Source organism: Oratosquilla oratoria, chromosome 5 (assembly GCF_046742065.1).
Source record: "Oratosquilla oratoria isolate Oo_2021 chromosome 5, ASM4674206v1, whole genome shotgun sequence".
Lineage (NCBI taxonomy): Eukaryota > Metazoa > Arthropoda > Malacostraca > Stomatopoda > Squillidae > Oratosquilla > Oratosquilla oratoria.
The window spans coordinates 11,564,101-11,636,189 of NC_134781.1; the positions used below are offsets into that span (position 1 = coordinate 11,564,101).

Here is a 72,089-nt window from a genome sequence, read left to right on the forward strand (position 1 = left end):
ACTTTCACCGAATGGACGGCGAGAACTGGTGTTCCAAAGAAAAAGGAAAAACTACGTGGATCTCAACATCCAGAGAAGTGCCTTTTGTATTTATAGGGAAGGGGAGTGCTCGTGGAATAGTGGGGAAGTGATAGGGAAGGAGAAGGGAAGGGATATTGAGGGAAATGGAAGGAAATGAGGAAGGGGAGGACTTGGTCCAAGAGTCAAGGCGGATTGTAAACAAACGCCGAACGGATGACTTGGATCTCGATGATGGGACTAACAAGATTGTAAAGATCAGAAACATAGATAAAAGCAGTTCAATGGAAGGTGAGGATAATAATTTTCAAGGATTTAATGAGGGGGCGGCGGATACCAACCTCCCCCGACTGGCAAAACTGGAGGAAAAACTTGAACAAATGACTGAGCATTGGGAGATTAGGTTTGGCAAGATGTCAAAAATTGCCGAGAAGTTTGAAAAATTGAAAGAACTAGAGAAGGCGAACAAAAACTTAACTGATGAAATAGAAGACCTAAAAAGACAGTTAAGAGAAGTAAAAGTGGAGAATGAAGAATTAAAAAAGAACAATAGAGACAATAAAGAAACAATAGCAAAAGAGGCAGAGGGGTGGAGGAAGATACAAGAAAATAGTAAAGTTGCATTTTCTGATATAATTAAACAGCAAATGAAAGAACAAACTGAAGACTCAGTTATCAAAGTGATGAGACAGAAGGAGAATATTGTAAGAGACTTAGCAGACAAAAAGAAATGTATAATTATATTAGGAATGGAAGAGAAACATAACCTAGATAGAACCACAAGAATCAAAGAGGAAAATGAAAATGTAAGAAACTTACTAGAATTAGTTCAGGAAGATGAGCCAGAAATAATGAAACAAATCGAAGAGAAATTCAGACTCGGGAAATATAGTACAGACAAGACCAGACCAATTAAGATTAAATTCAGGTCACAAACGACGGCAGAGAATATCTTGTCCAAAACAGGGAAACTAACAACAAGTGAACAATATAAAAAGGTATGAATAAAGAGGAGAGGAGGAAATAAGGAAAAGACATGAAGCTAAGAAAAAAAAACGAGACCAGAACGGAGACAGAAAAACAAGAATTCTACTGGAGAGTAGTGAATATGAAATTGAAGCAATGGAAAATAACAGAGAGAAACACAAAAGAAACAGAGAATACAATGGAAATAACAGAAAGTTAAAAGTATCCTACACAAATATAGATGGATTAATAACAGGACTGAATGAACTGAACAAATATCTGAAAGAAAAAGATCCGGACATAATGGGAATTGTTGAGACAAAATTAAAAGGTCCACTACCACCCAACAGCATAGGACACAATGCATATAATCATTGGATTAGAAACAGAGAGAAAAAACAAGAGGGTGGAGTTCTGTTCCTGACTAAGAAGGATATAAGCGTGAAGAGTGCCACATATGGGAACAATAGAGTAGAGATGATCATGATAGAAGTAGAAGATAGAGATAAGAAGAGCAGAAAGTTTGTAATAAACTACGTGCCCCCAAAAACAGCCTCATGGGAAGAAAATGAACATAAAAGCATGTTAGAAGACACAAGAATAACACTAAACAAGATAATGGAAGATGGAGGAAGAATAGTTATCATGGGCGACTATAATTGCAAAGAAATATGCTGGGAAGAGATGACCGTAAAGGGTGGAGAAGACTCATGGGGAAGTGTTCTACTTGAGATGATTACTGACCACACAATGACAAAATGGATCCAAGAGAACACTAGGTATAGAAATGAAGAAGAACCATCGAGACTAGACCAAATAATCACATCAGAACCTGAAATAGTGGAAAAGATAGAATACCAGGCACCTATAAGCAAAAGTGACCACATATTGATAGAACTAGAACTAAATGAGAAAAAATACATGAAAAGAAATGAACAATATAGAAAAGGAAGATTGATGTATGAAAAAGCAAATTTTGATAAAATAAGAGAACTCTTCCAAAATGAAAACTGGGAAAGAATACACAAAGAAGATACAACAGTAGAAGAGAAATTGAATATTTTGACAAAAATCTATAAAAAAGGAGTAGAAAAGTATGTCCCAAGACAAAAACAAGAAAAAGAATATGTAAAGTGCTGGTACAATAAAAGTTGTAGGGAGATAAAAGACAAAAGAGACAAAGCCTGGGCCAAATGGAAGAAAAACAGAAGACCAGAAAAATGTAAAATATATACTTGTTATAGAAATGAATATGTACAAGCGTGGAGAGAGGAAAAGAGAAAATATGAAAAAGATGTCATAGAAAAATGTAAAGATCAACCAAAACTATTCTACAGATTTGTAAATAACAAACTGAAAAACAAACAAGATTTGGAGAAATTAAGACAAGGAGGAGCTGAATACACAGAGGAAATTGAAATGGCTGAAATTATGAACAAACATTTTAAATCTGTGTTTACAAGGGAGAACATACAACCTGAAGAGATTGAATGGAAAGAGAAAGTCCCCCTATGAAAGAAATAGAAGTAACAAAGAATGAAATATTGACACACTTGAGTAATCTTGATGTCAGAAAATCGCATGGACCAGATGAAATAGCAAACTGGATTCTGAAAGAATGCAGGAATGAACTGGCAAACAAAATACATAGCATAATAAACAGTTCCTTGAAAGAAGGAAAAGTTCCAGAAGATTGGAAAAAAGCAAATATAGTACCTATATATAAAGGGGGAAATAAAGAAGACTCTAACAACTATAGACCAGTCTCTCTAACAAGTACAATAGCAAAAATTTGTGAAAGAATTGTCAAAAATAGATGGGTAAAATATTTAGAAAAAAAAAAACGTGCTAAATCCAAGACAATTTGGATTCAGACAAGGACGATCATGCGTCACCAATTTAATATGTTTCTATTCAAGGCTAATAGATATAATACAAGAAAGAGATGGATGGGCTGATTGTGCATTTCTAGACCTAAAAAAAGCTTTTGACAAAGTACCACATAAGAAGTTGCTTAAGAAATTAGAAATTGAAGGAGGAATACAGGGCAAACTGCTAAATTGGATGGAAGACTTTTTGCAAGAAAGAAAAATGAGAGTAGTGATAAGAGACCAACACTCAAAATGGGATGAAGTAATAAGCGGTGTTCCACAAGGAACAGTTCTGGCCCCAATAATGTTTGCTATATATATTAATGATATGGATGAAGGAATTGAAAGCTATATGAGCTTCTTTGCAGATGATGCAAAACTATTGAAAAAAGTGAACACGGAAGAAGATTGTGAATCACTACAGAGAGATCTAAATAAAGTATGGGAATGGAGTAGGAAGTGGGAGATGGAGTTCAATACAAAGAAGTGTAGTATAATGGAATTTGGAAAAAGTAAAAACAGAATAACAGGATCATATAAATTGGGAGAAGAAGGAATAAAAAAAAAATAGAAAATGAAAAAGACCTGGGAGTCATTGTTATGAATGATATGTCACCTGAGAAACATATAAATAATATTTTTGGAGAAACCTATAATTCAATAAGAACAATCAAAGTTGCATTTACATACCTGGATGAAGAAATGGTGAAGAAAATTCTAATCACTCTGATAAGACCAAGATTGGAATATGCAGCAACGATGTGGTCACCAAGTACAAAAAAAATTATAAAAAAAAAACTTGAAAGAATACAAAGAGCAATTACAAAATTGGCACCTACAGTACACTCTCAAAACTATCATATGAAGAGAGACTAGCAAAACTTGAACTACCGACACTAGAGCAAAGAAGAAAGAGAGGAGATTTGATAGCTATTTACAGAATCATGAAAGGCATAGAAATTACTGATAGAGAGAATCTGATAAAATGGGATGAGAGAAATACAAGACGACATGGAAAGAAAATAAAAAAGACAGCTATAGAAGAGACCTGAAAAAGAACAGCTTTCCTCACAGAGTAATAGACAGTTGGAACAAGTTAGATGAGAAAGTGGTGTGTGCAAAAACAATACATGAATTTAAAAATAGTTTAGATAAAACGAGATATGAAAACGGGACACCACGAGCATAGCTCCCCTTCCCGTAAAATACAACTAGGTAAATACAACTAGGTAAATACACATACACAATTGGAACCAAGGAAGTAAAGAAAGTAGGATCCGAAAAAGATTTGGGAGTAATTATCACGAACGACTTGTCCTATGATAAACAGATTAACAAAATTGTCGGGGAGACTTACAAATTGCTAAGATCAATAAAAGTGGCATTTGCATACTTGGACGAAGACATGATAAAAAAAAATATTGGTTACATTGATAAGGCCTAGACTAGAATATGTGGTGACATTGTGGTCCCCCAGTACCAAAAAGAATATAAAGAAAATAGAAAGAATCCAAAGAGCAGCTACAAAAATGGCATCTGCACTTGCAAACCTATCATACGAGGAGAGATTGGCTAAACTGGAGTTACCGACACTGGAGCAAAGAAGAGAGAGAGGTGACCTATTGACCATCTACAGAATCATGAAAGGCACAGAGATACTTGATAGAGAGGACTTACTTAACTGGGACAAGAGAAACACAAGAGGACATGGAAAGAAAATAAAAAAACATAGCTATAGAAGAGAACTGAAGAAAAACAGTTTTCCACATAGTTTTGGACACTTGGAACAAACTGGATAATGAAATAGTATGCGCCAAAAAATCCATGGGTTTAAAAGCAAACTAGACACTGCGAGATACAATGGCGGGACACCACGAGCATAGCTCCCCTTCCCGCAAAATACAACTAGGTAAATACACACACACACGTCGGTCAAAGTGGCAGCGAAGTTCGGACTCCGGAGTTATCTAAGAATTTCGAGGATCACAGCGACAAGGAAGTACCTGTGTTGTATTTATAGGGAAGGAGAAAGCTCGTGGTGTAGTGGGAAGGTGATGAAAAAGGAGAAGGGGAGGGATTACTGAGGGAAATGGAAGGGAATGAGGAGGGGGACTTGGTCCAGGCAGGCAGACGCCATGTAAACAAACGCGGGCCTGATGAATTTAGTGACGAAGAAGGGATTAACAAAACTGTAAAGATTAGGAATATAGATAAGAGCAGCACAATGGAAGGTGAAAATAATAAATTCCATGGATTTAATGAGGGGGGGGGAAGCCAATCCTCCCCGATTAGCAAGCCTAGAAGAAAAACTTGAGAAAATTGTCAAACATTGGGAGGATAGGTTCGGTGAACTCACGAAGATCACGCAGAGAGTTGAAAAATTGGAAGAATTAGAGAAGGTGAACCAAAAACTAACTAAAGAAATAGAAGTATTAAAAAGACAGTTAAAAGAAGTAAAAGAGGAGAATGAGGAATTAAAGAATAATAATAAAGAGAATAAAGAGTCCATAGCAAAAGAAGCACAGGATTGGAAAAAATCTAAGACAACAGCAAAATTGCATTTAATGATACAGTAAAACAGCAGATGAAAGAACAAACTGAAGACACAGTTATTAAAGTGATGAGATAGAAGGAGAATATAGTAAGAGACTTAGCAGATAAAAAGAAATGTACAATTACATTAGGAATGGAAGAGAAGTATAATCTAAATAGAACCACAAGAATCAAAGAGGAAAAAGAAAAAGTAAACAGTTTATTAGAATTAGTTCAGGAAGATGAACCTGAAATCGGGAAACAAATTGAAGAAATCTATAGGCTCGGGAAATATAGTACAGATAAGACCAGACCAATTAAGGTTAAATTCAGGTCACAAACGACAGCAGAGAATATCTTAGCAAAAACAGGGAAACTAGCAAACAGTGAACAATATAAAAAGGTATGGATAAAAAGAGAAATGAATAAAGAGGAAAGAGAGGATGAGAAGACAAAAAGACAAGAAGCTAAAGAAAAAACGAGATGAGATCAGAGTCAGAAAAAGAGGAATTCTATTGGAGAGTAGTGAATATGAAAGTGAGGAAATGGGTCATAACAGAGAAAAACAAAAGGGAAACAGAAAATACAATGGAAGTAGCAGAAAATTAAGAGTGTCTTACACAAATATAGATGGATTAATAACAGGATTGAACGAACTGAATGATTATCTGAAGGAAAAAGAACCGGACATAATGGGAATTGTAGAGACAAAATTAAAAGGTCCACTACCACCCAACAGTGTAGGACATGATGCATATAATTATTGGATTAGAAACAGAGAGATAAAACAAGGGAGGGAGTTATGTTTCTGACTAAGAAGGATATAAACGTGAGGTGTGTCACACATGGAAAGAATACAGTAGAGATGATTATGATCGAAGTGGAAGACAGAGATAAGAAGAGCAGAACGTTTGTTATAAATTATGTGCCTCCAAAAACAGCCTCGTGGGAAGAGAGGGAACATAAAAGTATGTTAGAAGACACAAGAATAACATTAAATAAGATAATGGAAGATGCAGGAAGAATAGTTATGATGGGCGACTTTAATTGCAAAGAAGTCTGCTGGGAAGAGATGACAGTAAAGGGTGGAGACGACGCATGGGGAAATGTTCTACTTGAGATGATTATTGACCATACAATAACACAATGGGTTCTAGAGAACACTAGGTATGGAAATGAAAAAGAACCATCGAGACTAGATCTAATAATCACATCAGAACCTGAAATAGTGGAAAAGATTGAATATAAGACACCAATAAGTAAAAGTGACCACATATTGATTGAACTGGAACTAAATGAGAAAAAATACATGAAAAGAAATGAACAATATAGAAAAGGAAGAATGATGTATGAAAAAAAACAAATTTTGATAAAATAAGAGAACTCTTTCAAAAAGAAAACTGGGAAAGAATATACAAAGAGAAAACAACAGTGGAAGAGAAATGGAATATTTTGACAAAAAAAATATAAAAAAAGGAGTGGAAAAGTATGTTCCAAGACAAAAGCAAGAAAAAGAATATGTAAAGTGCTGGTACAACAAAAGTTGTAGAGAGTTAAAAGACAAAAGAGACAAAGCTTGGACCAAATGGAAAAAACAAAAGGCCTGAAAAATTGAAAATATATACTTGTTATAGAAATGAATATGTACAAGTGTGGGAGGCTGGAAAAAATTAAAGTTTTGCAATGAGAGAATAAATTGAAGATCCAATAAACAGACAATTCAAATGTAGCCCCGCTAGAAACAGTAAACTGTGAATCAAGAAATGTAAACAAAAACACTGCAGCGGCGCTAAACACTTGCAGATATAGAAAACTGCTAATTGTAACTTAAGGTTGTCATTACTTTTCTCTTATCATCTTATGTGTTAGTTATCCAGAACTATCTAGAACATGGTAATGTTTACTCAAACCATACTCTTCAAGAAATCAGGGTTTTAGTATATATTGAAGTTCTATGAACATCGAAGTCCTCACTCTACCGGTACATTTCGTATAGTATAGTTTCAGATTAGTGCTTAATAATCTGCGTTATGTAAATATAATAGAACAGAAAGTAAACTAGTACTTATAGATGTATTTTATTGAGATGCTTTGCTTATCAAATTTAGCCTTTTCTACGGTGAGTTATCATGTGATTCCTTGGATAACCGCAACAGTAGAGTAGTGTTAACTCGGCCCATCGTCAACTAGGGCCTAGGCCCATATACTTGACCAAGTCGCCCAACCATGGTTAGGTTAGGATAGAGAAGACAAATTTATCATACTTTAATTTCTTTGACTTACGCATCTATCAAAATAAAGTGGTGTCTCAAGCAGCTGATGGGCCAACCTAAACTTAATCAAACCTAACCTAACCTGGTAGTTATAAAGATGTTTCCCAGGAGAAAAAAAGATCACCCAACCCATCACTTTCAATACATTGCCAGCTTCTTCGTTACTCAAAACGTTGAGAGGAGGTACTGCATGTGGCTGATGACACTGGTCACTCTGGGGGAATAGAGCCTTGATGGCTGGGACCTGGGTGAAGAAAGCATGGATGAGTGTTTCTTCTTTGTGGGTGTTTATGAATAAATATCTGGCTAAATACTGAAAGAGGAATTTGCCTTATATCCCATGTAGTTTTACCCACTCCTTAACCTCTTCACTCCGTGGCACATCGCATGTCTGGCAGCATTAGCTGCCCGACGTGCGATGTTGCGTCATAATAATTGCATTATAAAAAATAAAGTCAGTGCTCAATCATTCGTTCTCTTTCACCCGTGAATTTTGATAACCATAGAAAATATGATGAAGCCAGTTTAGAGAGAATGGATGTTATGTAGATACGACTACAATAAATATAATCAAGACGCTGACATTGGCATCATCGCGTACCCACTTGCTCCTCATGACGCCTACGTAGGCGTCACCGCATGGAAGTGGTTAACATCGCTTTGACATGTGGTTGTGTTGATCTGCACCATAGCCCCCCTCTAAAAAAACGTAAAATTTTGAAAATTGCTACTGGCATTACTATTAATTTGGGGTACTTATGGGTTTCAAAATACTCGGAATGATAAGAGCCATCTGATGATATAAGTAAGAATTGCATCTGTGAGATTGGCAGACATTTGTATGAATACCCAGAAGAGTAGGAATAGGTAGATCAAGAGAAGAAATGCAGAAGGATAATATAAACTAGACAGGCTGAGGCAGAATGAGTGTATGCTAGGCAACTTAGCCACTGTTTAACCCAGCTGCTGCCCTGCAGTAATTTAATTTGAAATCAAATTGATTCATCTTCATAATGACTAGGTGCTAGCATTGAAATGGGATAGTGGTCTACTACTATTATTGTTATTACTGATATTTTTCTTTTTGTATTACTCTCATTGTTAAGTAGTAAAACAGAATTTAGGGCACAGAATGTAAAATTAATAATGAAATAATGGGTAAATCTAAAGAAGTACATACCTAAATGATATAGCAATAGAAAATTAGATATTAATTTTATAAGTTATAATACATCGATGTAATATATGTTTTTCTTGGAAATCAATAACAAAAGACTTACTAAAAGCAATACTCTACCAAATGGAGCTGTGGTGAGATCCTCAATATGCCATGTTTGTTTTGATAGATGCGGAAGTCAAAGAAATTGAAATATAATAAATTGTTCTAATCTAACCTAGTCTAACCTACCTAACCTAACCTCCTATGGAGTATGCATGACTAGAGGTCATCAGGGTCGTTGTTGTAAGGGATGTTGATGGATTTTTTTTTTCTATTGATTTATGCCAAGATTGATGCATTTTGATTTACAAAATGAATATTTTATATATTATATTGATATATCACCTAGGTGTGTACAAAGTAGCCATCACCATCATCAAACTGATATTGATGGGACTGGGCAGATGACACAAACATTGTGTCTTGAAGCTTTAGTCACAGCTGCATTCAATAGTATATCACTTTTAGTAAGGTTTTTGTTATTGATGTACTTTGATTTAACAGATTAATACATAACTTTCTATTGCTATATCACATGTGCACTTACTTAGTAATACCAAATGATAAGATGCATGATAAGAAATTATGAAAACTAAGAAGTTTTCCCATGTGACATTTATGTTATTGATTATGTATGGATCATATTGTGTTATTGTTTTTGTTGTTTGTATATTCAAGTGTGTGATGCAAATTGTATCATAGTGAAAGAATGGACTAAAACTAGCTTATTCTCACTATTTGGTTATTTATAAAGAGACTACAGTTCTTTTATTTCATGTGGTTTAGAGTTTGATCATTTTGTATGATAAGAGCATAATTTGATGTAAATATTTTCATTGTGCTCAGTCATATTATTTTAAACACAATTTTAAGTATCCTAACTTATAATGTTACATCTGTCAATGATTACGATGATAGCCATGTATGTATTTAAAAAGATCGAAATACCTTTCAAAGAAAATTGTAGTTATATGTATGTGTTCCAGAAGATCAGTACTGTATAATATCATTTTTATCCACAGATGTTTCGTGTAGCCAGACAAGCATCATTGCCATTCTTAACTGTATCTAGGAAATGGGCATGTACAATATGTGGAGCAAGTTTGCCAAATATTTATCGCACTTATACATCACGCAACATTTTACAGCTGGATGAAAGGGGTCTCTTTGCCGATCTTTTTCCTGATGACAGGTATAGTATGTCATGTGTTTGCTTAAAATTAATAGGTATTTTGTTGTAGAGTTGTTGCTATATTGAATGACAGTAATGTACATGTTTTATAACTGATTTTTTTGTGCTTTATATTGCTACTAGTAGAAAGTAGCAACATAAAGCACAAAAAAATCAGTGGGAGAGGGTGGAGGGGAGTGGAATATATAGGAAATGGAATGGGTGGGAGTAGTTTCTATGCCTTTTTCTTTTTGGTTACCCCCCCGTGTAGGGGAAAAAAGCCTTTGGTATATGTATGTATGTTGCTACTGTACAGGTATGGTATTGATCAATCATTTTTACTATTTTTACAAGATTTGTACTAGCTTTTCTAAAACCAGTTATCAGTGCAATGGACTGAACTCAAATCCTTGATTTTGGCCATAGCATGAAAGAAAAACACAAGCATATGAGCATCTGTGATGTGATGACAAGGGAGTGTGAGAACAAGTCATCCCTCATTATTACTATGTGGACACTGGATAACTCACACTGCCGTTTGTGTATTTACCTAATTGTAGTATACAGGAAAGGAGCGATGCTCGTTGGGTCCCATCTCCTATTCTCAAATTTTCTAACATACCTAGACTCAAATTTATGTATGTTTCCAACTTAATCTATATCTTTGATTTCCAATTATCATATTTAGACTTGAACTCATGTATTGTTTGAGCTTGGGCTGAATCACCTTTTAAGCTATTCCACATGTTTATATATCTATGTGGAAAACTATATTTCTTCACATCCTTTCGATATGTGGTCTTTCTTAATTTGCTTCCATGACCTCTTAAAGACCTCCCATCTTTTATCAGGTGATCTCTTCTTCAGTTCAATCTACCCCCTTTAGTTACCTGAACACTAATCCTGTCACCTCTTTCTTTTTGAGCTCTCAAGGTTGGTAGACCCAGTACCTTATGTCTTTTCTCGTATGGTTTATCTGTAAGGCTAGGGATCAATTTGGTTACTGCCCTTTGTATTCTCTCAATCTTGCTCCTTCACTCTGTGTGGGGACCATATTACTGACACATATTCCAGTCTTGGACATATCAGGGTTTCAGTGAGTTTTTTCATCATCTCTTCATCCATGCCACTTCTTCTGCAGTACATATGTCTCTCCCACAATCCTGCTGATATGTCTGTCTTTTATCAATACACCCAAGTCTTTCTCCTCTATTGCTTTTGTAACGTGTTCACTTCCCAGGGATAGTTTAGGGATAGCCTTTTGCCGCTATTGCCCATTTCCAGTACTTTGCATTTTTTGGTATTGAACTTCGTTTCCCATTCTTGGCTCCATGTGGTGGGGGAAAAGAATACTGCCACCAAGTGTTCCCACTTGAATTGTAAAAGGAAACAAAAATGGGACAGGGATAAGACTAGGCATCCTTCTCTGTAGCCCCAAAGGGGGCATTCCTTAAAAAAACAAAGGCATAAGAGGGTCTGGGAAATTTTTTCCAACCAGAACCCTAAGGTTTGGGTCTTTTAATGTGCATGGATGTGGTACAGATGAGAGTAAAAGGGAAGAGATAAGCAGTATGTTTGTGAGAAGAAAAATGGATGTATTGGCATTGAGTGAAAATAAGTTGAAAGGGAGGGGTGAGTTTGAATTTGGGAGTGTAGTTGGGAGGGTGTCAGGAGTGAAGAACTGAGATGAGAGGAGTGGAGTGGGTGGTGGATGGGAGTGAAATGGGTGGGAATAGGTACATGCCTCTGAGTTGGCTACCTCCCTTATAAAGGGAAGAAAGCTCTCTCTCTCTCTCTATATATATATAGTATATATATATATATATATATATATATATATATATATATATAGTATATATATATATATATATATATATATATATATATTTGATTATTTAGGCATCAGGTTTTCCTGTAAGCATATTTGGTTAAAAAATAGTGACTTCTGTATTTATGATCTTGTTGACACTCTCTACTTTGCAAACTGCAGACTTATGCGTAGAGTTAAGCACAGAAATACTACTGCTATAATTCCATCCACCAAGTCCACCACCACAGAGTTTCACCTCCTAACGGAGTTCCACCACCCCACAGAATTCCACCACCATTCCTCCCCTTGATCATTTGTACATGACCTCACCCCACACCATGAACCTAATTCTTACAATATATAAACCATTTCTTTTATTGTCATCAATATCACTTGAAAATGTACAAAGTGTATGAAATGTCATGAATAGATTGAGAATGCTCCACTTTGAGAGTATCAACAAGATTATATATATATATATATATATATATATATATATATATATACATACACATATACATATACACATACACATATATATACCAAGGTCTTTTTCCCCTTACAAGGGAGGTAACCAAAGTCAAAGGGCATAATTCCACTCCCAACCATTTCATCCCTACCCATACCACTCCCTTTCACCACCCCTCCCTTCCTCTCATCTTGGCTCCTCCTGGATGATGGGTCAGCCTTGCATCTCACCCATCGCCCTGGGTCAGAAGCAATGCAGCAAGACACAGCACATCCGCAGTAAGGCTGCTTCATTTAATCAGTGACCACCCTTCTCTGTCCCCTCATGTAGAAATATTGAAGATGGGAAGAAATCCCTTCATGCGGCATCAAAATGTCATTCACACATAACCACTCCATAACCCATCCCTATTCCCCACTCACTCCTTCCATGCATCACAGTATCATTCATACATAGCCATTCTCAACTTACTTTTATCTTCTGCCTTCTTCCTTCCTTCCTTCCCTCCTAGACAGACATCCCCTTCTTGCTAAACACCCTTTTCACCTCGTATATACATCTCATCCTCAGTTACCCCCTTGTGTTCACTCTATCCACCTCTGACTTCCACACCTTTTACTAATTTTTTGTCACTCATTCTTTCCATGTAATAATGATAAAACAATATTAATAATAATAATAATCTACATCTATATACCAAGGGCTTTTTCTCCATTACCAAGGAGGCAGTCAAGTCAAAAGGCAAGTACCCACTCCTACCTATTTCATTCTCACCCATTCCACTCCCATCCACCACCCTTTCCTACCTCTCATCTTAGCTCCTCATGGATGACGGGTCATTTCTGTATCCTGCCTATTGCCCTGGGTAAGAAGCAGTGCAGCAGGACACAACAATAATAGTAATAATGATAGTTATATTAATAATAATAATAGTAATAACAATGATAAAAATAATAACAATAATGATAATACATGCATATACCAAAGGCTTTTTCCCCTTTACAAGGGAGGTAGCCGAAATACAAAGGCATAAAAACCACTCCCACACATTGCTTCCCCAACATACTCCAGTCCCATCCACCCCCTTCCCTTCCTCTTATCTTGGCATCTCCTGGATGATGGGTCATCCCTGCATCTTGCCCATTGCCCTGGGTCAGAAGCAGTGTTGCAAGACAGCACATCCACAGCAAGGCCGCTTCATTAAATCATCAACTCCCCTCTCCGTCCCGTCATGCAGAAAGGAGAAGATGGGGGAGAAATCCCTTTGGGCTGCATCAATTTATTTCTTATACTTCCTCCCCCCTCCTCCACCCACTCCCCCTAATGCATCACAGCATCATCCATACACAACCATTCTCCATTCACCCCTATCTTCTGTCCTCTCCCGTTTTTTCTCAACAGACATTCCCCTCTTTCCCAATGCCCCTTTTACCCCATCCATCCATCTCATGCTAGGTTGCCCCTTCATGTTCACTCCTTCCACCTCTGCCTTCCACACGTATACAATATACATACATATACCAATGGCTATTTACCCCTTACAAGGGAAGTAGCCAAAAATCAAAGGGCATAAAATCCACTCCCACCCATTCCATCCCCACATACTCCACTCCCATTCACCCCATCCTTCCCTCTTATCTTGGCTCCTCCTGGATGACAGGTCATCCCTGTATCTCGCCCACTGCCCTGGGTCAGAAGCAGAAAGCAGTTGTCAAAATGATGAGAGCAGGTAAGGCACCTGGGTTGGATGGGTGTCATGTGGAGTGTCTAAAAAATGGAGGTACAGTGATGGTGGACTGGCTGGTGAGGTTATTTAATGATTGTTTAAGAGAGGGTAGAGTGCTGGAGGACTGGGGGAGTGCCTGTATAGTTCCGCTTTACAAGGGAAAAGGGGACAAGTGTGAGTGTAGTAGTTTCAGAGGGTTCAGTTTGTTGAGTGTAGTTGGGAAGGCTTATGGGAGGGTTTTGATTGAAAGGATTAGGAGAAGAACAGAGGGAGTAATTGGTGAGGAACGGTGTGGGTTAAGGACAGGTTGGGGTTGTGTGGATCAGATTTTTGTGGTAAAACAGATATGTGAGAAAGCTTTAGGAAAAGGTAAGATGATTTTTGGGCCTTTATGGATTTGGAAAAGGTTTATAACAGGTTAGACAGGAAGGCACTGTGGGAGGTTTTGCAGATATATGGGATAGGAAGAAAATTGTTAAGAGCAGTCAAGAGTTTTTACGAGAGTAGTAGAGTGTGTTAGAATGGGAAATGGAAAGTGAGTGGTTTTAGGTAAAGGTAAGACTTCACCAAGGATGTGTTATGTCATCTTGGCTGCTCAGTTTTTACATGAATGGGGTGGTGTGAGAGGTAAATGCAAGGGTAATGGGCTGGGGATTGGAGATGGCTAATGAAAATGGAGAAAAATGGGAGATAAGCCAGTTGTTTGCTGACAACACTGCACTTGTAGCAGGATCAGAGGAGGGATTAAGGAAGTTAGTGACAGAGTTTGGGAAGGTGTGCAAAAGAATTAAGTTGAAGATAAATGTGGGTAAAAGTAAGATGATGCGATGTACAAGGGGAGAATGTGGCAGCAAATTGGAAGTGAATATTAAGGGAGAGAGACTGGAGGAAGTGGATAGCTTTAGATACTTGGGTGTGAATGTGGTGGAAAAGGGAGGAGTGGAGGTGGAGGTAGAATGTAGATTGAGAGAAGCAAGTATGCCATGGGGGATTAAAAAGTGTAATGAGAAATAGACATTTGGGAATAGATGCTAAGAGGAGATTGTATGAATGGGTGATTGTGCCAACAGCACTGTATGGGGCAGAAATATGGAACATAAGAGAGGAGGAGTTTAAATGTGTACAAGATGAAATGCCTGAGAAGTATGGTAGGGGTTACTAGGCTAAATAGAGTGAGAAACAAGGAGGTGAGGAGGAAAGTTGGGGTGGAAAGGGAGTTCAGAGATAGGGTTGATGACAGAGTATTGGGATGGTGTGGAAGGTAGAGATGGAACATTCTAGGTCAACTAAGGATGAGATGGATGAGTGGGGTAAAAGGGGCATTGGGAAAGAGAGGAATATCTGTTGAGGAAGGAAGGTGGAAGACAGAAGATAGGGGTGAGTGGAGAATGGTTGTGTATGGATGATGCTGTGGTGCATGGGAGTGGGTGGGGGATGGGGGTGTGAGGGAGTATGTGTGAATGATATTTTGATGCAGTCCAAAGGGATATCTCCCTGTCTTCTTTTTTTCTGCATGAGGGGATGGAGAGTGGGGGTTGGCAGTTAAATGAAGCTGCCTTGCTATGGATGTGCTGTGTCTTGCTGCATTGCTTCTGACCCAAGGTAGTGGGTGAGATGCAGGGTTGATCTGTCATCCAGGAGGAGCCAAGAAAAGAGGGAGGGTTGGTGAATGGGAGTGGAGTATGTGGGGATGGAATGGGTGGGAGTGGATTTTATACCTTTGTTTTTGGCTACCTCCCCTGTAAAGGGGTCACTCTCTGCCAATATTCCGGTGCTTTCCAGTCATCCATGCTCTCTAGCTCACACCCATCAATAGTACACAGAATCAGCCATCTGTTTCATTTTACTGTTATTAGATACTTCAAATTATTTTGAAATAACAGATCATAGTATTATCAAATTTATCCTGAACACCCTGTATATATATATATATATATATATATATATATATATATATATATATATATATATATGGTCTGAAATGACAGATCAAGGTATTATCAAATTTATCCTGAACATCCTGTATATATATACATATATATACATATATATATATATATATATATATATATATATAGATATATATATATATATATATATATATACAACCACTCCTCGTTTAACAACCTACTCGGTTAACGACAACGCCGAGTAATGACGGGCTTTATGACAGACCAATATTCGTTTAACGTAAATCTCCCAAAGTTAGGACGTCGTGTACGATAAGTTGGGTGAGGCAAATTTGTATGATGTTATAAATGAACTTGTACGGTGGATATTAGCTGTGAGGTAAAGTGTTCTGAAGCTTAGGTCTACATTACCATCCTGCAAGCTGCAAAAACTACCTGGGGTACAGTATATACCGGTATTGGTAAATTTTTAGTTTCAACCATGGGCGCAATATAGCAATAGAATATTAATTTTGTAAATTATAATGTATCAACGTAATATGCAATTTTGTGAGCGGAAATAAAAAAACAAAAAAAGGTGCTAAAACAGATTTCGTAAGTAACGAAGTCGTGTCGGATGAATGGTACGCCATGTTTGTTATGATAGATGCCGACGTCGAAGAAATGAAAGGATGATAAATTCGTCTAACCTAAACTAAACTAACCTAACCTGTGTTTGATAAATCATTACCTGCAAATTAAATGTCATCCGGCTCGTCCTCGTTGTCATTGTCGTGAGAGACGTTGGCAGGCTTTTCAACCACTCTCTCAGCTTACAGGGTATACAAAGTTCTTGCAGCTTGAAGGAATGCATGTATTTCCACTCCATAACACTCCTTCAAGAAAATATACCTGGCGAGGTACTGTCGGAAGTACCGAGGCCGTCAATTGACAGACAAGATGGCGTCCCGATCCTATGCTACCGACTTCGTTCATTAGCAAATTGCATATTACGTTGATAGATTTTAATTTACAAAATTAATAATTAATTTTCTATTGCTATATTGCGCCCATGGTCGAAACTCAATAAATACCCCGGTATTTAATATGGAATGTCAGCATACGCAGATTTGGTCATACACGGTAATTTCAGGAACCTAACCACCGCGTTATTTGAGGGCTTTCTGTATAACAGAGGGAAAATATACGAAAATAAAGGTACATATATTGCTGGACATTGTACATACAGTACATATACGTATATGTATACACTTTCGCTTAACGACCAATTCGGTTAACGGCGGCAACACTGGTCCCAATTGTCGTCGTTAAACGAGGAGTGGTTGTGTATATATATATATATATATGTATATATATATATATATATATATATATATATATAAATATATATATATATATATATATATATACTGTATATATATATATCTTCTTTTTTATTTTCAGCAATAGTTTGATTGCAGAATTAACCAAAAAGACACAAACAATCTACAGTGGCTTTGACCCCACAGCAGATTCCTTGCATGTGGGTAATCTCCTGGTTGTTATGGCTCTTCTTCACTGTCAGCGAGCTGGACACCAAGTCATTGCTTTGGTATGAAGTAAGGTTTTTTGTTTATTACCAGTAGTCAATGGTAGACATGCTTGAAGTGATTTAATTCAGCATTTGAATTCGGGTAGCTCATCTTGAATGAAGCCATTTTGAACTGAACATGACATATAAAATGTGGTATTATTTATATTTGAAATAAACATGAGATGGGAGGGGAGAGGGAGCAAATGAAAGGGACCACCTCCCCTCATGATTAGGAAAGGACCTTTCAATATGTATATATAAAATTAGCTCCTCTCCCCTCCCATCCCATTGGTAGTTCAAATATATATGATCTCATGTTCAACATACTGTAGTTGGTCAGGACTGTTGGGAACCAACATAGGCACCAATTCACTAACAAATTAGGCAATTAAAAAATACATATATGTAGAATTAAACATTTTGCCATGGTGTTGCTGTTGTTTTGAAACATTAATTTTTTCTTAAAATTTCCTATAGGTAGGTGGTGCCACAGCACAAATAGGGGATCCAAGTGGCCGCAGCACAGAACGTGATGAGATAGATCTGCCAGTGGTTCAATTCAATGCTGATGGCATTGCTGAGAACCTAAAGAGGATATTTAAGAATCACGAAGATTTTATTTGGAGAACAGACATAAAATCAGACCCTTTAAAATCTGTAAGGTTAGTTGTTCTTATGATTGTTATTATTATTTTTTTTTTTATATGAAAAGATATATGTCATGTATATGGTGTATAAGCATATGATATATTCATTAGTATTTCATCAACAATAACCAGTCTGGTGACAATATTGTGCCAAAGAGGTGGAGCTGGTAACTGCTCTCCATCTCCTCCTCTTCCTTCTTCTCTTCCTCTTCCTCTTCCTCATCCTTTTTCCTTTCTTATTCCTCTCCCTTCTCCTCCTTGTCCTCCTCTTTCTCCTCCTCCTCCTCCTTCTCCTCCTTGTCTTCCCCCTCTCCCTCCCCTCCATCTCTTCCCCTTTTACGCAGTACTTGCGATCTTCTAACCTTCCTACATTTTTCTACCTTACATGGTTTTCCAGTTCTATTTTATCTCCCTATCCCTATCCTCTCTATCCTTCTCCCTGTAGCCCCAAAGGGGACATGAAAAAAAAAAAAAAATAAAAAAAAATAAATAAATAAATAAATAAAATAAAGAGGGTCTGGGAGTTTTCCAACCAGAACCCAATGGTTTGGGTCTTTTAATGTGTGTGGATGTGGTAAAGGAGAGTAATAGGGAATAGATAGGCAGTATGTTTGTGAGAAGAAAGGTGAATGTGTTGGCATTGAGTGACACAAAGTTGAAAGGGAGGGGTGAGTTTGAGTTTGGGAGTGTAGTTGGAAGGGTCTCAGGAGTGAAGAGATGATGAGGGAGAGAATGGGTGGCTATATTAGTAAGTGAAGAGATAGATAAGTGTGTGGTGGAGTGGAAGGAGGTTTCTTCAAGGTTAATGTGGATGATGGTGAAACTGGGAAGGGAGGTGTTAGTTTTTTGTAAGTGCATATGGGCCTGATAGTGAGAAGAGTGTATAGGAAAGGAATGCTTTTTGGATATATTTAAATGAGTGCATAAAGAGTTTAGGGAGATATGTCAATGTAGTGGGATTGGAGACCTTAATGCTAGGGTAGGAGAGGAGCCAATAGACCGAGTGGTTGGGAAGTGTGGAATTCCAGGAAAAAATTGTAGTGGAGAGTTGATGGTGGAGATGTATCTAGAAAGAGTTAATGATAGCAAATACAGTGTTTAGGAAGAAAGTCAAGCGTAAGTACACATGGGAGAAGGTAGTTAATGGATGAATGGTCGATAGGGCATTAATGGACTATATAGTGGTAGCCAGAAGGATAGTAGGAAGAGTTAAGGATGTACATGTTCTAAGGGGATAGAGTGGGGGTAATATTGGATCATTTTTTGTGGAAGGTAAGTTGAGAGTGGATGATAGATGGAGAAAGAGGAAAAGGACAGAAGGTAGGGAGATGCTTAAAGTAAACTGCTTAAATGAGAAAGAAAATGAGAAGGAGTACAAGAAGAAGCCGAGAGAGGAGTGGGAGAGAGTGAAGGATAGAGTGGAACTAGGAGTGGAGGAGGAATGGGGATGGTCCAAGGAGAGAGTCACAAGATGTGCAAAGTTTGTGTGTGGAACAGGGTGAACAGGAAGAAATAGAGTGAAGGGTAGTGAGTGGTAGAATGAGAAAGTAGAATGAGAAAGCAAAGAAGGTTGTAGAAGAGAAGTAAGCATTCACATATTGGTTACATATTATTGGTTACATATTAAGACATATGAGAGGTACAAAGAAAAGAGAAGTAAAGCACAAGATAAAGGAGGCAAAGAGGAGAGATGTGAAATGGGGTAAGAGTATGACAGACAATTTTGAAAGGAATAAAAAGATGTTTTGGAAAGAAATTAAGAGAGGAAGAGGAGGCAAATCAAGTAGAGAAGAAAAGGTAAAAGGTGCAGATGGAGAGATGATAATGGAAGAGATGGCAATAATAGGAAGATGGGCAGAGTCTAGGGAGTTGCTAAATGTGAAGGAGGATAGGGAGGTAAAGGTAGTTGTAGTGGGTAGCACTAAGAAAATGACTGTGATGAGTGAGGAAAATGGAGGAAAAATAAGGAAGGATAAAGTGAAGGCAGTTGTTAAGATGATGAGAGCACAGTGATGGTAGACCAGCTGGTGAGGTTATTCAATGTTTGTTTAAGAGAGGGTAGAGTGCTGGAGGAGTGCCTGTATAGTTCCACTTTACAAGGGAAAAGGGGACAAGTGTGAGTAGTAGTTTCAAAGAGATCACCATGAGGGGATGGAGAGGGGGGTCGTCAATTTAACCCCTTCCATACGGTGACGCCTACGTAGGCATCATGAGGAGCAAGTGGGTATGCGAGGATGCCGACGCTGGTGTCTTGATTATATTTATTGTAGTCGTACCTGCGTGACCCCCATACTCTGTAAACTGGCTTCATCATATTTTCTATGATTATAAAAATTCACGGGTGAAAGAGAACGAGCGATAGAGCAGTGACTTTATTTTTTATAATGCGAGTATTATGACGCAACATCGCACGTCTGGCAGCTAATGCTGCCAGACGTGCGATGTGGCCCGTAGTGAAGGAGTTGACAAAGTGGCCTTGCTGTGGATGTGCTGTGTCTTGCGACACTGCTTCTGACTGAAGGCAGTGGACAAGATGCAGGGATGACCCGTCATCCAAGAGGAGCCAAGATAAGAGGAAGGGAGGGGAGTGAATGGAAGTGGAGTATGTGGGGATGGAATGGGTGGGAGTGGATTTTATGCCTTTGTTTTTTGTTACCTCCCTTGTACATACATACATACATATACCAAGGCTTTTTCCCCCATACAAGGGAGGTAGCCAAAAAGGAAAAGGCATAAAATCATTCCCACCCATTCCATCCCTGAATACACTCCACACCCCTCCACCCTCCCTCTTATCTTAGCACCCCCTTGTAAGGGGGAAAAAGTGTATGGTGTATGTATGTATCTATTTATCCTTCATGTTATCACTTTATAAAATTTCTTCGTTGTTTTATATTATTAAAGAATATTTGAAATTAATTTATTTAAGAGTTGTCAACAATGTGGATTGGTATAACAGCAAGAGTATCATCAAGTTCTTGAGAGAAATAGGTCGACATTTTCGGATGGGGACACTTTTGTCCCGCAGCAGTGTACAAGCTCGACTAAGCAGTGCACAGGGAATGAGCTATGCAGAATTCACATATCAGGTATGTTTATAGGTGGATATGAATTTCTGTTTTGTTTTGTTTCTTTTATCATTTCTTTTCATTTTTTCTATTCTTTTCTTTTTTCTTTTCATTTTTTCTTTCCCTTTTGTTTCTTGTGGAATAGCTATAATATAAGGTTTTTATTCCTGCATTGTTAGATTTTTTTTTTTTTACTGACATTCTGGAGGAATCAATAATGGGTATATGCACATGGCAATCAGTATGAGGTGTACTGGACAACAATACAATATATCTTCTCCAAGTGACTTGTGGTCCCACCTGGAGGCTGTTGCCAGTTTCCTGAAGGCTGCAGGTATTCTGCAAGAGACCAGGCGAAACAGATTTATTTATTGATTAATTGGAAAATTAACTCCATTCTGATCAAGGGTTTTATGTTTAATGTATGTTAGACCTGTTCAAAAATAAACTTTTTCATATTTTCATACATTACTCTACTTTCTCCCATGCTTTTTGACCTGAAAAGACCAAAAATTACATCCATTTTTTATCTAGGATGTATGGAAGTATTGCCACATGAAGGCTGAATGATTTTGCTTTTTTACCAAAAGGGCCAATTTTGAAGCATTTCTAAGCATATTTTGTGGTATGATTTTTTATTTACTCAAGATAGAGCAACAAATTAGGTATCAAATGAAAGAACTGAATCTACTCTATACATAGCAACTGTTAGAATTGATGAATTTTCCCCGTGAATTTTAAAAGATATGAAATTATTGAAAATCCTGACTTTTTTTGCTAACCTGGAGAGATGGTTTTTGTATGGATATTTGAATTTTAAGTGAATTTAGACAAAAAACTTGTACATAATTTCAACATTTAATTTCATATCTACAGAAAACTGTTAATGATGTTGGGCAATACTGAATAGTACAAAAGCAAGGCCAGCACAGAAATTGGATCCAAATCCAGAAAACTATCCACAACATACTTCACAATGGCATCAAGCAAGGAGTTATGAGGATGCATTGTTGATGTCTCAGAACCTCTACCTGCAGTCCACAAGCAAGCATCAAGTCGGCCATCCACCAGATCTTTCACTGAAACCTTCATGGTTGGATACCCTTCAGCTTGCATCAGTGGTTCACAGCTTCCCACCAAAAGACAAGCATTCCAGTACATTCTTTATTTCCAAAGTTTATCAGAAAATACATGGAAACCCATGGTTCAAGACCTCGCCTATGAAACAGTTGAAGCTATCATCCCATTCTGGTAGATGACTAGGATCAAGACGAATACCAGACAGAATTGCATGAAGCTCTTCATGAAACTCCATGACAGACACAGAGCACTGATGAAGAGCAAGTAACCCTGGGTGAAAGAGGAGTGCATTTGTCTTGGAATTGGACAGCCTGTTCGACATAGGAGCTCCAGATGCTGTCCAGGATATATAGAGCAACAGACTGTTATCTAGGGAAAAGAAAAATGAGGACATCAGGTTCTACCAGGACCAGAGGACTAAGAGGAAAGGTTGCAGGTCAGGTCATGATAAAATCTTTGAGACAAGATCCTAGCAACAAGTAGGCCGGACTGAGAGGCAACTGCAGAGGCAAGAACAAGGTAATCATACTTTCATACTTTTACTAATCATACTTTTGAATATCACAACAAGTTGGAAGTTTTACATGCTTACCACATTGTATTATTTTGCAGTTTTACATCCTTACCACATGGTATTATTTTGCAGCTGCAGCAGAACAAGAGGCAATTACTCATGTGGATGACATTACCTGGGGGGATTCCAGTGACTGATTGTTCTTGGAGGCACTGGAGTTGACCAGGGACCATTCACCAGGCAGATGGATGGCCAGGAACTTGTGTTCCATGAAGATACTGATGTTTTGTGACCAGTTTGAGTATGATGAAGAGACTGGTGCAAAGCTGGAACGACTCAACATCTTCCTGGCGCTGTTCTACACACTAATGTGGATGATGTCAACATCTGCTGCAGATGCTCCTGTGAATAATCTTTAGCTCATCCAGGACATGCTGAAGTACAAGAGATCAGAGGTTGTTGAAGCACTTCTTCAGATGATGAAAAATCACAAGTGGTACTTGACACAGAAGGCCATGCCATTCACACTCTTCAGGAGCAAACTGAGTGACAAGCAGAAACAGGACATTGCTGCTCAGCTGCATGCCACTCAGAAGCCAGACAGCTTCAGAAGGGGAAAACCTGTGTTTCAGAAGGTGACAGCCAAGACCACACTAGTAGATCTCATTGGTCTGAAATCCTACCTTCTGTTAGACATCCTCAGCATTGGACCTGACTGGTTCCTGGATTGGGTTGAATCATTGCCAGAGAAGGAGGACTACAAGAAAGCCTTGGAATATGTGAGAAACCTCAAAGTAGTGAATGACATCACTGAGTGTGGAGTTAAGATGATGAGTGATTTTGCAAATGTCATCACCACAAATCCCAAGCAGAGGGAATATCTTCTCCATGCAGTGGAATACAACCAACACTGCTTCAAAAGCTTCAAGAAGCAAACACTTAACAAATGATTGCATAACATCATTTTGATATATGTAATCATAATTAATTTGGTAGTTTCAGTTGATGGTTTGACTTGTTGCAAAATTACACTTTCCACTTTGTATGATATACAGGGTGTTCGGGATAAATTTGATAATATTTTCATCTTCTGTCATTTCAGAACCATTTGAAGGATTTAATAGTGGTAAAGTGCAACGGATAGCTGATTCTGTATACTATTGGTGGGTGTGAGAGCTAGAGAGCAAGGATGAATGAAAAGCACCAGAATATTGGAAGAGAGTGACCTACATCTTGATGATTCATACTAGATTAAAAAATTCGAAAATCCTGGCTGCAGCTCACTACTTGAATACTGTGAAAGCTGTGGAATGTTAGTTGGAGAGTTGTGATGGAGATGTGGAAGCAGTGGCTAGCAGGAAGGATCATAGCAGGCATTCTGACTCTGCACAATGAAATTTGTCAAGATGCTGCAAAAAAAGGTGTGGCAAGATCCAGGCAACACAGTGCGAACTTTGATGAGAGAGATGGGCGTTGGAGTGGCGATTATGAAGAAAGTGCTGAACGAGGATCTTTGCAACTCCTCATACAAGAGGCGCAAGGGCCAATTACTCACCACCAAGGTCCAAGAGAACTGCCTTATAAAAACCAGGAAACTCCTCAACAAGGTCAAACACCCAGTTGAGCCGGGGATGCTCTGGTTCTTCTCAGATAAGAAGAGCTTCTGCCAGGACCAGTTGCACAGTGTGCAGAAGAACAGGTGGCTAGCCTACAGTCCACATGAAGTCCTGCACTTCATGAAGACCAAGTTCCCTCAAACTGTGATGGTCTTTGGGTGTGTTTCCAGCGAAGGCCATGTCATGCTGCCCCATATCTTTGAAGAGGGACTCAGACTCACTTCAGATGGCTATATTGAGTTGCTATCCACTGTTGTCAAGCGCTGGGTGGAGAGGGTGGCTGCAGGAAGACCATATGTGTGGCAGTAGGACTCAGCTGTGTGTCACACCTCCAGGAAAACTCAGATGTGGCTGTCTGAGAACTTATACGACTTCACCAGTCCCAATATCTGGTCCCCTAACTCGCCTGATTGCAACCCTATGGACTATTATGTGTGGGGCACAGTTGAAAAAGACGTCAATCATACTACCTGCAACATCAAACACGAGTTGATTGCCAGGATCAAACTGGTGTACAGGTGTCTCTTGAAGGACACTGTGAAGGCTGCGTGTTGTAGGTTTGGGTCCCGCCTGGAGGCCATGGTGGTGGCTCAGAGTGACTTCTCTGAGTGAGCTGTATTTGACAAAAGAACCTCTAAGAGATGCACTTAGAATTTTGAGAATACATAAATTTTTGGCCAAGATTTTACATTTTTCTTTCCTTCCCGAAATAGTCTCAAATTTATCCTGAACACCCTGTATGTCAAATGCATAGAATTTTTTTTTTTTTCTTTTTTTCTGTAAATATTATAAATAATGTCATTTTTTTTGTACAATGTTAAGAAGTTGAAGATAAATGTGGGTAAAAGTAAGGTGATGAGATGTACAAGGGGAGAAAGTGGCAGCAGACTGGAAGTGAGTATTAAGGGAGAGAGACTGGAGGAAGTGGATAGTTTTAGATACTTGGGTGAAAATGTGGCAGGAAAGGGAGGAGTGGAGGTGGAGGTAGAATGTAGATTGAGAGAAGCAAGTAAATGCTTTGGAGGGATTAGAATGTAATGAGAAATAGATATTTGGGAATGGATGCTAAGAGGAGATTGTATGAAGGAGTGACTGTGTTGACAGCACTGTATGAGGCAGAAACATGGAACATGAGAGAGGAGGAGTTTGAATGTGTTTGAGATGAGTTGCCTGAGAAGTATAATAGGGGTTACTAGGCTGGATAGAGTGAGAAATGAGGAGGAGAATGGAGGTGGAAAGGGAGTTTGGAGATAGGGTTGATGAAAGAGTATTAGGATGGTTTGGACACATGGAAGAATGAGTGAAGAAAGATAAGTAAAAGAAGTGTGGAAGGCTGAGATGGAAGGAGTGAACATGAGGGGGCGACCTAAGATAAGATGGATGGGGTAAAAGGGGTATAGGGAAAGAGGGGAATGTCTGTTGAGGAAGGACAGGAGTAGACAGAAGATAGGAGTGGATGAAGAATAGTTGTGTATGGATGCTGCTGCGATGCATGAGGGGTGAGGGAGTATGTGTGAAAAACAAATTGACACAGCCAGAAGTGATTTCTCCCCATCTCCTTTTATGCATGAGGAGATGGAGAGGGGGGTTGCTGATTTAATGAAGCAGCCTTGCTGTGGATGTGCTGTGTCTTGCGACACTGCTTCTGACCTAGGGCAGTGGGCAAGATGCAGGGATGACCCATCATCCAGGAGGAGCCAAGATATGAGGGTGGATGGGAGTGGAGTATGTTGGGGATGGAATGAGAGGGAATGGACTTTATGCCTTTGTGTTTTGGCTACCTCCAGTGTAAGGGCAAAAAAGCCTTTGGTATATGTATGTTAATCAAATTGCACACATTCAAAAAAACATTAAAATTGCTTTAATTTTATAACTATTTTGTTGCTCTATCTTGCTCCTTGCAAAAACCATTTCTCCAGGTTAGTAAAAAAGTAAAAATTTTTTTACAATTTCGTATCTATTAAAAGTCACGAGGGAAATTCATCAAATCTAACAGTTGATATACATAGAGTAGATCCTACTCATTCATTTGGTACCTAATTTGTTGCTATATCTTATATAGATAAAAAAATTATACCACAAAATATGCTTAGAAATGCCTCAAAATTGGCCCTTTTGTTAAGATGGATAGCAAAATAATTTGGCCTCTATGCGGCAATGCTTCCATACATCCTAGATAAAAATGGATGTGATTTTTGGCTTTTTCAGGTCAAAAAGTATGGGAAAAAGTACAGTAACATGAAAATATGAAAAAGTTTTTTGAACAGGTCTGATATATGTTTGTATCGTATTTATGTCCCTTTATTGTTTAGATGTGCTACAGTATTTCAGATGTACTGCATATCTAATTTTTTAATTAGTGTAGGATGTGGTAATGCCATGATGGGTATATACCTAGGATGGGTCCCTCCCTTATAAAAGGAAGGTGGCCTTTTGGTATGTAGGTAGTAAGTGGAGAATTGATTCTGCTTCTGACCCAGGGCAGTGGAAAGGATGCAGGGATGACCCGTCATCCAGGAGGTGCCAAGATAAGAGGGAGGGTGGAGGGGAGTAGAATATATAGGAAATGGAATGGGTGGGAGTGGTTTCTATGCCTTTTTCTTTTTGGCTAACCCCCATGTAGGGGGAAAAAGCCTTTGGTATATGTATGTAAGTGGAGAATGTTGTTTGTTCCTTTTTGATTATCATAATTTTTTCTCTGATCTTTTGCAGGTCTTGCAGGCATATGACTGGTTACATTTGCATGATCATTATGACTGTTTAGTTCAGGTTAGGATATAGCACTTTTTGTATTGAATTCGTATTTCATCACTTATAACTGGTTCTTGTATGCTCTTTCCATAATGAAAGAATATCACATGTAGGAAAGATTTTTTTTTAATTTGCATCTTTGACCTTTGCATTGTATTTGATAGGAAAAAAAGCATAAGATCATTTTAATTTTGCAGATAGGAGGAAATGACCAAATCGGAAACATTGCATCTGGGCAGGAGTTAGTCAGTAGAAAAAGAAACAAACAGGTGTATGGTATGACAGTTTTGACAGCAGTTATTAATACATACGATCAAAACATTATATAGCCATGGAATTTGTTGATTTTTTTCAAAGTATAATATTCTTTCATAGGTTTAACTGTGCCTTTAATAACTACGGATTCTGGGGAAAAGTTTGGCAAGTCTGCAGGAAATGCCATTTGGTTAGATCCAAAGAAGACTTCACCTTTTGAATTGTATCAATTCTTCGTACGCTTAAAGGACTCTGAGGTTTGTTTCAATTATGATATTAGAAGAAAAAATTGTAAAAATGTATGTTTGTAGTTATGTATATTGATTGACAAATATGCTTAGATTATTGTTGTTGGAATGTGAGAGCAGTGTGTATGGTTGATGAACTATGCTACATTTGTATCATCTTTCAGGTCCAAAGGTTTCTCCAGCTCTTCACATTTTATCCTATGAAGGATATCTCAAAGATTATGGAAAAACATTGGGTAAGTTTGGGAAAAAAAAATGGAAGACATGTACACTAGAAAAATTTGGGAGGGTAGTAAAAAAATTAAATGAATGAACTTTTTTTTCATGATTACTGATAATTGTCATGCAGCCCGAAGAGAATTCTCCCCACCTTCTCTTTTTCTGTATGAGGAGTTGGAGAGGAGTGGTGTCACCAATTAAATGAAGTGGCTTTGCCGTGGATGTACTGTGTCGTGCTGCATTCCCTCTGACCCAGGGCACTGGGCAAGATGCAGGGATGACCTGTCATCCAGGAGGAGCCAAGAAAAGAGGGAGGGAGGGGTGGTGAATGGGAGTGGAGTATGAGGGGATGAAATGGGTGGGAGTGGATTTATACTTTTGACTTTGTCTACCTCCCTTGTAAGGTAGAAAAAGCCCTTGGTGTATGTATGTATGTACTTATAATTTTGTATGCAAAGAACACTTTTCAGTGTACATTTATGAATGGTTTTAGACATTACAGTTTTAATAAGAAAAAATGTAATACAAGTGTCTAAAAGCAGCCCTGCTGTGGATGTGCTGTGTCTTGCTGCATTGCTTCAGACCCAGGCAGTGGGCAGGAGATAGGGATGAGCCTTCATATACAAGGAGCTAAGATAAGAGTGAAACAAGGGTGGTGCATGGGAGTGGAATGGGTGCATGCCCTTGATTTGGCTACCTCCCTTATAAGGAGGAAGAAGCCCTTGGTATATGGAATAGAATAGTAATGAAAGAAATTAAATGAATGGATTTTTTTTCATGACTACTGATGATTTGGTATACATAGAACACTTTCCAGTATACATTTGTGAGCAGTTTTAGGCACTTGTATTACAGTTTAGGGTTTGGTTAGTATCCAAATAAGCTATTATGGTTATGTTGGCTTAGAGTTGCAGGTTCTTAGATACATGGCTATGATTTGCCTTTGTTATACTCTGAAATGATAGCATAGTGTCTTCACTACACTGATTATATTATTATTCAATTCATATACCTGTTCTTCTTTTGCATGAGAACCTTAGTCCTAGGGAAACCAGCCATGACCAGATCAACCCATGAGTAACTCAGTGAAGAGAATTTGTGTTTAGTTGTATTCTAGTTGTATTTACCTAGTTGTATTTTATGCTCGTTGTGACCCGTTTTCATATCTCTCCACATCCAATTTATTCTTGAACTCGTGTATAGTTCTGGCATTCACTGTTTAGTTTGTTCCAGACATCGATCACTCTGTGCGGGAAACTGTTCTTTTTCAGGTCTCTTCTGTAACTGTCCTTCTTTAGCTTTTTATCGTGTCCTCTTGTTTCTCTCTTGTACTATTTCAATAGGTCATCTCTATTGAGAACTTCCATCCCTTTCATAATTCTGAAAATGGTCAACAGGTCACCTCTTTCCCTTCTCTGCTCCAATGTTGACAGCTGTAATTTCTCCAATCTTTGTTCATATGTCAGATTTAACAGTGTGGGTGCCATCTTTGTCGCTGCTCTTTGGATTCTTTCTAATTTGTGTTTTTCTTTGTGTTTGGTGCCCACATTGATATAGCATATTCTAGTTTTGGTCTTATCAATATAGTAATTATTTTCTTAACCATCTCTTCATCCATGTAGTCAAAGGTCACTTTCATTGATCTTAGTAAGTTGTCTCTCCGAATAGTTTATTTACATGTTTGTCAGGTGTCAAGTCACTTGAGATGATTACTCCTAGGTCTACTTTCTTTAATTCTTTGTTTCCAATCGTATATTATCCCAAAACTCTGTTTTTGCCTCTTCCAATTTGTGTTGAGTCTGGTTTGAGTGAGTGTAGGGCAGTGTAATTATTTGGTACTCTCTTTTCTCCATGTGATGGTTGCATCTTGGACTGTTGGTTTCTGTTGCCAGGCCAATTCTAAGTTGGTGCTGTTTTGTGTGGTAACCTGGATGGGCATGCTAGTGTAACTCTTGCTGTTGTTGATGTTCCCTTGACTGTCTGGCCATGCAGTCCTGTCTTCCTGGGGAATGCCACAGCTGGAACAGGGTTTTCCTACAAATCCTTTGTAAAGTGTATATTGACTTGTTGGAATGTGTGATTGTATACACTGCAGTCTTCTATAATATGTTGTATAGTATGGGGTGAAGTGTTAAATCCTGGGCAGTTGTCTGCAGTGTGGTCATCCAGCCTCTTCTGGTAGCTCAGAAGGGCTGGATCATGGCCGCATCTCAGTCTGGCCAGATGGACTCTGTCCTTTTGGGGAGAGAGAATTCAATGGGATGGATAAAAGTGAGTATGTCATACATCAATGTATTGCCTTTCAGTTTGTTGATGGAGCAATGAGTCATATGAATATAGATATGTTTTGTGAAGGGTGTCCGGTGATTGTGGAGAAAGAGAATAGAATATTTTTGTGATATAGGTATTTGGGTGTTATTTTGATGTTTCAAGGTGTGTGTGGGTGTTTTACTATATAGGGTAGTGGGTGTGCTGTGTTTGTGGAGGCTGTGGCAAGTGTTTGTGTGCCTCTCATGTCAAGGGGATCCTTGACTGTGAGGACTTTAATATCTTTGTGTAAATGTCTGTAGGTGTTGTATTTGTGCAGCATGTAATTGTCTTAAGGGCTTTGTTTTGTATGGTTTGAAGGGTGTTGTGGTGTGTCTTCATGAGATTAGGTGCCCATGCAGGGTTCACATAATTCATCACTGAGCATATGTTTGTCTTTTTAATGATTTCTTGGCTGAGTTGATCTGTGAGGGAGTTGGGTGGAGTATAGAACTTGGCAATTTGTTAAGGAGTGTTTCTTTTATGATCTGTGAATGTGCATTTATATGGACATATTGTGGGTTGTTGGAGGTAGGGTGTTTGAGTAGAATACTATTGGGTTTATTTGCATTTTGCACATAATAGGCTGTGTTTGTGTGATTTGATGTATGGGGTGGGTGGATTTGAGAGTTTTTGCTTAGGACTATGTACATTATTTACATACATACATATACCAAGGCTTTTTTCCCCCTTACCAGGGGGGTAGCCAAAAAGGACAAGACACAAAAACATTCCCACCCATTTCATCCCCGAAAACACTCCACACCCCTCCACCCTCCCTCCCATCTTAGCACCTCCTAGATGACGGGTCATCCCTGCACCCTGTCCACTGCCCTGGGTCAGAAGCAGTGTCGCAGGACACAGCACATCCACAGCAAGGCCGCTTCATTAAATCGGCGACCCCCCCTCTCCGTCCTCCCATATCAAGGAGAGGACGGGGAGAAATCCCTTCGGGCTGCGTCAAAAATTTTTGCTCACACACACTACCTCACTCCCATTCCCCCGTCCAATCCACCTCATGCATCTCACCATTTTCCATATACAACCATTCTCCATTCACCCCTGTCTTCTGTCCTCTCCCGTCCTTCCTCAACCGACATTCCCCTCTTCCCCAAAGCCCCCTTCACCCCATCCATCCATCTCATCCTAGGACGTCCCCTCATGTTTACTCCCTCCACATCTGCCTTCCATACCTCCTTTACTAGTCTTTCTTCACTCATTCTTTCCATGTGTCCAAACCATCCTAATACTCTTTCATCCACCCTATCTCCCAGCTCCCTTTCCACCCCTGTTCTCCTCCTCACTTCCTCATTTCTCATTCTATCTAGCCTAGTAACCCCCATCATACTTCTCAGACACTTCATCTCAAACACATTCAAGTTCCTTCTCTCTTCCTCTCTCATGTTCCATGTTTCTGCTCCATACAGTGCTGTTGGCACAATCACTCCTTCATACAGTCTCCTCTTAGCATCCATTCCCAGATTCCTATTCCTCATTACACTTTTTAAACCACCAAGGCATTTGCTCGCTTCTCTCAATCTACATTCTACCTCCACCTTCACTCCACCCTTTCCTGCTACATTTGCACCCAAATATCTAAAACTATCCACTTCCTCCAGTTGCTCTCCCTTAATGCTCACTTCCAGATTACTGCCACTTTCACCCCTTGTACATCTCATCACCTTACTTTTACCCACATTTATCTTTAGCTTTCTTCTATCACACACTCTCCCAAACTCTGTCACCAGCTTCCTCAATCCTTCCTCCGATCCTGCCACAAGCGCAGTGTCGTCCGCAAACAACAACTGGCTCACCTCCCACTTTTCTCCATTTTCCTTAACCATCTCCAATCCTTGACCCACTACCCTTGCATTCACCTCTCGCACCACCCCATCCATGTATAAGTTGAACAGCCAGGGTGACATAACGCATCCCTGACGAAGTCCCACCTTTACCTCAAACCACTCACTCTCTCCATTTCTGATCCTGACACAAGCTCTACTACTCTCATAAAAACTCTTGACAGCTCCCAGAAGCTTTCCTCCTATCCCGTATATCTGCATAACCTCCCACAGTGCTTTTCTGTCTACCCTGTCGTAAGCCTTTTCCAGATCCATAAAGGCCCAGAAAACATCCTTCCCCTTTCCTATAGCTTTCTCACATATCTGTCTTACCACAAAAATCTGATCTACACACCCACTACCTGCCCTAAACCCACACTGTTCCTCACCAATTACTCCCTCTGTTCCTCTCCTAATCCTCTCAATGAAGATCCTCCCATAATTTACATACGTATACCAAAAGGCCCTTTCCTTCCTATAAGGGGGTGACAGAGCCAAAGCAACATCCATCACCTGTCCCACATCCATTCAAAAACCCATTTGTTCATTCCATCTTAGCTACTTCTCCTCATCACCTCCTTGGGTCTCACTCTATCCAACCTTGTAACCCCTACCATACTTCTTAGACATTTCATCTCAAACACCTTTAGTTTTCCTTTCTGCTTCTTAAATCATGTCTGCTCACCTGTGTAGAAGAGAAGAGCTGGGTGAAAAAGGAGATGGCAGATAGTGGTGATGAAAGAGTATTGGGATGGAGTGGACACATGGAAACAATGAATGAAGAAAGATTAGTAAAAGAGGTGTAGAAAGCAGAGGTAGAGGGAGTGAACTTGAGTGAATAACCAAGGATGAGATGAATGGATGGGGTGAAAGGGCATTGAGCAACAGGTGAATATCTGTAGAACAAGGAAGAGAGAAGGCAGGAGACAGGGTTGAGTGGAGAATGGCTGTGTATAGATGATACTGTGATGCAAAGAAGGTAGGGGATGTGGGGGTAGGGGAGTGGTTATGCATAAGTGATATTATGATGGAGCCCAAAGGGATTTCTCCCCATCTCTTTTTCTGCAAGAAGGGACAGAGAAGGGGGGGTTGCCAATGAAGTGAAGCAACCTTGCTGTTGATGTGCTGTGTCTTGTTACATTGCTTCTGACCCAAGGTAGTGGGCAAGAGTCGGGGATGACCTGTCATCCATGAGGAGCTAAGATAAGAGGGAAGAAAGGGTGGTGGATGGGAGTGGAATGGGTGGGAGTGGGTATTTGCCTTTTGACTTGGCTACCTCCCTTATAAGGGGAAAAAGCCCTTGGTATATAGATAGATAAATCTTAGCTTATTGTGGATGAAGAGTCATCTCTCTCTACCATCCACCATTCAAGCTACAATCATGAGAATCTTTTTTCTCCAACTAATCATACCTAGTTTTTAGTTTGCTCATGGTTCTAGCTCTCATTATATCATTCATTCTCATCTAGCACTTGATGCATCTGTACAGAAAACATTTTCATAACGTCTTTCAGATGTTTGGTCTTTAATTTGTCCCCATGATCATATGATGCCCTCTCATCCCAGACCAAAATATTTTTCCGTCAGTTTTATCTACTCCTTGTAAAGAATTATATATGATCATGTTACTTCTTTTTTCAGTGATGGTAAGTTCAGTCTGTATACTTTCAATCTTGTTTATATTCGTCACTTTGGGCAGAGACTATACCATGGCTGTATATTCTAATCTAGAGTGGATCAGGCATTTCCTTTATTAGGAGGAAAGGAACTTTAGGTATTTGCATATAGATTATGTATCTTATATGTGCATCAGTAGTTTTATTAGATTTCAGTTTTTTGAGGCAAAAGTAACAAGAAGATTGTATTTGTATTATCTAAAACCACAAAAATTTTCTTTCTATTTAGGAGAAGCCAGAAAGAAGACATGCTCAAAAGCTGCTTGCAGAAAAAGTAACCTTGCTTGTTCATGGTGGTAAGTATCATTGTAAAGAGAATATCTTAAGTTATAATGCTGTATGGGGAGTGGCTAGAGGAAATGGAGAGCCTCAAGTGTGTGGAGTCACATATAACATATGCCAAAATCAAAAGGCATAACTCCCCACCCATTTCACTCCCACTCAACACCCTCCCCTCCCTCTCATCTTGGCTCCTCATGGATGACAGGTCATCCTTGCATCTCACCCATCACCCTGGGTCAGAAGCAATGCAGCAAGACACAGCACATCCACAGCAAGGCCGCTTCATTCAATTGGCGACCCCCTCCTCTACATCCCCTCATGCAGAAACATTGAAGACGGGGAGAAATCCCTTTGGGCTGTGTCAAAATATCATTCACACATAGCCACTCCTTAACCACCACCCCATCTCCCATGCATCACAGTATCATCCATACACAGCCACTCACCACTTACCTCGATCTTCTGCATTCTCCTTTCCTCAATAGACATCCCTCTCTTGCTCAATGTCCAACCCCTCCATTTCGTCCTCAGTCATCTCCTCCTGTTCACTCCATCCACCTCTGCCTTCCACACTTCTTTTACTAATCTTTCTTCACTCATTCTTTCCATGTGTCCAAACCATCTCAATAGTTTTTCATCAACCCTATCTCCCATCTCTCATCTCCTATCTCCCAAATAGACATTTGGGAATGGATGCTAAGAGATTGTATGAAGGGGTGATTGTAGTGACAGCACTGTAAGGGGCAGAGACATGGAACATAAAAGAGGAAGAGTTTAAATGTGTTTGAGATGAAATGTCTGAGAAGTATGGTAGGGATACAAGGTTAGAGTGAGAAACAAGGAACTGAGGAGGAGAGTGGGGGTGGAAAAGGAGATAGGAGTTAGGTTTGATGAAAGAGTATTGGGATGGTTTGGACACATGAAAAAAGAGTGGAGAAAGAGGATGTAGATGAAAAGAACAAGAGAGAAAGACCAAGAATGAGGTGGGTGGAAGGCATGAAAGGATCATTGGATGCAAGAACATGGAAGATAGATATATAGATATATATATATATATATATATATATATATATATATATATATATACTTCCATAAACTATATATATATATATATATATATATATATATATATATATGCATATATATACATATACATATATATAAATATATATATATATATATATATATATATACACACACACACCAAAGGCTTCTTCCTCTCTTATGTTCCATGTTTCTGCCCCGTACAGTGATGTCAGCACAATCACTCCTTCATACAATCTCCTCTTAGCATCCATTTCCAAATGTTGTCTATTTGTCATTACACTTTTTAATCCCCCAAGGCACTTACTTGCTTCTCTCAATCTACATTCTACCTCTACCTCCATTCACTATCCCACCACATTTGCACCCAAGTATAAAGCTATCCACTTTGTTCAGTCTCTCTCCCTTAATACTCTCTTCCAATTTGTTACCATATTCTCCCCTTGTACATCTCATCACTTACTTTTACCCATGTTTATCTTCAACTTCCTTCTTTCGCACACCTTCCCAAACTCCGTCACTAACTTCCTGGATCCCTCCTCTGATCCTGCTACTAGCACAGTGTGGTCAGCAAACAACTGTCTTATCTCCCAGTTTTCTCTATTTTCTTTAACTATCTTCATTTCCTGGCCCATTATCCTTGCATTTACCTCTTGCACCACCCATCTATGTGTAAATTGAACAGCCAAGGTGACATAACACATCCTTGGTGAAGTCCCACCTTTACCTCAGACCACTCACTCTCTCCATTTCTAATTCTAAAGCAGGCTGGCTCTACTACTCTCATAAAAACTCTTGACTGCTCTCAACAGCTTTCCTCCTATCCTATATATCTGCAATACCTCCCATAGTACCTTCCTGTTTACCCCATCTTAAATGGTTGAATATAAATGTATAAGGAAATTATGGGGTCTGAAGGGATGTTTCTGAGCAGTGTGGTATGGGACTTGGGTGGTTCATTCACAAGGTGCTAAGATGGGAACAACAATAAATGAGGTGTTTAGCTAGGTTTGAGAAGGATGTAGGGTGGGTGCAATGGTAAGTACTTGCATGTGGTGGTATTGGAGGATGGACAGCAAAACTACCCATTTTTTCAAAACTTGTCAACCCCCGATCACCTTTATCGGGTGATGAGATGGATGGATGGGTGGGGTGAAAGGGGCTTTGAAGAAGAGGGTAATGTCTGTTGGGAAAGGAAGGGAGAAGGCAGAGATAGTGGTGAATTGAGAATGGCTGTGTATGGGTGATGCTTTTATGCAGCCCAAAGGGATTTATTCCTTGTCTTCTCTCTTTTTTGTGTCAGACAAGGAAAGGATGGGGAAGTGGTTGTGTGTGGATGATATTTTGATGCAGTCCAAAGGGACTTCTCCATGTCTTCACCAATTTCTGCATGAGGGAATGGAGAGAGGGAGGAGTGTTGCCAATTAAGTGAAGCAGGCTTGCTGTGGCTGTATTGTGTCTTGCTTTAAGCTTTAAGCTTTAAGAATCATTTAGATAAATACCTAAGTAAGATGCTGTAATGATTATAATTTATGTTATATTATTTGTTTTTGTTTTGTTATAATTTGTCTGTCTGATTTTCATTTATTATTAGTTATATGTCAATTTATTATCATTTACTATTTACCTGTTTGTTTGTTATTCAACTATACCAATGCATTTATTTATGTATTTTAATTGTTATTTACATTGTTATAGTTTTAATTTATTATTAATGTTTTTTTTTTTTTTTTTTTTTTTTTTTTTTTTTTTTTTTTTTTTTTTTTTTTTTTTTTTTTTTTTTTTTTTCATCCGACCTAGATATGGATCAAAAGGTCTCCTGTCGGCATGCTTTGCCTTTGTAATCCTTTGTAATCCTTTGCTGCATTGCTTCTGACCTGGGCAGTGAGCAAGATACAAGAATGACCCTTCATCTATGAGAAGCTAAGATGAAAGAGAAACAAGGGTGGTGGATAGGAGTGGGTGGGTGGCTTTGACTTGGCTACCCTCTTTATAAGGGGGAAAGAAGCCCTTGTTATGAGTATATTCAGATTGACCTCTCATTAACGGACTAAAAGGGGGGTAACGGTGTCCGTTGATGTGAATAATCCATTGATTTGGAGTGGTTTTTGGGTGGCATAGTGATTGCACAGCACTAAACAAAAACACAGCAAAAACATCGCAAACACAGCTAATTAACGTCCATTAATGAGAGGTCAATCTGTAGATAAATAGAATATTAAAGGACTGGTAACATTAATTTTTATGTGCTTTATTCTAATAAAGATATCACTTTGTTTTTTATTATATTGTTTTGATGTATGTCATACTAGTTAGAGTGTTAAATGCTGACTTTTTAATTTTTCAACCCAGAAACAGGAGTTAAAACTGCAAAGAAGGCCACAGACCTATTGTATGGGTCCAAACCGGAAGCTTTAGCAGAAATGACAGCAGAGGATTTAGCTCTTGTGTTTAATAATGCATCAACTAAGAGTTTACTCTTAGCACCAGGAACTACAGTTATAGATTTGGGAATGAAAGCAGGATGTTTTAAATATGAAAGTAAGTCAAGTGTTTTATATGATGTTACTGAAGGTTACTCAACATTTTACAGTTCATTGTCCTTCATTAATGCATATAGTATGAAATAACACATACATATACCAAGGGCTTTTTCTCCCCTTACAAGGGAGGTAGCCAAAGTCGAAGGCATAAATCCACTCCCACCCATTTCATCCTCACATGCTCCAATCCAAATTCACCACCCCTCCCTTCAACTTTTCTTGGCTTCTCCTGGATGATGAGTAATCCCTGCATCTTGCCCACTGCCCTGGGTCAGAAGCAATGTAGCAAGACACAGCACATCCACATCAAGGCCTCTTCATTTAATTGGCAGCCCTTCCACTCTGTCCCCTTATGCAGAAAAGAGAAGATGGGAGAGATCCCTTTGGACTATGTCAAAATATCATTCACACATACTTCCTCACCCCCCCATCCCCCACCCACACCCTTCCATGCTTCACAGCATCATCCATACACAACCATTCTCCACACACCCCAATCTTCCGTCTTCTCCCTATCTTCCTCAACAGCCCTCTTTCCTAATACCCCTTTTACCTCATCCATCCATCTCATCCTTGGTTGCCCCCTCATGTTCATTCCTTATCTTCCACACCTCTTTTACTAATCTTTCTTCACTCATTCTTTCTGTGTGTCCACACCCTCCCAATACTCTGTTCTGTCATCAAGACTATCTCCTAACTCCCTTTCCACCCTAACTCTCCTCACCTCCTTGTTTCTCACTTTATCCATCCTAGTAATCTCTACCATACTTCTCTGACATTTCATCTCAAACACATTTAAATCTTTCCTCTCTTCCTCTCTTATGTTCCATGTTTCTACCTCATACAGTGCTGTTGGCACAATCACTCCTTCATACAATCTCCTCTTAGCATCCATTCCCAAATGTCTGTTTCTCATTACACTTTAATCCTCCAAAGTATTTACTTGCTTGTCTCAATCTACATTCTACCTCCACATCTCCCTTTCCCACCACATTCACACCCAAGTATCTAAAACTATCCACTTCCTCCATTCCCTCTCACTTAATACTCACTTCCAATTTGCTGCTATCCTCTCCCCTTGTACATCTCATCACCTTATTTTTACCCACATTTATCTTCAACTTCCTTCTTTTGCACACCTTCCCAATGTCTGTCACTAACTTCCCTAATCCCTCCTCTGATCCTGCTATAAGCGCAGTGTCATCAGTAAAATCCCACCAATCATTTATGTCAGAAGCTTTGCAGCAAGACACACCTCCACAGTAGGGCCCAATGCCAAAGCTGGTTTATACCCGCTGCTTCATTACATAACAATCCTTCCCTCTCATCCACTTAAGAATTTACAGAACAGACAAGAAAAAATCCCTTTGGACCACATAAATTTTTCATCCATTCACAACCACTCCACTAACACCTATCGCTTGCCCTCTACTGTCCCAGCTCAACAGATATTACCATTGTATCCAAGAACTCCTTCATTTCATCCATCTATCACATTCTGTCTTTCCCTTAAATTCACTCCATAAACCTTTCCCTTCCACATTTTTTATTTATTTTAAATTTATTTTCATTATTATTATTATTATTTTTTTTTTTGCTTGACTATCTTCACTCATTCTTTCCATGTACCAAAACCAGTGATACACCTCTTGATTTTATTCAAAACTTTAGTTGTATTTTGTATGAATATTATCTACTCTTTCATCAGGTGATGCAAAGCGCATAATAGAGGCTGGAGGATTCTATATCAACCAAACCAGAGTGAACAATCCAAGCCTTGTTCTCATTCCAGGAGCTCACATTCTTCCTAATAATATCACTTTGGTTAGAGTAGGTAAGTTCATTAACTTTGGTTATATTGTTTTGTAAAAACTTTGCTCATTATATTTTCTGTCTTTTTGTGTTTTGTAAGGAAGTGGAGATAATGAGGAGGTAAGTCAGGTAGAGGAAAAGGTAAAGAGTGCAGATGGACAGATGTAAAAGACATCAGTACACTAAAAAATTATTTTTCTTTTTTGACAATTTTGCAAAAACTTGTGGAAAAATAATTTGAAGTATGCAGAGCATACCAGTGAAGTAAGTGTTGTATGGCATCATTTTCTATTTTTAATTTATTTTTCAAAAAAGTATCTCAAGCAGGTGATGTCCCTAATTAGAGAGACATGGTGTAAGACTAGCTTTCTGTTGTTATATACATTTGATGTTTTTCTTATGTATATGAAATTTTAGAAGGGTATATTGTACATCTGTCAACATATACTAGCAGTGAGATGTGAAGGCAAGAAACACAAAGTAACAATTCACTGTGTATTGCTCAAGTGTTGCTGTTGACACTTTTTTTTCTCTTTTTTTTTTTTTTTAGTGTGAATCACTATGTAACTAGGGACTGTGTTGAATGTTGGGCAGTGGCTCATCCCTGTTGAAACAAAACCCCAACATGAATCATTGTTTCCGTAATGTCCCAAGGGTAATGCCTTGGTAAAAGCCAATAAAAAATTTGGGATAAAGTAATGTAATTGTGAAAAACATCACTTACAAAACACTATAATTTGTTTATGATATCTAATTTATCAGTATCTGTGCATTTTGCATCTATATTGCTAATAGTTTTTTTCATATATATATTTTTTTTATACCAAAGACCTTTTTCCCCCTTACAAGGGAGGTAACCAGAAAACAAAGGCATAAAAACCACTCGCACCTATTCCATCCCTATCACACTCCACCCCCCTCCACCCTCTTTCCTTCCTCTTATCTTGGCACCTCCTGGATGATGGGTCTTCACTGCATCTTGTCCACTGCCCTGGGTCAGAAGCAGTGTCACAAGACACAGCACATCCACATCAAGGACGCTTCATTAAATTGGCAACCCCCCTCTCTCTGTCCCCTCATGCAGAAAAGAAGACGGGGAGAAATCCCTTCTGGCTGCATCAAATTTTTCTCACACATACTCCCTCTCCCCCCACCCCCACCCATTCCACCTCATGGATCACATCATCATCCATATATGACCATTCTCCATTCACCCATGTCTTCTGTCCTCTCCCTTCCTTCCTCAACAGACATTCCCCTCTTTCCCAAAGCCTCTTTTACCCCATCTATCCATCTTATCCTAGGTTGCCCCTTATGTTCACTCCTTCCATATCTGCCTACCACACCTCTTTTACTAGTCTTTCTTCACTCATTCTCTCCATGTGTCCAAATCATCCCAATACTCTTTCATCCACCCTATTTCCCAGCTCCCTTTCCAAGCCCATTCTCCTCACCTCATTTCTCACTCTATCCAGCCTAGTAACCCCTATCATACTTCTCATACATCTCATCTCAAACACATTCAAACTCTTATGTTCCATGTTTCCACCCCATACAGTGCTGTCAGCACAATCACTCCTTCATATAATCTCTTAGCATCCATTCCCAAATGTCTATTTCTCATTACACTTTTTAATGGCATTTACTCACTTCTCTCAATCTACATTCTACCTCCACCTCCACTCCTCCCTTTCCTGCCACATTCGCACACAAGTTTCTAAAACTATCCACTTCCTCCAGTCTTTCTCCCTTAATACTCACTTCCAGTCTGCTGCCACTTTCACCCCATGTACATCTCATCACCTTGTGTAGTTGGGAAGGCTTATGGGAGGGTTATGATTGAGAGGATTAGGAGAGGAACAGAGGGAGTAGATGGTGAGGAACAGTGTGGGTTTAGGACAGGTAGGGGTTGAATGGATCAGATTTTTGTGGTAAAACAGATATGTGAGAAAGCTTTAGGAAAAGGTAAGGATGTTTTTTGGGCCTAAGTACATACATACATATACCAAGGCTTTTTCCCCCTTACTAGGGAGGTAGCCAAAAAGGAAAAGGCATAAAATCATTCCCACCCATTCCATCCCTGAAAACACTCCACACCCCTCCACCCTCCCTCCCATCTTAGCACCTCCTAGATGACGGGTCATCCCTGCACCCTGTCCACTGCCTTGGGTCAGAAGCAGTGTCGCAAGACACAGCACATCCACAGCAAGGCCGCTTCATTAAATCGGCAACCCCCCTCTCCGTCCCCCCATATAAAGGAGAGGACGGGGAGAAATCCCTTCGGGCTGCGTCAAAATTTTGCTCACACACACTACCTCACCCCCCATTCCACCTCATGCATCACAACATCTTCCATATACAACCATTCTCCATTCACCCCTGTCTTCTGTCCTCTCCCATCCTTCCTCAACAGACATTCCCCTCTTCCCCAAAGCCCCCTTCACCCCATCCATCCATCTCATCCTAGGACGTCCCCTCATGTTAACTCCCTCCACATCTGCCTTCCATACCTCCTTTACTCGTCTTTCTTCACTCATTCTTTCCATGTGTCCAAACCATCCTAATACTCTTTCATCAACCCTATCTCCCAACTCCCTTTCCACCCCTGTTCTCCTCCTCACCTCCTCATTTCTCACTCTATCTAGCCTAGTAACCCCCATCATACTTCTCAGACACTTCATCTCAAACACATTCAAGCTCCTTTTCTCTTCCTCTCTTATGTTCCATATTTCTGCTCCATACAGTACTGTTGGCACAATCACTTCTTCATACAGTCTCCTCTTAGCATCCATTCCCAAATTTCTATTCCTCATTACACTTTTTAATCCACCAAGGCATTTGCTCGCTTCTCTCAATCTACATTCAACCTCCACCTTTACTCCACCTTTTCCTGCCACATTTGCACCCAAGTATCTAAAACTATCCACTTCCTCCAGTTGCTCTCCCTTAATGCTCACTTCCAGATTACTGCCACTTTCAGAGCTGTCAAGAGTTTTTATGAGAGTAGTAGAGCTTGTGTCAGGATTAGAAATGGAGAGAGTGAGTGGTTTGAGGTAAAGGTGGGACTTCGCCAAGGATGCATTATGTCACCCTGGCTGTTCAACTTGTACATGGATGGGGTAGTGCAAGAGGTAAATGCAAGGGTAGTGGGTCAGGGATTGGAGATGGTTAAAGAAAATGGAGGAAAGTGGGAGGTGAGCCAGCTGTTGTTTGCAGACGACACTGCGCTTGTGGCAGGATCGGAGGAGGGATTGAGGAAGTTGGTGACAGAGTTTGGGATAATGTGTGATAGAAGAAAGCTGAAGATGAATGTGGGTAAAAGTAAGGTGATGAGATGTACAAGGGGTGAAAGTGGGCCTAAGTGGATTTGGAAAAGGCTTATGACAGGGTAGACAGGAAGGCACTATGGGAGGTATTGTAGATATATGGGATAGGAGGAAAGTTGTTAAGAGCAATCAAAATTTTTACAAGAATAGTAGAGACTATGTTAGAATTAAAAATGGAGAGAGTGAGTGGTTTGAGGTAAAGGTTGAACTTTGCCAGAGATGTGTTATGTTACCTTGGCTGTTCACTTTATACATAGATGGGGTGGTACGAGAGGTAAATGCAAGGGTAATGGGCTGATGATTGGAGATGGTTAAAGAAAATAGAGAAAAATGGGAGATAAGCCAGTTGTTGTTTACCTAGTTGTAATTGTATTTACCTAGTTGTAGTATACGGGAAGGGAGCTATGCTTGTGGTGACCCATCTTTGTATCTTTCAGCATTAAGTTTTTTCTTAAGATCTTGAATAGTGTTTGCACACACTGTCTCTTTATCTTAATTATTTCAGGAATCCAGTACTCTATGTGGGAAGTTTTTTTTTTTTTTCAGGTCTTCTATAGTTATCCTTTTTGAGTTTCTTTTTGTGTCCTCTTGTTTTTCCATTGTCCTATTTTAATCAATAATTTCTAGCCAGGATTTCCATCCCTTTCATGATTCTATAAATAGTCAGCAGATCTCTTTCTCTTTGTTCCAGAGTTGGTAATTCCAATTTGGGCAATCTTTGTTCATATGTTAATTTGGAGAGAGTTGGTGTCAACTTTGTTGTTGCTCTTTGTATTCTTTCAAATTTCTTTATATTCTTTTTAGTATTGGGTGTCCATAGTGTTGCTGCATTCTCCAGTTTTGGTTGTTGACAATGTTATGCTTGTAGCAGGATCAGAGGAGGAATTAAGGAAATTAGTGACAGTTTGAGAAGGTGTGCAAAAGAATGAAAATGAAGGTAAATGTGGGTAAAAATAAGATGATGAGATGTACAAAGGGAAATTGTGGCAGCAAATTGAAAGTTAGTATTAATAGGGGGTGGTGTTATTTTTCAAAAGTCATCCTTTCAATGTGGTACCTCCCTAGTATTATGGTCTAGGCTTACCTGAATCCGGAAATACCAACATTTGGTCCATGGGATCATCATAACCCCCCTTAACATATGGTTTGAAAGTTTTCACCCTCCAAATCAACCAAAAATGTGACATTTGTGTGATTCTGCATGATAATTGAATTTTTTTGTGCTTTCAGGTGAACTAATGAGTGCAACAGAGCATATATAATTGTTTACAGGTATAGTCACCCCTCGTTATTCGCGGGATTTTATCCGCGGTTTTGACTCTTCGTGGATTTCAATTGAAAAAAAAATTACTGCCAACTGCACGCGCCGGGCCAGGCATCACCGTTGACTATTGGGAGTGTATGATACTTTAGAATAAAAATATCAAATTCACTAGAGGTTTTATTACATGTATATTGAGTCTGCCTCTGGCGGCCGATAGCAGAACCAAGCCGTTTGACTCACTCAATGACTCACCCCCGACATTGCGTGGGTGTAGATTTGCTGCGACACTGCGCGGGTTAACATCTCGATAGCTCTCTCTCCCTGCATACCCACGTTCTTTTTTTTTACTCTCGCTGAGTAATGATAATAATAATACTGTTGGCACAATAACTATTTATATAATCTCCTCTTGGCATTTATTCCCAGTTTCATATTTCTCATAACAATGATGCTTTTTACTTGCGATCCTTCCAATAATTTGAGTCTTTATGAGAAAAGGGAATACGCTCCACCACTGACCGTTGGGGAATGACCTGGTTGTGCTCCAGATCGTTTCTGTTAACGGTCACTGGATTTGTGCAATGGTATAGTCTCTGGCCATATTGTATTATTCTTAGTTTATTAAGTGTTATTAAATTATACTTGTTAACTGCTGATATATGAGAAGTGAATTTATTATAAGTGGAAGACATTTAAAGCATGTTTCAACTGTTAGTAGAGAAATATAGCTAGAATGAAGCACGAGAGTGCGAGTTTTGGCAGTGATATTATGTAGATTTTCAATGATTCTCAAAAAAGAGTATTCGTGGTTTTAGCCATTCGCGGGGGTTTTGAGAACGTATCCCCTGCGAATAGCGAGGGATGACTGTATATATTACTATTTCTGTTTTTGCAGGTTGAATCAATATGGTTAGCATAGACATGAGATCTCATTCCAGGAAGACTGTGTAGTGTTGATTATATAGAGAGAGCAGAGTTACCGCATGGGATGATCCCAACTGGCAAAGATGTCATGCAGAATATGCTCTACTTACTGCGGCAAAAGTGAGTAGGCCAAGCTTAGTGCCTCAGGGATGCAGCAGCTCAGCTGCTGGCAGAGCTGGTTCAGGAACACTGGCTATTCTGCAATCTGTACACCATCCACACCAGGCACATAAAGAAACAAATCCTGAAGCTGTATGGTGAATTTGTCACCCTGATCCAGACATGGAAACAGCAACAAAGTGACAGTTTTCAAGCGAGAGCAGCAGGCTTCAATGAAAGGATGAAACAGTTGATGGACGTGATCTGCTAGGACTGAAATATGCAAGAAGATGGAACTGAAACATGGGTGCAATGGAAAGGGCCTTCCTTGTGGATCAAAGAATCCAGAAGAAAATGTACTAAGAAGACTTCGTGGACAGGAAATGGATGAAAACGATGGAGCGTCAGAGCAGGGATATGCAGAGCCTTGAGAGAATGAGAGCTGAGTGTGAAAAGGAGAAAGAAATCTCTGTCAGTTGCATCCTTTGAGGACAGCAAACAGTCTGATTCTGAAGATGCTGGCATGGACACACACAACACCTACTCTGATGTTGAAAGTCATATTTCTGCTGAAGAAGGTAAGGGTCCAAGTGTTAAGAAGTGGCAGACAGTCACTCAGCAACATGATGAATTGCCATGCTTATATCAGCACATCCATGAAAGTATGTGAAAAGTCTGACCAGAATTCTACAAGACTGTTGACAAACTGAAGAGCTGCTATCACATGTCTGAGTGGTAAGCAGAATCAGCTGTGATCATAGTTGGCAACAAGATGTTTGGGTGAAACTGGAAAGCACATGATGAGGCAGAAATTATTTATCTGGACACCCTGCCAGAATCCAAGAGTGTCAGGGATGCAGGCAAGAGCATTGAAGTCATGGCACTGGATGAAATCGTCTAGGAGATCATGAACTCTGATGAACAAGTACACACATATATACGTATACCAAGGCTTTTTCCCCTTACAAGGGAGGTAGCCAAAAAGAAAAAGGCATAAAATCATTTCCACCCATTCCATCCCTAAATACACTCCACTCCCCTTCACCCTCCCTCTTATCTTAGCACCTCCTGGATGAACAAGTAGTTGTGATTTACTCTGATAATGGTTTAAAGAAGCAGGGCACTGGCTCTTTTTCCATTCAGGGTATCACTGTCAATGGAACATACTGTGCCCTACTGACCATGAGCATTGCTTCTAAGTCCAGGAATAACTTGGCTGCTCTCAGGGTGGCAGTTCTTGAAATCCTGGAGGTGGCAAGTGGTGTTGCATCTAAAACTTTGTTTAAGAAGATAGACTTTGTAATTACAGACCAGACAGCTCACAGTTTGAAAGTGGATGAGCTATTGGCAAAAAGTCTAGAGTCTGAACACATCCCAGATCACCTGTTCTGCAGTGTACACCCAACTCTGATGTTTAATCGAGTCATCACCAAACAGTGGGCTGAAATAGAGAACATGCTGGGTAGAGACAAAATCTACTCAAACTTCCTTGTCAATGTAACAACAACCACAACATGTGTAGATATGTAGTTTCTATCTACACTATTAAGGTGCTGGTGTTTGGAGAAGCAAAGTCTAAGCAGTGTCTTTTCTTTACTGTTCCAGTATTCTCTCTCTACAAATATGGATCAACCTCCAAGAAAAATTTGGAAAGTTGCCACAATAATAATTTGTACATATTTACAAGGGTTGCCATATTTGCATGTGGGAAAAAAATAAAAGGTCATGTCGGCTTGAGTGACAATAATAGTTGCAGTTTCCATTGTAATCAAGGAGTGTCTCTCTTGTCTGAAAGCCTGGTCCTCGGGTCACTAGGAACAATATAATGTCCCTTGCTTGAGATCCAAAGGAACAATAGGTTGTCCCTGGAGATTTGGCTTGAAGACGGATTGCTTCTCGCTTCATATGCATATGTGCATGTATGTGCATGCTGGACATCGAAAGGGTTGATAACACATGTGACTGAACAAGTCCTCAATTGTATGACTCAACTCATCAACCATGACTTAATCACAAGCCATGGAACCAGGCACATGAATTCGATATCCACATAGCGCCTCAACAAATAAGTCTGTCAGCCTCAAGCACGAGTGCTTCAATCACCTGACACTGATCTGCACCATCAGTCTCTACCATCTGGAAGATGTGGCATCCTTTCTACAGAAATATGAACATGTTACCAATCAGTTAGTTTGCATTGTGAGGTGTTTCTTGGACTTGGATTTCCTGAAGGTGATGTACTGTGTAGGTGCCCTTCTTGGACTTCATCTAGTCATGCCATACCAGTCTGTGACAATGTCAGCTGAAACAACCTACTGCAAGATCATTCCAGCATTTCAGCAGTTGTACCAGGAACTGGAGGAGGTAGATGTGGCCACCTTACTGCAGGTTTGAGGAACCAGCCTTCAAGTATGTGTCCCAGGAAAGGTTCTAGCGTATAAGATATGATGACGTCTGTGATGCCATACTCAAAGTAGCAACCTCATTCAAACCCCAGGTCATTAAGCTCCTGAAGATGATCCTTCCCACGTTGGCAATGGGCTTTCATAGGCCGAAGGGCAATATCTTTGCCTTTGGAGACTATGATGAGTCTGCACAGAATGGTGTCACTCAGATGGACCCAGAGAAGTTGGAGAAGGCACCAATTCACAACCTGAATGCAGAGTGCAGTATTGGATTTGTTAACTTCAAGCTGTCAAGAAGAGATGCCAAGCAGCTTGGCAGTGCATCAGGAGCATGGGTCAAAGCCAAGTCAATGGATCTTATCAACAAGAGGCAATCAGGGTCATTCAGGGCCTATGGCAGTGTGGTCAGGAAAGCTACCAGAAATCATGCTGGCATGGAACACAAGGTAAGATGAACTGAAGAAACAAGGCCTGCTGGACAAAGAGATTGCCAATGTGGCAGTAGATCAGCAAAAAACAAGGACCTGGACAAGCTGAAAACAGTGGAAGAACCATTCACCTCAGCTGTTGTACTAGGTGAGTGTGTGACAGACACTGACAACAACCTTTACACAAAGGTACAATGCCTGTATCTGGAGGTTTGCTATGCTCAAGACATGTCACTTTCCCTGCCGAAATCAAGTGACCTTTTTCACTTCATGAAAGACCACAAGAAGCTTCCAATCAACACCTATACAGTGAACCTGAAACTGTACCCGAAGAACATTACCTCCAAAGGAGAGGTGACAATGGAAGACTCTAATGAGGCCATGGACATAATCCTAGGTCACTGACTATCTGTTGTTGTTGTTGTTGTTGTCGTTCCCTAGACTGTCTGTCCGAGCAGTCCCGTCTCCCCAAGGAAGGCCACAGCCGAGACTGGGTTTTCCCACAAATCCTTTATAGAGTGTATGTTGTGTTGTTTGCGTGCATGATTGTGTATAATGCAGTCTTCCATTATGTGTTGTATGGTATGGGGTGAAGTGTTACATCCTGGGCAGCTGTTCACAACACGGTCGTCCAGCATCCTCTGGTAGCTTAGAAGTGCTGGGTGGTGACCGCATCGCAGTCTGGCCAAGTGGACTCTGTCCTTACGTGGGAGAGAGGATTCAGAAGGGTGGATATCAGGGGGTCTGGCATGCAGCAGTGTGTTGTCTTTCAGTGTGTTAATGGAGCGGTGAGTGATATGATTATGAATATGTTTCCGGAGGCTGGTATTTGGTGGTTGTGGAGGAAGAGAAGAGAGTATCTTTGTGTAATAAAGGTCTTTGGGTGTAGTTTTAATGTTTCTTGGTGTGTGTGGGTGTTCTGCTATGTAGTGTAACGGGTGTGATGTGTTTGTGGTGGCTGCAGCAAGTGTTTGTGTGCCTCTCATGTCGAGGTGTTCCTTGACTTTGAGGACTTTTGTTTCATGGTGTAAATGGTCTGTAGGTGATGTATTTGTGCAGCCTGTAATTGTTTTTAGGGCTTTGTTTTGTATGATTTGAAGGGTGTTGTGGTGTGTCTCACTGAGATTAGGAGCCCATGCAGGACTCGCATAATTCATCACTGAGCGTATACATTGTTTGTATATTGTTATATTAGTTTCTTTGTTTTGTCCAAATGTTGTTCCAGTGATTGACTTAAGTGCGTTAAGTCTAGGTGTGCATTTGTTTTTTATGTTTGTGAGGTGTTGTTTGAAAGACATGGATGTATCGTATGTTACACCAAGAATTTTCGGTGTGTTTGTGTGTGGTATTAGAGTGTTGTTGATGTAGAGATGAGGTATGTATTTGTGTTCTTTTGTCCAGTTGGTGAGAAGTGTTGCTGTAGATTTGGTTGGAGCTATTTTGAGTCTGTTTGTGATGAACCATGTGTTGAGTGTGTCAAGGTAAGGCTGGATTATCTGTTGATAGTGTTGGTGAACAATAACACTCTCTGGACACTCAAATTGAACACTGGACACGCATTCTGGCCTTGCTGTGCTTGATGTACATTATTGTCTCTAGTAAATCTAATATCAATAATGAGTTTCCATACTGTATTCCACGTCTTTACCAATATTGTGAGGCAATTTTGAGTAAAAAATACTTTTTGGAGAAGTGCAAATGTCAAGGCATATGTACAGGGGGGTTAGGCTTGATTAAACGGCTTATGATTGGTATTTTTCTCATTCATACTGACCACGAGGAAGTATTTACCTAGTTGTAAGATATGGGTGGGGAGCTATGCTCGTGGTGACCCGTCTTTATATCTCTCCGCATCAAGTTTTATCTTAAAATCTTGTATAGTGTTTGCACATACTGTTTTGTTGTCTAATTTGTTCCATGTATTTATTGCTCTGTGTGAGAAACTGTTCCTTTTCAAGTTTTTTCTATAACTATCCTATAAGTGGAAAGCTATAGATGCTTAGGTGCGAATGTGGCAGGAAAGGGAGGAGTGGAGGTGGAGGTGGAATGTAGATTGAGAGAAGGAAGTAAATGCCTTGGAAGATTAAAAAGTGTAATGAGAAATAGACGTTTGGGAATGGATGCTAAGAGGAGATTATATGAAAGAGTGATTGTGCTGACAGTACTGTATGGCGCAGAAACATGGAACATAAGAAGAGTTTAAATGTATTTGAGATGAAATGCCTGAGAAGTATGGAAGGGGTTACTATGCTGGATAGAATAAGAAATGAGGAGGTGAGGAGGAGAGTGGGAGTGGAAAGGGAGTTGGGAGATAGGGTTGATGAAAGAGTATTGGGATGGTTTGGACACATGAAAAGAATGAATGAAGAAAGATGAGTAAAAGAGGTTTGGAAGGAGTGAACATGATAGGGCAACCAAGGATGAGATGGATGGATGGGGTTAAAGGGGTATTGGGAAAGAAGGGAATGTCTGTTGAAGAAGAAAGGGAGAAAACAGAAGATAATGGTGAGTGGAGAATGGTTATGTATGGATGATGCTGTGATGCATGGAAGGGTGGGGATTGGGGGATGAGGGAGTATGTATGAATGATATTTTGATACAGCCCGAAGGGATTTCTCCCCATCTTTTTTTCTGCATGAGTGGACAGAGAGGGTGGTCACCGATTAAATGAAGTGGCCTTGCTATGGATGTGCAGTGTCTTGCTACATTGTTTCTGACCCAGGGCAGTGGACAAGATGCAGGGATGACCTGCCATCCAGGAGGAGCCAAGATAAGAGGAAGGGAGAGGGTGAATGGGAGTGGAGTATGTGGGGATGGAATGGGTGGGAGTGGATTTTATGCCTTTGTTTTTGGCTGCCTCCCTTTTAAGGGGGAAAAAGCCATTGGTATATGTATGTAATTATATTTTCCTCTTGGTAAGCTGGTAACTGGCAACTTCTCTCCTTCAAGTGCTGCAAGCTGAAGAAATAGAAGCAGGCCCAGAGAGGTTTATGGAAAGAGCCATGAACTGTTGCCAGCTGCTGTGGGCTGCAGGTTTCAAGTCATTGAACCTTGAGGCAACAGTTATTATTATTAAGAGATCTGTGGGTTTGACCAGTGGCCATAGCTGGCTTCTTAGTGGCTGTTGGTTTTTGGTATAAAGAACAAGAAGAGAAAGTTTTACATGAAACATGTTAATGGAAGCATTGTAACCTGTTTTTATTTGTCTTTGCAGGTAAGAAGAATTACCATATTATCAAGTGGTTATGATGAGGATTTTTTTTTTACACCAAATCAAGAAAGTTTAATATATGTATATTAAATGTTTATTATCAGCTACTCTTTTATTTGATTCCATATGCTTCATTCAATATTCATTTGCCCATTGAAATCCGTAATTCCACTTCATTGGCCTTGTTGAGATTTATGCATATTTTTACCACTCATAATTCCCACATGTCAAATATGAAAAATAAAAAAAATCAAGAGGAATATTTACACAACAAGATATGAATATGGTCTTTATTTACAAGGTTAATTATTTAAAAGAAGGTATGGCAACACCTTAACCACCTCCATGCTAAATTACTTGCTCTTTATTTAGGGTAATGCCAGACAGCTTTATTTAACTGTGTGGTATCCCTTTGGTAGGAAAGAGCCCAAACCTTGCTTGATTAACCCCATTCCATACTGAAAGGTAGTTGTTTAAAGGTACACTCTATAGAGGACACAGAGCACCTAGTACTACAATGCCCCACACTAACAGTCCCTGGACACCAACACAATATAGCTTCCTTGGGAAACTTATGGTCTCATCTGAAGGCTGTTGCCAGTTACTTGAAGGCTACAGGTCTTCTGCAAGAGAGACTAGGGGCAACAAACTGATTGAATTGTTTTAGTGTTACTAATGCCCAAGATGGTGAGATGGGCAGAGTGGTTGAATTAGTTTTATTTAGATTTAAGATGATGACCTATTTCATGAGAAGGGTGCACCAAAATGATCTGGCAGTATTTCTGAGAACAAGATGTGTTAACATAAGCACAACATAGATATAAGGGTCAAGTATGAGAAAGCACTTGTTAAACTAAGTGAATGTATAAAAGAGTTTTTATTCTGTACCACATGAATCTGACTGAATGAATGGAATAGTTCCATATTAGTCCAAGAAAAGTATTAGTGCTTCATGGTATATTATGGTTTCAACAAGACTGGTAGGTAAAAGCAAAGTTGTGAGGTGTACAACAGGAGAGGATGGCAGTAAGTTGGAGGTAAGTCATAAAGGAGAGAGGTTACAAATGATAGTTGCAAGTACAGGAGAGCTCATAAAGACCTAAGATAAGAGAGGAACAAAGGTGGTGGATGGGAGTGGGTACATGTCTTGACTTGTCTACCTCCCATACAAAGGGGAAGGAGCCCTTGGTATATAGATAGAGAGGAGATTTAATATATATGAAAAGAATGCATACTTTTAAAAAAAATTGCATATTGATCATTTGTATATAGACGCAAGACTGGTACTGCAGTTACTCCTGCAGTAAACTTGGCTCCGTACAGTATTTTCATAATTTTTTCATACTTCTTTTTGTACCATCAAAGCATATACATTTTATATAGAGAAAATTTTACTTACTATTTTCTTTTCATACCTTTGAATCTTTGTGTAAAGGGGATTTCCTTTACTAGTCTTTGGGGTCACATGTAGTTGCAGGTGGAGGTAAATTGTAGAGGGAAGCAAGTACATGTATTTGGGGAAGGAAAAATGTCATGAGTAATAGGTATCTGAGAATGGAGGCAAAAAATTATATGAAGGTATGATTTTGTCTACAATGTTGAATGGGGTGGAGACTTGGAATGGAGGAATTTAAATCTGAGAAATAAGGTGGGTGTTACGAGGATGGATAGAGTAATGAGAGGGTGAGGAGGAGAGCATGGGTGGAAAGAGCTGTCAGATAAGGCTCATGAAAGAATATAGAGTTGGTTTGTGCACATGGAGAGAACGAGCGAGGAAAGATTAGCAGAAAGAGTAAGGAAGGCAAAGATAGATGGAGTGAACTTGATGGGAAGACCAAGAATGAAATGTAAAATGAAGTTAAGGGGGCCTTGAGTCTGCTGAACAAGGAAAGAAGGCAAAGTATAGGTGTGAGTGGAGAATGGATGTGAATGGACTATAATTTGAAGTAGCTTGAAGGGATTTTTCCTCCATTTTTGTATAAGAGGATGAGGAGGGAAGGTTGCTGTATAAATGAAGTGGCTCTGCTGTGAATATGCTTTGTCTGGCTGAATTGGTTATGACCTGGGCAATGGGCAGGAGACAGGGATAGCATATCATCCACAAGAAGCTAAGCTAAAAGGGAAGCAAATGAATGACAGATGGGAGTGGGGTGTGTGCATGCCTTGGTTGGCTACCTCCCTTATAATGGGAAAGAGGCCTTTGGTAATAGAACAAGACTGGTCAAGATTTGAAAGGTATAATCCAAACCAAGTTATGTTTATTAACTGGCAGGCTAATGTGATCTAGAGATGCTTTCAAGTAATAAAATGCTCAATAATAGTGATATGTACTTCTATTAACAGTTGTATTGCCTATACAAAAAAATAGGCTAAAGCAGTCTCAAGTATGTGGTACTGTTTGTGACCAAAATATGTAAGTGTGATTTCAAATTTTATCATGTTTTTAGATTTTATCAAAAGAGGCATTTTTTAGAGTAAACAAGCTATTATTACAAATTAATATAGGTATCTGTGACTATGGCCTTAGTTAATTTAGTAAATTGATAGCTATAGAATTAGGATTAAGATTGAAATACAGCAATTAAGCATATCAAGCTGTATGAAATTTGTATTCTAGAAGCTTAGTATATGAAAGCATGCATAACAAATTATACAGTCCTACTTTTTCCATTTAGATAGAGTGGCCTATCATATTTATCTATATATATGAAAACATGATATAAAGCATTATGTAAAGGACTCGACACCGTAGTTACACCAAGCTGGTTGACTACTCCAACTCTCAGGAATGTCGAGTTACTGATATTTCATTTTCATTATTAATCCTTTGATTTACCACTTGGTGACTTCTCTTTCTTGAGTATTTGTTCTGGTGCATTACCCATCTCTAGTTCCCATGTATTGGGATTGTATAATATATATATCATGCAACATTTTCACTTCAGTTAAGGTGAAGTTGTAATTCCTATAGACCTTTGGCAATGAAAGGTCAAAGGTCACTAGACGTTCGACACCAAGAGGGGCCCCTATAAGGCAGGCCAAGTCCAAGACAAGAGATGTAACTGACCAGAAGTGTTAATGATTCGTGACTGGGGAGTAATATAAATTTACCCCAACCACAGATCATATATATACCATTGTAGTGCTTATACAATGAAGCGTGTGTTAAACCAGTGAGGGGATTTTATGAGAGAACCACTCTCCTCAACACATACCTTTATCTTTCTCCCCATTCCTATACTTATCTCCCATGCCACGCCCGAAGTCATTGCACACATCACCGTCATTAACCAGAACAAAGGCAAAGAAAATCACCAAGTGGCCTCAAGGCCACAGTAAGTTACAACTTGACATTTACCTGAAATATCCAAACAAACCTGAATGATTGAAATGATTACACATTCATAAAGATACAAGATGTTTTGCGATGCCATTGTACTTTTCAGGGTTTGACGAGTCCCTGCTGATCACAGGTATGTAGTTTTTTGTTGCTGAAAGTTGTATATAAGTTCACAGAGAGTACCCCAGAATTAACTCAGTGGGACAGTCACCTAGATTAACTTACACTGTCAGCATTTTGTATTAAAAGGGATGGGAAATCTGTCGGAAGTTATGATATTCTCCACACAGGGCTGTTTGTTATCAGCATGATATGGAGATGGTTGTGCTGCACGTATATGCTGCTGAGGAAGGAATTTTTTTTGTCATGATATTACATATTTCTATTAAGTCAAATCTTCTGTAGTAAAGGCATCCATGTCAAATATGTGACTGTATGCATTTTTGAAGGTGAAGACATTATGATTTGGGGGAGAATTTGATGAAGTCACAAAGCTCCATTGTTGATCTATAAAGTCTTCATCTCGATCTTTCAGGGTCCATATAGTGTAGTTTCTGGGACAGAGGTCTGAAAAAGGAGATGCTGGGACTCCAACAAAATATATTGAGTAACCTTTATCACTAAGGAGCTCTGTTACACCTTGGTGCATCCCAAGTGTGTTATATGCCCATAATCCTACACACTCAGTCAAAATGGTCCATTCAAAGCTATAAGAGTCATTAAGGTTCCCCAAATGGAAGTAGAAAACAAAATCTTCAGCAGAAGCATTTGGAAAAAATCCAGGTGCACAGGGTTCTCTGCTAATTGGAGTGGCAGATTGCAAATGAAATCTTAATTCTTTATCATATTTTTCAAGAATGAGGTGTTGTAAAGGTGTCATTTGTGTTGGCTGTCCTGTATAGATTTTTCTGTCCAAGAAGTGCTTCTGGTGAATGAATGGTTCAAAATTGGTGCCTATCCCATAATGTCTTGCCCTACTTACCTCCGGATATACACACTCGCGTCCACGTGAAACTTTCTCATACAGGAAACTGTCATACAGTAAAAGAGTAGCATTAATATCCCATAATGACAATGCCTCCTCCAGAAAGGACTTTGTGACCATGAAACCCCAACTAGGTTGCAGACGACCACGCCTGATTACACTTGGGTCTTTGCCTCCCATAGAACCTACAGAACAAACACAATATAAAGTTTTGTCCTTATGAAGAAGGGATAAAGTATGATGCATATATTCCAACCAGTCCTCTGAAACTTCCACATCTTCATCTAAGAAGGCAATCTGATGTGCCCAGGAGAAATAACTCACAGCTTCTGTTATTGCTGACCTGTAGAAATGGAACAGAAAACTATGAATCCCTGAAGTGAAATTCCCTGTTAGAGGCTTTACCACCCTATATGGGATAGAAAGTAAAGTGAGTAGGTCAATGACATCAGGGTCAGGAAGATGAGTATTCATAGATGTCCCAACAATGACCAGAATGGGACTTGAGGTTATCCCACGAGACTTGAACAGCTTTTCAAGTGTGTAAACAAGGTACTGTATACGCCTTCCAGCAAATACTACGACAGGAATGACATCGGGACTAACAAAAGTTTCCTGCTTTGGTACCTCTGTGGAGATATTAGGGAGTGGCATAGGATTATCAGGGTCACAAAAAGAACCCATAGCTGCAAGTCGGTTACATATGGCCCATCGATGTGCCTCCATGGGATTATCGGGAGCCAAGTTACTAGGAACTGTTAAGGAGAGGAAGTTATGGGTTTGTAATGTAAACAAAGGTCTATCATGATAATTAGTGAAAGAGAAGCTTTCCAACAGACTCTTGCCTTGTACTACAAAGACCCACACCCACAAGCCTTGTAGTGGTAGGTAAGGAGCCATTATGCTGCCCAGAGCACGCAAGATGGGCCAGGCCTTCTGTAAGCCTCGACTTCCTGTCTTTTGAATTCTCATTATCACTAGCCGACCAGGTCTTAGTTGTGACAGCCACCAGATGAGGTCTTCAGTATATGCAAACATGTTCCATGTAGGGAAGGTGCGTGTGAGAAGGACATGACCTTTCACCTCGTGTATGACAGACAGCACTATTCCATCATGCACAGATGGTTTGCTGAAATCAAGGGCAACCTTATCAATCTGTGGAGGTTTGCTCTTCTTCTCTGTCATCATTTGATTTCTATGCGTGTTCCTCCTAGCACTTTGAGTTTTGTTTTCAATCATATCACTGTTCTTTGATACCTGAGTTTCATCACCACTATCATATGTATTACTATTTTCACTCAACCTTTTAGCATCCTCTCCAGTAGCTTTTCTTGTCCATGTGTTTGTTTTCTTCATGTACCCTTTATCATTCGTGCTACTTTTTATTTCAAGAATATCACCAATTAAGTTCCTTTCCTGTACAGTGTTGTGGCTCTTAGACTTCAAAATCTTTTCTTTTCTGCTATCATGATGTCCCTCATCATTCTGTTTTTCTAACTTAGGTTTTTTAATATGGATAGGAGTCCCACCACTTTTAGTTTCTTTTGGGTTTCTTTTCATCACGTATATTACTTTTTCAGCTTTATATTCCATTATTTTTGGATTTTTCCTCACCTCTTGTTTCTCTTTCTCTCCACTTTGTTTCTCTCTCCTTGAGATTCCCTTAAGTTGATCAGATTTTGAATTTTCATCAAAGCCAAGGTCAGAGAAGTGTGTGATGTTCAACTCAGCTTTCAAGTCAGATGATTCAGCAACCAGAGATATCATCCTAAGGGAAAATGAAAATAATTAATATCTACAAGTAAAATAAAAATGAAATATTACAAGTGAGACACTGTAAATGAATAACAATAAATATAGTGTTCTATCTATCTACAGTATATACCAAGGGCATGTTCCCTCTTATAAGGGAGTTAACTAAGAAATTTGCACACAATACATGTATGTTGTGCAAAAGTTTTGTCTTTTTGAACTATTTCTATTTGCTTCTTTCATGGTAAATTGGTATTGTATCTCGTATAAAAGTCATTATACTGTACAGTATATGTTTTCAACATGTTTTCATTACAATGAAAACTAACCATGATTGATGAGATAACTAGTACCATAAACTAAAAGGGAAAGGAAAGGTGGGACCAATTTGTTCTATCTATATACCAAATGATTTCTTCTCCATTATAAGAGTGGTAGCCAACCAAGGCATGCACCCACTCCCACCCATCCAACTCCCATCCATCTTCCATTAATTTCCTTTAATCTTAGCATATGGATGAAAGGTCATCACTATCCCCCACTCAGTGCCTGGATCAGAAGCAATGCAGCAAGACACAACACATCCACAGCAGGGCCTCACCATTTAATTTATGTGGTGACCCTCCCTCCTTGTCTCCTCCAGTGGTATGGTTCCCACACAGAGTGAAGGATATAATTAAGATCAAGAGAATACAAAGGGACAAAGGGCAGTAACCAAACTGGTCCCCAGCCTGGCAGATAAACCACATCAGGAAAAACTAAAAGCCCTGGGTCTGCCAACTTTGAAAAATTGAAAAGAAAGAGATGATTACAGTATTTGGGTCATTAAAGGGGATAGATTGCACTGGCATAAGACATCTCTTGATTAAGGATGGAAGAGCTTTAAAATGCCATGGGAACACATTAAGAAAGACTGCATGTCTTAAGGATGTGAAGAATAGGTAAATACACGCATGTACACTCACTCACCCACACACACATATCCAGAGATCAGGCAATATATGAGCTCTAAGCTCTCATCCAGGAGGCTAAGAGTTGCCAATCATGAGTCCAATGCATGATCCATGGTATGGTGAATCACACACGCACATACACGTCTCGGTGGCATGGTTGGTAGAGTCCCCGACTGTCACTACGGCGGTCCGGGCTGAAATCATTTCAGTATCGCTATGCTTTGAGTCGTTACTCTAACTCTCGTGAGCGGGGAGTTGGGTGTGTGTGTGCGTGTAAGGTCACAGCATTACCCATTGATTGGTCATACGAGCTCTGAGCTCTCTTCCGGGAGGGAAGTAGCTGTCGTTCACGAGTCCAGCACATGATCCAAAGACCAATGTTAATACATACACACACGTATACATGCACATACACACACACAACTCCTTCATCACTAGAGTTGGAGTACCAGTTTGCAGTGCAGTGATGCCGATTTTTTTTGTCCTGGGTGAGACTCGAACTCAGATCTGTATTAGCGTTCGAGAACGATACCACTGCACCGTGAAGCTGTGAATTTGTGTGATTCACCATGGTCTTGGATCATATGTTGGATTCGGGATCGACAGCTATTTCCATCTCGGAAGAGAGCTCAGAGCTCATAATATGACCGATCTTTGGCTAATGCTGTGACCTTACACGCACACACCCACCCAACTCCCCACCCACGAGAGTTGGAGTAACGACTCGCATCGCAGCGCTACTGAAATTATTTCATCCCTGGGCAGGATTCGAACCCGGACCGCCGTAGTGGTAGCCGGGAACTCTACCACTGCGCCATCGAGTCGTGTATGTGTGCATATACAATAACGTTTCATGCCGACATCTTGTAAATTGGTCTCAACGTGTCGCTTTGGTTTATTTGGCAGTTATTTATAGAATTTGCCCTGAGGCTCATTCGAAGCCTCACGCTTACCTTGGCTTCTGGTGCATCCCCGGGTGCGGCGTAGAGATGGTGGGAGGGCCCAAGACAGGGAATGGGGGTGGGCTCTGGACGGAGATTCTCGGGATAGCTGTGACATTGCTCAAGTAGACCAGGACTTGAGCGACAGTGGAACACAACGTGAAATAACGCATCCTTGTTTGTATTTACATTCTTCTTCGTTGGCGTTATTCGAAACTTTAGTTCCTATTGGAACAGGATGCTTTTACGCAGAGGGCACGGAACGACTCGCCAATAAAGTAATACACACAAGGTTCATCGTTATTTTTTTTTTTCGCCGTCTTCAGTGTTATTTATTTATTTGTTTATTTATTTTTTTACTGTTCGTGCGTTCCCCTGTACCTGATTTGTCTCTCATAATACATATATAAATATACGTATATAAAGAGAGCGCAGGATATTGTTGTTCCGAGTGTCTGTGAACGACTATACCGACAGGAGGAAAAGGGAAGAGGATAAAGGTGACTTCCGAAAGAAAATAGAACCCAAAGATGCCCCGAAGTGATCTCGCTTGTACCGGCGGGATTCTCTGCCGATTTCCTCGCTTCGACGTTCAGTGTGTACTGCGTTTTATCATAGCTTATTGATCTATTTCTTTATTATTCATCTATTCCATTATGATTTTTACGTATTCATTCACTTATTTGTTTATACATGTATATATTCATCCATCTTTTATTTATCTATGTATTTACTTACCGATTTTGTTTTCCATATTCTTATCTCGAGAAAAAGCTTATGTGGCAATATTTTCGCAAAATGATCATTATGGTAGAATGAAGCAGTCTTTAGAGCATGGGTTAGTGACATGAAATAGCGGGTCACTAGTGTAAAGTCCAAATGGGATAATGTTACTAGTGGAGTTCCCCATGGCTCGGTTTCGGGTTCCACATAGTTTAGTATGCATATGAATGATTTGCACAATGGGATTAATAATGATGTCATCAAGTTTGCGTATGACAATAAAATAGTGGAGTTCCCCATGGCTCGGTTTCGGGTCCCACATAGTTTAGTATGCATCAAGGTCTAAATATACAGGTCAGACAGTTTACATTCTTCTGCGCAGCTTCTGACGTCATTTGGCTGAGTCCATTTTCTCTTTGTGATACACTGAAGAAAACTGTGAAACGCCAAGGAAGATAGGAACTATAATATTCTATATATTATATATATATATATATATATTATATATCATATATATTATATACATATATATAGACAGGAACTATAATATTTTATATATATTTATATATATATTTTATATAATATTTGTCAGAATATAACTAATTGCGTGGAGCAGTGCGAGCGAAGGCAACGTCATTTTTGAACGACGGACCAGCTTCAACTGACAGCTATAGGACCCGCTAACCCCACTTTGAGCAGCCAGGTGACGTTCACGGGCCCGCTGCGCCAACTCCCTCGAAATTCGGTCGGAAGTGGTTAGACCTTATATTCTTAGATCTTGGTATGCATATAAATGATTTGCACAATACGATTAATAGTGATGTCATTAAGTTTGCGTATGACACTAAAATAGGACGTCATTAAGATGGGGGATGCTGGGATACTGCAGCAGGATCTCAATAAATTCTTTGCATGGTCGGAGAAATGGCAAATGTACTTCAATATCTCAAAGTGCCGTGTGTTAAACGTAGGATTACACAACCCAACTTACAGATATAGTTAGCGCTATATTAAAGAAATCACAACGTGAAAAAGACTTAGAACTCATTTTTATTTGTTCGGAGGGTTTTCAGTTTTCCAATTTTATTATATATATATATATATATATATATATATATATATATATATATATATTCATATGTATATGTATATGTATATATATATATTTACCTTTTCTTCTATTTTTATCCTTTTTATGCATATGTGTATTGTCTGTATGTGTGCGTGCGTGTGTGTGCGTACCCATGTAAGCTAGTGTGTTTATGTGTGCATGTGGATGTGTCGGTGTGTTTGTATGTGTATTTACCTAGTTGTATTTTACGGGAAGGGGAGCTATGCTCGTGAAGTCCCGTCTTCATATCTCATTCTATTTAAACTATTTTTAGATTCATGTATTGTTTCTGCACACACCACTTTCTCATCTAACTTGTTCCAACTGTCTATTACTCTCTGAGGAAAGCTGTTCTTTTTCAGATCTCTTCTATAGCTGTCTTTCTTGATTTTCTTTCCGTGCCCTCTTGTATTTCTGTCATCCCATTTTATCAGATTATCTCTATCAATAATTTCTATGCCTTTCATGATTCTGTAAATAGCTATCAAATATCCTCTCTCTCTTCTTTGCTCTAGTGTCTGTAGTTCAAGTTTTGTTAGTCTCTCTTCATATGATAGTTTTGAGAGTGTTGGTGTCAATTTTGTAATTGCTCTTTGTATTCTTTCAAGTTTTTTATACATTTTTTTTTTGTACTTGGTGACCACATCGTTGATGCATATTCCAATCTTGGTCTTATCAGAGTGATTAGAATTTTCTTCACCATTTCTTCATCCAGGTATGTAAATGCAACTTTGATTGTTCTTATTAAATTATAAGTTTCTCCAAAAATATTATTTATATGTTTCTCAGGTGACATATTATTCATAACAATGACTCCCAGGTCCTTCTCATTTTCTACTTTTTTTATTCCTTCTTCTCACAATTTATATGATCCTGTTATTCTGTTTTTGCTTTTTCCAAATTCCATTATACTACACTTTTTAGTGTTGAACTCGATCTCCCACTTCCTACTCCATTCCCATACTTTATTTAGATCACTCTGTAGTGACTCAATCTTCTTCCGTGTTCACTTTTTTTAATAGTTTTGCATCATCTGCAAAGAAGCTCATATAACTTTCAATTTCTTCATCCATATCATTAATATATATAGCAAACATTATTGGGTCCAGAACTGTTCCTTGTGGAACACCGCTTATTACGTCATCCCATTTTGAGTGTTTGTCTCTTATCACTACTCTCATTTTCCTTTCTTGCAAAAAGTCTTCCATCCATTTAAGCAGTTTGCCCTGTATTCCTCCTTCAGTTTCTAATTTCTTAAGCAACTTCTTATGTGGTACTTTGTCAAAAGCTTTTTTTTAGGTCTAGAAATGCACAATCAGCCCATCCATCTCTTTCTTGTGTTATATCTATTAGCCTTGAATAGAAACATATTAAATAAGTGACGCATGATCGTCCTTGTCTGAATCCAAATTGCCTTGGATTTAGCACGTTTTTTTTTCAAATACTTTACCCATCTACTTTTGACAATTCTTTCACAAATTTTTGCTATTGTACTTGTTAGAGAGACTGTTCTATAGTTGGTAGGGTCTTCTTTATTTCCCCCTTTATATATAGGTACTATATTTGCTTTTTCCAATCTTCTGGAACTTTTCCTTCTTTCAAGGAACTATTTATTACTATGTATTTTGTCTGCCAGTTCATTTCTGCATTCTTTCAAAATCCAGTTTGCTATTTCATCTGGTCCATGCGATTTTCTAACATCAAGATTACTCAAGTGTTTCATTATTTCATTCTTTGTTACTTCTATTTCTTTCATAGGGGGGACTTTCTCCTTCCATTCGATCTCTTCCGTTTGTATATTCTCCCTTGTAAACACTGATTTAAAATGCCTGTTCATAATTTCCGCCATTTCTATTTCCTCTGTGTATTCAATTCCTCCTTGTCTTAATTTCTCCAAATCTTGTTTGTTTTTCAGTTTGTTGTTTACAAATCTGTAGAATAGTTTTGGTTGATCTTTACATTTTTCTATGACATCTTTTTCATATTTTCTCTTTTCCTCTCTGCACGCTTGTACATATTAATTTCTATAACAAGTATATATGTTCCATTTTTCAGGTATTTTGTTTTTCTTCCATTTGGTCCAAGCTTTGTCTCTTTTGTCTTTTAACTCCCTACAACTTTTGTTGTACCAATACTTTACATATTCTTTTTCTTGTTTTTGTCTTGGGACATATTTTTCCACTCCTTTTTTTTTTTATATATAAATTTTTGTCAAAATATTCCATTTCTCTTCCACTGTTGTTTCTTCTTTGTATATTCTTTCCCAGTTTTCTTTTTGAAAGAATTTTCTTATTTTATCAAAATTTGCTTTTTCATACATCATTCTTCCTTTTCTATATTGTTCATTTCTTTTCATGTATTTTTCCTCGTTTAGTTCCAGTTCGATCAGTATGTGGTCATTTTTACTTATTGGTGTCTATATTCAATCTTTTCCACTATTTTAGGTTCAGATGTGATTATTAGGTCTAGTCTCGATGGTTCTTCTTCATTTCTATACCTAGTGTTCTCTTGTATCCATTGTGTCATTGTATGGTCAATAATCATCTCGAGTAGAACATTTCCCCATGAGTCATCTCCACCCTTTACTGTCATCTCTTCCCAGCAGACTTCTTTGCAATTAAAGTCGCCCATCATAACTATTCTTCCTCCATCTTCCATTATCTTATTTAATGTTATCCTTGTGTCTTCTAACATACTTTTATGTTCACTCTCTTCCCACGAGGCTGTTTTTGGAGGCACATAATTTATCACAAACTTTCTGCTCTTCTTATCTCTGTCTTCCACTTCGATCATAATCATCTCTACTGTATTCTTTCCATATGTGACACTCCTCACATTTATATCTTTCTTAGTCAGGAACATAACGCCACCCTCTTGTTTTGTCTCTCTGTTTCTAATCCAATAATTATATGCATCATGTCCTACACTGTTGGGTGGTAGTGGATCTTTTAATTTTGTCTCTACAATTCCCATTATGTCCGGATCTTTTTCCTTCAGATAATCATTCAGTTCATTCAATCATGTTATTAATCCATCTATATTTGTGTAAGACACTCTTAGTTTTCTGCTACTTCCATTGTATTCTCTGTTTCCCTTTTGTTTTTCTCTGGTATGGTCCATCTCCTCACTTTCATATTTACTACTCTCCAATAATATTTCTCTTTTTCTCTGTTCTGTTCTCGTTTTTTTTTTTTTTTTTTAGCTTCTTGCATTTTCAATTTTTTCTCCTCTCTTTCCTCTTTATTCATTTCTCTTTTTATCCATACCTTTTTATATTGTTCACTTGCTGCTAGTTTCCCTGTTTCGCTAAGATATTCTCTGCTGTCGTTTGTGACCTGAATTTAATCTTAATTGGTCTGGTCTTATCTGTACTATATTTTCCGAGTCTATACATCGCTTCAATTTGTTTATGATTCCAAGTTCATCTTCCTGAACTAACTCTATTAAACTGCTTACTTTTTCTTTTTCCTCTTTGATTCTTGTGGTTCTATTAAGATCATGCTTCTCTTCCATTCCTAATATAATCATACATTTCTTTTTATCTGCTAAGTCTTTTGCTATATTCTCCTTCTGTCTCATCACTTTAATAACTGAGTCTTCAGTTTGTTCTTTCATTTGCTGTTTAATTATGTCAGTAAATGCAACTTTACTGTTCTCTTGGATTTTTTCCAACCCTGTGCTTCTTTTGCTATGGACTCTTTATTCTCTTTGTTCTTCTTCTTTAATTCCTCATTCTCATCTTTTACTTCTTTTAACTGTCTTTTTAATTCTTCTATTTCTTTAGTTAGGTTTTTGTTCACCTTCTCTAATTCTTCCAATTTGTCAACTCTCTGCGCAATCTCTGCCATTTTACCGAACCTACTCTCCCAATGTTCGGTCATTTGTTCAAGTTTTTCCTCTAGTCTTGCTAATCTGGGGAGGTTGGTATCCCCCCCCTCATTAAATCCCCGGAAATTATTATCCTCACCTTCCATTGCGCTGCTCTTATCTATATTTCTAATCTTTACATTTTTGTTAGTCCCTTCATCGTCACTAAATTGACGTTTGTTTATATGGCGTCTGCCTGCCTAGACCAAGTCCTCTCCTTCCTCTTTTCCTTCCATTTCCCTCAGTAATCACTCCCCTTCTCCTTTTTCCTCACCTTCCCACTACACAACGAGCTTTCCCCTTCCCTGTAAATACAATAAGGTACTTCCTTGATGTTGAGATCCACCAAAATTTCACTTTTTCTTCGGAACTCCAATCTTCGCCGTCCATCCGACGAATGTGTGTGTGTATGTGTGTGTGTGTATATATATATATATATATATATATATATATATATATATATATATATATATATATATATATATATATATATTTCTTTTCTACCCCTCCACCCATCTCTCCGTTTTACAAACCACATGGAACATTGCATAAATCTTATGACAGTCAATACGTTAGGGACTTAAGAAAACCGCTACTGACCAGCTACGCAGCATCATTCTTTTGTGATTGGGGAATAACTTCCACCCAATGGAGGTTAATGATCACTTTTGACCTCCACCATTCCTCCTTTCTGCTACTTTTGTTTACCGACTCAGTGACTCGACCTCTGACACGATATTTTTCCAAGGATAGAAGCGACGATTATCACTAACGAGGTTCCAACCCCCACCCCCTCTCTTTTCCGCCCATTATCCCCGTCCCATTCCCTTCCTTCCCCATCTCTCCCCCTCCTTTCCCCCTCCCTCCCCCTCCCTCGATCGATTTAATCTTGTCTAACCGTCTTTCCACCCACAATGTCCGTTAACTAGTTGTGTGTGTGTGTGCGTGTGTATGTGTATGTGTGTGTGTCTAGTTGATAAGGAAAATTGAGAATTGTTCAATAAGAAGGGAAGGATGATAAATAAGAAAATGATGAAAGCATCGAAGTGAATTTATCACCTTTGTAATTGCGAAGGGTTCGTTAATGTCTTGGTCTACATCCTGGCGAGTGTTTGCCTTCATGTCATCAGGATTTATTGGGTCCAAGGGCGTGTGTGTGCGCACACACACGCAAGCACGCACACACACACACGCGCAAACACGCACACACACACACACACACACACACACACACACACACACACACACACACACACACACACACACACACACACACACACACACACACACACACACACACACACACACACACACACACTTCAACGAATGGACGGCTTAGAAGACGTTCTGAAGAAAAGTGAAGTCTGTGGATCCCAACGCAAAGAGAAGTGCCTAGTGTTTTTGCAGGGTGGGGGGGAAATTGCTCGTGGAGTAGTGGGAACGTAGGGAAAGAGGAAAAGGGGAGGGATTACTGAGGGAAATGGAAGGAAATGAGGAGGGAGTAGACTTTGCCCAGCCAGACAAGCGGAAGGTAAACAAAAGACTTAGCGAGGATCAAATGTCTAATAAAAATGTAAAGATTAGAAGTATAGAGAGGAGCAATACAGAAGAAAGTGACGAGAATATGTTCCAGGGATTTAAAGAGGGTGGGGGGGACACAACCCCCCCCCCCCCCCCCGACTGATAAGACTAGAGGAGAGAGTTGATAAGGTGATCGAGGACTTGGAGCGTAAGTTAGGTAACGTAGACTCCATTTTCCAAAGAATTGAAAGGTTGGAACAACTAGAGAAGGCTAACAGAAACTTAACTGAAGAAATAGAGGACCTAAAAAGACAGTTAGGAAATGTAAAGGAGGAGAATGAGAAATTGAAGAAGAATAGTAATGAAAACAGAGAGAAAATAGCTACAGAAGCTAAAAATTGGAGAATAACTCAAGAAGGGAATAAGGTTTCATTCACTGACATAGTCAAACAGCAATTGAAAGAACATAATGAAGACTCAGTTATTAAAGTGATGAGACAGAAGGAGAATATAGTAAGAGAATTAGCTGACAAAAAGAAATGTATAATTATATTAGGAATGGAAGAGAAACATAACCCAGATAGAACTGCAAGAATCAAGGAGGAAAATGAAAGAGTAAGCAGTTTATTAAAATTAGTCCAGGAAGATGAACCAGAAATTATAAAGGAAATTGAGGAAAAATTCAGACTCGGAAAATATAGTACAGATAAGACCAGACCAATTAAGATTAAATTCAGGTCACAAACAACAGCAGAGAAAATTCTATCCAAGACAGGGAAACTAGCAACAAATGATCAATATAAAAAGGCATGGATAAAAAGAGAAATGAATAAGGAGGAAAGAGAGGCAGAAAAGCAGAAAAGAATTGAAGCTAAGGCAAAAAACGAGGAAAGAACGGAGTCAGAGAAAGAGAGATTCTATTGGAGAGTAGTGAACATGAAAATAAAGCAGTTCGACATACTAAAGAAAAACATAAGGGAAACAGAGAATACAATGGAAGTGGCAGAAAACTAAGAGTGTCTTACACAAATATAGATGGATTGATAACAGGATTGAATGAACTGAATGATTATTTGAAAGAAAAAGAACCGGACATAATGGGAATTGTAGAAACAAAATTAAAAGGCCCACTACCACCCAACAGTGTAGGACATGATACATACAATTATTGGATTAGAAACAGAGAGAAAAAACAAGGGGGTGGAGTTATGTTCCTGACTAAGAAGGATATAAACGTGAAAGGTGTCATATATGGAAAGAATACAGTAGAGATGATTATGATAGAAGTGGAAGACCGAGATAAGAAGAGCAGAAAATTTGTGATCAATTATGTGCCTCCGAAAACAGCCTCATGGGAGGAGAGTGAACATAAAAGTATGTTAGAGGACACAAAGATAGCATTAACTAAAATAATGGAAGACGGAGGAAGAATAGTTATGATGGGAGACTTTAATTGCAAAGAAATCTGCTGGGAAGAAATGACAGTAAAGAGTGGTGATGACTCATGGGGAAATGCTCTACTTGAGATGATTACTGACCATTCAATGACACAATGGATACAAGAGAACACTAGGTATAGAAATGAAGAAGAACCATCGAGGCTAGACTTAATAATTACATCTGAACCTAGAATAGTGGACAAGATTGAATATAAAACACCAATAGGTAAAAGTGACCACATATTGATTGAACTGGAACTTAATGAAGAAAAATATATGAAAAGAAATGAACAATATAGAAAAGGAAGAATGATGTATGAAAAAACAAACTTTGATAAAATAAGAGAATTCTTCCAACAAGAAAACTGGGAAGAAATATACAAAGAAGAAACAACAGTGGAAGAGAAATGGAATATTTTGACAAAAATTTACAAAAAAGGAGTGGAAAAGTATGTCCCAAGACAAAACAAGAAAAAGAATATGTAAAATGCTGGTACAACAAAAGTTGTAGGGAGTTAAAGGACAAAAGAGACAAAGCCTGGAACAGATGGAAAAAAGACAGAAGACCTGAAAAATGGAAAATATATACTGGTTATAGAAATGAATATGTACAAAAGTGCAGAGAGGAAAAAAGAAAATATGAAAAAGATGTTATAGAAAAGTGTAAAGATCAACCAAAACTATTCTACAGATTTGTAAACAATAAACTGAAAAACAAACAAGACTTAGAGAAATTAAGACAAGGAGGAGTTGAATACACTGAGGAAATGGAAATGGCAGAAATTATGAACAAACATTTTAAATCAGTGTTTACAAGGGAAAATATACAACCTGAAGAGATTGAGTGGAAGGAAAAAGTCCCCCCTATGGAAGAAATAGAAGTAACAAAGAATGAAATATTGACACACTTGGGTAATTTTGATGTCAGAAAATCGCATGGGCCAGATGAAATAGCAAACTGGATTCTGAAAGAATGCAGGAATGAACTGGCAGACAAAATACATAGCATAATAAGCAGTTCCTTAAAAGAAGGAAAAGTTCCAGAAGATTGGAAAAAAGCAAATATAGTACCTATATATAAAGGAGGAAATAAAGAAGAACCTACCAACTATAGACCAGTCTCTCTAACAAGTACAATAGCAAAAATATGTGAAAGAATTATCAAAAGTAGATGGGTAAAATACTTGGAAAAAAACAACGTACTAAATCCAAGGCAATTTGGATTCAGACAAGGACGATCATGCGTCACCAATTTAATATGTTTCTATTCAAGGCTAATAGATATAATACAAGAAAGAGATGGATGGGCTGATTGTGCATTTCTAGACCTAAAAAAAGCTTTTGACAAAGTACCACATAAGAAGTTGCTTAAGAAATTAGAATATGAAGGAGGAATACAAGGTAAATTGCTAAATTGGATGGAAGACTTTTTGCAAGAAAGAAAAATGAGAGTAGTGATAAGAGATCAGCACTCAAAATGGAATGAAGTAATAAGCGGTGTCCCGCAGGGAACAGTTCTGGCCCCAATAATGTTTGCTATATATATTAATGATATGGATGAAGGAATTGAAAGCTATATGAGCTTCTTTGCAGATGATGCAAAATTACTGAAAAGAGTGAAAACTGAAGAAGATTGTGAATCACTACAGAGAGATCTAAATAAAGTACAAGAATGGAGTAGGAAGTGGGAGATGGAGTTCAATACAAAAAAGTGTAGTATAATGGAATTTGGAAAAAGCAAAAACAGAATAACAGGATCATATAATTTGGGAGAAGAAGGAATAAAAAAAGTAGAAAATGAGAAGGACCTGGGAGTCATTGTTATGAATAATATGTCACCTGAGAAACATATAAATAAGATTTTTGGAGAAACTTATAATTTAATAAGAACAATCAAAGTGGCATTTACATACCTGGATGAAGAAATGGTGAGGAAAATCCTAATCACCCTGATAAGACCAAGATTGGAATATGCAGCAACGATATGGTCACCAAGTACAAAAAAATGTATAAAAAAACTTGAAAGAATACAAAGAGCAATTACAAAACTGGCACCAACACTCTCAAAACTATCATATGAAGAGAGACTACAAAAACTTAAACTACAGACACTAGAGCAAAGAAGAGAGAGAGGAGATTTGATAGCTATTTACAGAATCATGAAAGGCATAGAAATTACTGATAGAGAGAATCTGATAAAAATGGGATGACAGAAATACAAGAGGACACGGAAAGAAAATAAAAAAAGACAGCTATAGAAGAGATTTTAAAAAGAACAGCTTTCCTCACAGAGCAATAGACAGTTGGAACAAGTTAGATGAGAAAGTGGTGTGTGCAAAAACAATACATGAATTTAAAAATAGTTTAGATAAAATGAGATATGAAGACGGGACCCCACGAGCATAGCTCCCCTTCCCGTAAAATACAACTAGGTAAATACAACTAGGTAAATACACACACATTATGGTCCGGGATCGAATATCGCCCAAGGCTGAAATAATTTCAGTATCGGTGCGCTGCGGGTCGTTACTCCAACTCTCTTGGGCGGGTAGTTGGGTGTGTGTGTGCGTGTAATGTCACAGCATTACGCATAGATCGGTCATACGATCGTATAATGAGCTCTGAGTTCTCTTCTGGGAGGGAAATAGCTGTCGATCACGAGTCCAGCATGTGATCCAAGACCATGGTGAATCGTACACACACACACACACACACACACACACACACACACACACACACACACACACACACACACACACACACACACACACACACACACACACACACACCCAAACACATACACTCACACACACACACACACATACACACATACTCTCTCTCACACACACACACGCACGACTTGATGGCGCAGTTGGTAGAATTCCCGACTGCCACTACGGCGGTCCAGGTTCAAATCCCGCCCAGGGCTAAAATAATTTCAGTATCGCTGCCCTGCGAGTCGTTACTCCAACTCGTGGGCGGGGAGTAGGGTGTGTGTGTGCGTATAAGGCCACAGCATCACCCATAGATCGGTCATATATTAGCTCTGAGCTCTCTTCCGGAAAGGAAATAGCTGTCGATCACGAGTCCAACACGTAATCCAAGACCATGGTGAATCACACACACACACACACACACACACAATCACACAAATACACACACACTCTAATGTCTAAAGGATGTAAAGAAATACATTTCCCAGGCAGGTGCATGCATACTTTGGAATAGCTTAGAAGGTTATGCAACCCAAATTCGAACCATTCACGAATCTAAATATATGTATGGTAATAATTGGAGAATAGAAAGATATAACACATATTGGAATCACACATGAATTTCAAGCTAGGTACGATAAATTTGAGAATAGAAGATAGGGCCCCTTAATGGTTTACCATTTCCCTGTACGAGTATACTACAGTAAGGTAAATGCAGAGGCAGAGGCAGAATTCCACAAGCGTTGTTCCTTTCCTGTGTACTAAAAGTAGTTAAATGCAAAGAGGCAAATACACTGAAGAATAAAATTCATTTTTGCACAGAAAATATTTTCCTGTGACTGACCACTGTGTGTGACTGTGTGTGTCAAATTGTAGACTTTTTAAGACATACACGTGTCAAATTATTTCCTACCTATGCATACATGAGAAGTTCGGTATGACTCGTATATAATATATATAAAATATTGAGATGTATTCTTAACACACTCTCAAGTACTTACCTGGAACTGAAGTCATTCACGTCGTCCTCGGGACAAAGGAAAGCTGGGGCGAATGACATTCACTGAGTAATGACGCGAAATCAGGTTAACAAACTCGTGGACACACATTTCACGTCTCTTTTTCATCTCTCCTCTGGCGTTGTTTGTCGTAGTCTCCAGCATCTCTGCATGATACAATCAAATTTGTAAACCAATTTATTAGGAATAAATTACACTAGGAATTGGGCACACTCCCACACATTTCGCGTCCCTTTTCCTTCTTTCCAGTGTTGTTAGTCGTAGTGTTCAGTTTCTGCTTGATACGAATACAATCAACTGTAGACCAACACTGTACTCCTATGTCATATTAGGAATAAATTACATTAGGAAGTGGACACACTCCCATACATTTCACGTCCCTTTTCCTTCATTCTAGTGTTGTTAGTCGTAGTGTCCAGTTTCTACTTGATACGAGTATAATCAACTGTAGACCAACACTGTATTCCTATGTCATATTAGGAATGAATTACATTAGGAAGTGGACACACTCCCATGCATTTCACGTCCCTTTTCCTTCATTCTAGTGTTGTTAGTCGTAGTGTTCAGTTTCTGCTTGATACGAGTACAATCAACTGTAGACCAACACTGTACTCCTATGTCATATT

General features: G+C 39.0%; 2 protein-coding genes across 4 annotated transcripts; one reads left to right on the top strand and one right to left on the bottom strand.

Annotated features, from left to right (window-relative positions):
- The first annotated feature begins 7,129 nt into the window (after nt 1-7,129).
- On the top strand, nt 7,130-51,201 carry TyrRS-m (Tyrosine--tRNA ligase, mitochondrial). Of its 3 annotated transcripts, none has more exons than XM_076184658.1 (13): nt 7,130-7,219; nt 9,902-10,071; nt 17,409-17,556; nt 18,016-18,200; nt 21,115-21,274; nt 27,176-27,232; nt 27,412-27,490; nt 27,590-27,726; nt 27,882-27,953; nt 33,990-34,056; nt 37,439-37,627; nt 39,338-39,463; nt 51,102-51,201. In XM_076184658.1, exons 2-13 carry the CDS (start codon nt 9,902-9,904, stop codon nt 51,134-51,136), a joined length of 1,425 nt encoding a protein of 474 aa, XP_076040773.1. In that variant the 5' UTR covers nt 7,130-7,219; the 3' UTR covers nt 51,137-51,201. The 3 variants fall into 3 exon arrangements, with proteins under 3 accessions (XP_076040773.1, XP_076040772.1, XP_076040771.1); XM_076184657.1 differs by lacking the exon at nt 7,130-7,219 and adding an exon at nt 7,232-7,368; XM_076184656.1 differs by lacking the exon at nt 7,130-7,219 and adding an exon at nt 7,459-7,506.
- A 3,622-nt stretch (nt 51,202-54,823) lies between these two features.
- Nucleotides 54,824-56,983, bottom strand: LOC143025670 (protein O-linked-mannose beta-1,2-N-acetylglucosaminyltransferase 1-like). Its single transcript, XM_076185669.1, has one exon. It carries the CDS (start codon nt 56,981-56,983, stop codon nt 54,824-54,826), a length of 2,160 nt encoding a protein of 719 aa, XP_076041784.1.
- Nucleotides 56,984-72,089: the final 15,106 nt, after the last annotated feature.

Excerpts from the sequence above, each read along its gene's own strand:
- TyrRS-m (XM_076184656.1), top strand. The coding sequence starts at position 7,459 with ATGTATTTTATTGAGATGCTTTGCTTATCAAATTTAGCCTTTTCTACG. Across the intron at positions 7,507-9,901 it reads CAAATTTAGCCTTTTCTACG|ATGTTTCGTGTAGCCAGACA; the intron begins GTGAGTTATCAT and ends TTTTATCCACAG. Across the intron at positions 27,727-27,881 it reads TACGCTTAAAGGACTCTGAG|GTCCAAAGGTTTCTCCAGCT; the intron begins GTTTGTTTCAAT and ends ATCATCTTTCAG.
- LOC143025670 (XM_076185669.1), bottom strand. The coding sequence starts at position 56,983 with ATGAAAAGAAACCCAAAAGAAACTAAAAGTGGTGGGACTCCTATCCAT.